Consider the following 72,089-nt stretch of genomic DNA (forward strand, 5'->3'; position numbering starts at 1 on the left):
CCATACATGATACAGAACGACTCAACAATCCTGGACAACTCTGTAGGCTTAACTACTGCTACTCAGATATGTCAATCTGAAATGGCCCTCAGGGCTTATACCAAGGACTACCATCTGCTGTGGCTCAAGGGAGTGAAACCCTTTTTAATCTGTAACACATCCCACTGGTATCTCATCCAAGCCATGCATTAAGCCTACCTCACACATTTCTCATCAAGAAACGTAAAACAGGATTCATGTGCAAGGGATTAATCATACATCACACTGTCGCAATGACACTAGGGAAAGCATAAGTCTATCCAGTATATGACAGTACATATCTATACATGACATTACAACTAATCTTTTAATTACATCATGTCCACTATGCTATTACAAACATACATTCATGCATAACTTTCCTATGTACTCTTGCTGACTTTGACTTCCCATAGCTATCTCAGAACCTGCAAAATTGGGGTTAAGGGAGTGGGATGAGCTCTAGAGCCCAGTGAGGAGGAACAATAAAAACAGTTCATTCATTACATGCGCTCATGAAATGCATCACATCACAAACATATCATCAAAGGATGAACTTGTCACCAATAACCCTCAACTACATGTTATACTAATGCCAACTGTGCCAAGGAGACTATGTCATCACCTGGTCTACACTTATCTCTCTGATATCACAACATGACTAACTGTGCCAAGGAGACGAGGTCTCACCTGGTCTACACTTAACTCTGATTTTGACAGCCCAGCTGTCTCACTCATAGTACCAGGAGCGACCTGGACTATCCAGGAGCGACCTGGTATGGCTATCTCATGCCATAAATCTGTATCTGCTCTCTGTCAAGGGCTAAGGATCATCCAACATTCATCCACATAAACATCTTATGCAATGCACATCTTCGTGAATTCTAATGCAATACAACCTAATACATAACATGGCAGTTTATGATGCATGGATCATGCTAGAATCGTGTCATTTCTCAAAATAAAATATTCAGTTTAGTTCCACTCACCTCTGCTCTTCTGGCAGATACTGTACTGACTCTGATATCTCTAACTCTGATGACCTCCTCGAACTCTCGGGTCCAATCCTACACAAATGGACTCGAATGAGGTGTCACACATACTTTGAATAACTCTTAAACAAATCCCCATAATCCCCTCTAAACCTCTGAAAATAATCACATAACTCATGCAAAAGAAGGCTGGACAGAACACATTCGGCAGCAGGTTCGGCAGCCGAATGTCCCCTCCAGAGCCGAAACTCATGCATGTTCGGCGGCACCTTCGGCGGCCGAATGTGCATGACAGATCCGAAAGTCCATTCTTTCGGAGGCAACCTTAGGCAGCCGAAACTACCTCCACAAGGGGTTCGGCGGCCGAATCGTCACTTCGGCGGCCGAAGCTGGGTTCTCCAGAAGGCAGAACCTTGCTTCCTCTCATGCACAACGTCTCCAACACACTCTAACATGCATAACTCAGCGTCTTCTCTCACATATACTCTGGTATATGCACAAAGGGGTCCCAAACTACCTATTAACCCCAACAAAACAACTAACACAACACATAATCATGCTTTCACCATGAACACATCAAAACTAAACTCTAAACCCTAAACATACAACTCTACCCGTAACCGCTTTAAAAGCTGTTAAAACCATAAAACAAGTATCAAGACCTCTCTTACCTCCTGAAACTAGAAGAGGAACAACTTGAACTCACCAAATCCCCTTCACAAGCTTCAAACCACCAAAACCTCTCTTTTCTCTTGCAAACGAGCAACCCTCTGCATGAGCTGCTTAAAAGCTTGCAGATGAGTCAAGGGAGACGTGGCCTAACCTCTGGTCATGATCTGGAGGTGAACACCTGGCCAAACCACGGACTGAGGAGCATGCACAACTAACCGACCACCTCAGCTTCGGCTGCTGAAACTGCATGCAAAACCATGCAACGTTCGGGGGCCGAACATAACCTTCGGGGGCCGAACATTGGGCACTTTCGGCGGCCGAACTTAACCTTCGGGGGCCGAACATGACAGAAACTCCTTTGGCCAATTCTCCACAAAACTCAACTCGTTTTCTACCCTAAACCTTTAAAACACTTGAAAACATTTGAGAAAACTTTCTCGTACCCTTCCAGAGACCTCTGACATCCTCAAATTCCACCGGACGGTAGGAATTTCGATGTCTGAATCTAGCCGGGTATTACAGGTACATTCCAGGGTGTGTAGTACTAAGTCGGATAGAATCCTTCGCTACCAAGTTCACACTGCTCTACTATCTTCTCACTTATGCAACTGCTTTTCTCGTTCTTACAACTTTTTCAACTTTTCGTAGGAAGAGGTAAAGATGAGTCTAGTCTCCATCCTCACTTAACGTCCAGACTCTATTGGTAATCCTGCTAGCTTATCTGGGATAACACATATAACTCTCTTTCTCTTTTTCTGTCTATGCGTACTGAGGCTAGTTCCCTGACCTGGCTATTCTGCTCTCAAACAAGAGCAAGAAAACCCCTGATTACCCTGCCTACACAATTCACGAGCCTGTAGGGCTGATATCAAACTTCTGGGAATGCTATGTTGTCCCCTCTAAGGACTAACTCTGATCCATCCGAGCCTCTGAACTCTGAACTCTCCTACCTTGTCTTTGCAGACTTAGGTAGTACCTCGAGTAGCTAGCCAATCCGCCCTAGATTGACATCACTAGTCAACTCTAGAACCATAAGGTCAGCTGGATTGCATCCACTACTCTCACCATACGCAACAGACTCTGAACTGAACCGACAGACTGACTCTGCCACAGATGGATCACACTCGGGTCTACCAACCCAAAGAAAACTCTCTAAGCCCAGAAGTTATCAAACCCTCCTCTATCTATGGCTCTCAAAACAACAAGGAAAGAAACATCAGGGTCCACTATAACTTACACATCTGAACACCCTCAAGTGACTGTATCTGATGTCACCGTGTTCGATGTGTTAGCCTCCTACTGAGTCAGGATAAAGATCCAAGTTACAGCTAACGAATCTTCCTTCGGGAACCGACCAAAGAAAAGGAGAACTCTCTTCTCCTACCTTAACCACTGTCCTGAAACATGGCTAGAGCTACAGGCTGAGTTACACTACTAGAAGTCATCTGCTGGGACTGTGCCACTCAGGGCCGCAGTAGGACACTCACATAACATGAGTCCTTCCTGCTCGCATCTATACATGCCGTAGTCCCATCCTAACATACCACTTTCGTGTAAACTCCACACCTCACGCATCCAGAACGATCTGAACCAGAGCTCATCGCCATCTAATCTCAGACCAAACTGAACTCTCCTTCTACACTTTCGTACTTTTCCTTTATTCTATCCTATTCTTTCTCTGCTCTATATTATCTCATTTACTCTTTTCTTTACTTACTTTTCTCTTACTTACTTTTATTCTTTTTCTTACTCTTCACTTTCTTATGCTATTCTCTGCCTTATTTCTTTCCTTGAGGTCTACACGCAGAGATGAGAGATCACTCTCTCTCTACCTGGATTTCAAATCCACGGCTATAGCTCTCGAGCTTTTTCCCGGCGCACTAACCTTTAACGACTCACTCGTCTCTGAACTTTTGTCTCTGAACATCTAACTCTATTACACTTTACTATTTTCACATCAACTGATATTCTATACACATCAGAACACTCAAAAGTGAGTTTACCTGGCACCACTGTGTTCCGTGTGTCTGTCTCTGGCTGATCCTGGGTGAAAATCCGAGCCGGAACTAACGGACGTCCACTGAAGGAACCTCTTGAAGAAGGGACTACCCCTCTTTCTCTACCTCTGCCCTGCACCGAGGCTGGAGCTTCTGGTGGAATTATATTGTCTGAGGATGTCTGCGGAAACTGGGCTGACAAGGTCATAGTGGGACACTCTCGTGCCATGTGCCCCTCCTGTCCGCACCTGAAACATGCTGTTGTCCCAGCCCGACATACGCCTTTGTGCCTCCTACCGCACTTCACACATCTAGAACTATCCCAACCAGAACTCGAACCCTCGCGAAAACCCATGCCAAACTTTACCCTATTCCAGAACTCTCTTTTCTTTGACCCTTTCAGGCCTCTCACTTTCTTTTTATTCTTTGCAGCAGCCTCACCCAAAGGAAAACGATCACTAGTCTCTGGGTAAGTTTCTACACTCATGTTTTCTGTCTGCTCAGGCTGCGCAAATTCACTCTCCTTACGCTCCCTTGGGCTATCTGGACAAACCCATCCTGCAAACTCTGAAGCAAACTGCTCCCAGGATAAGCGTTCTACCCTCGGGTCCACATGCTAGGTGAACCATTCCCTTGCCTTCTCACATTTCAATGTGACCCCTGCCATCTGAATGGCTCTACTCTCACTGACTCCCAACTCATCAGTTATCATCTTGACCAGTCTAAGATACTCAACAGGGTCATCACCAGTCTCAAATTTGGGAACATCCAACCTCAAATAAGCTGTCATCTGCACCATACTTTCCCCAGGTGAACTAGGCTTGGGTGTTTGGACAATTGGGGCTACTGGTTCTCCTGGTGGTGGAGGAGATGCAACATGCCCTAGGTTAGGGTTTACTGACCCTGGGTAACAAAAGAAGGGTGGAAACATGGTATACTGTGGATATGACGGTGGATTTGGCGGGTAAAAGGAAGGATAGGGCATAAAGGTGGGATATGGGTTATACCTAGGAAACTCTGATGTACCTCTCATCGGGTACTCTGCCCCCCACTGGTAGGGTGGATACTGAGGTGGAACAAATCTCGAGGCCTGAGTGCCTCCTTGGGACTCACCCATATCTCCTCCCAACCTACTCCTGCCAAAGCTACCATCTCTACTCTGCTCATTCTCCTCTATTTCTCTCATAAACCCTGACATACCACTCTGGACAACTCCCCTTCTACTCTCATCAACAGACCTTCTAGGGTCCCTTGATGTACCTTCTCTGCTTATACTATCTGATGTTGCCCTTTGCAGAACGGGGAGATGAGCATCCATGTCCTCATCCTCCGGCGGAGCTCCTGTCAATCTAGCAGATCGACGAGTTCCTCTCATCCTGCCTCTGAAAAGCACAACATCACACACAATATCATCAAATGATCCATGTGAAAACACATGAATCCTTAACACATATCAAACATATCAATAATGCACATGCAACTCATCATGGCATTTCACATCAGCATGCAAGACAGGACTCCACATCCTATCCTAGTGGACATGATTTTAACTTATTGTGCTTTCCTTCCTATACAAGACAACACCTCTTTCCGATGTGGGATATCTCAACACACCGTACTCTTGAGGCCCTATGCTCTGATACCAATCTGTAACGACCCGAAAACCGGTACCCCTCAGTAACGGTCCGAACCATCACTGGCACTAGGATCCAGATCGGCTTAAGGCCGCCGGGACCCGTAGTTAGCCAACTATACTTGCTGTGTACCTGATAAATCCCATACATGATACAGAATGACTCAACAATCCTGGAAAACTCTGTAGGCTTAACTACTGCTACTCAGATATGTCAATCTGAAATGGCCCTCAGGGCCTATACCAGGGACTACCATCTGCTGTGGCTCAAGGGATTGAAACCCTTTTTAATCTGTAACACATCCCACTGGTATCTCATCCAAGCCATGCATTAAGCCTAACTCACACATTTCTCATCAAGAAACGTAAAACAGGATTCATGTACAAGGGATTAATCATACATCACACTGTAGCAATGACACTAGGGAAAGCATAAGTCTATCCAGTATATGACAGTACATATCTATACATTACATTACAACTAATCTTTTAATTACATCATGTCCACTATGCTATTACAAACATACATTCATGCATAACTTTCCTCTGTACTCTTGCTGACTTTGACTTCCCATAGCTATCTCAGAACCTGCAAAACTGGGGTTAAGGGAGTGGGATGAGCTCTAGAGCCCAGTGAGGAGGAACAATAAAAACAGTTCATTCATTACATGCTCTCATGAAATGCATCACATCACAAACATATCATCTCAAGGATGAATTTGTCACCAATAACCCTCAACTACATGTTATAATAATGCCAACTGTGCCAAGGAGACTATGTCATCACCTGGTCTACACTTATCTCTCTGATATCATAACATGACCAACTGTGCCAAGGAGACGAGGTCTCACCTGGTCTACACTTAACTCTGATTTGACAGCCCAGCTGTCTCACTCATAGTACCAGGAGCGACCTGGACTATCCAGGGGCGACCTGGTATGGCTATCTCATGCCATAACTCTGTATCTGCTCTCTGTCAAGGGCTAAGGATCATCCAACATTCATCCACAGGAACAACAACATATGCAATGCATCATATTCGTGAATTCTAATGCAACACAACCTAATACATAACATGGCAGTTTATGATGCATGGATCATGCTAGAATCGTGTCATTTCTCAAAATAAAATATTCAGTTTAGTTCCACTCACCTGTAGCCTCTGCTTGGCTACCTCTGGGCTACCTCAGAGTACTACTGCTAAACTCTTCGGTTCCTCGAGTCCAATCCTACAATGGAGGACGCAAATGAGGCACCAAACAAACTCTATACAACTGATAAAACAACGTCCCAAAACCCCTCTAGAACACCTCGAAACATGCATGCAAAACAAGCAAAGGAAGGCTGGACAGAACACTTTCGGCGGCAGGTTCGGCGGCCGAATGTCCTATCGAGAGCCGAAACTCAAGTACCTTCGGCGGCCGAACCCTCCAAACAGAGCCAAACCTCCAAAACACTCGGGGCAAGCTGTGGCAGTCAAAGCCACCATGCAAGGGGTTCGGCGGCCGAATGCACCTTCGGCTGCCGAACCTGAGTTCATCAAGAACTCAGCTTCAAGCTTCAACCAGCCTCCCAACTCTTTCCATACTCCCCAAATCTTGCATTCAACCTCTCAAATGATGCATATACTCATGGACATGCTTCAAGGGGTCCATAACTAACTTAAAACCCCAACAAAACAAGACACATAACACATAATCATGCATAAACCATGAAAACACTAAAACTAACCTATACAAGCAACTCTACCCTTATCCTCTGTAAAAGCTGTTATAAACCATTAAAACAAGTTCAAAGCTTCCCTTACCTTTGGACAACAGCAGCTAAACAATCTGAACTCAAAGCTATGCACCAACACCTCTTCTTCTTCACTAACCCACCAAAGCTCTCCCTTTTTTCTCAAAAACGTTCAAAACACTTTACCACCCTCAAACCTGTGCATGGGTGATTAAAACTTTGCAGATGAGTCATAGGAGACGTGGCCTAACCTCTGGGAATTATGTGGAGGCAACACCTGTCCAAAACAGTGCCTGAGGAGTGCCCTTTCGTTAGCTGGCCAACTCAGCTTCGGCTGCCAAATCGCAGGCAAAACCATGCAATCTTCGGGGGCCGAACTTGAGTTTCGGGGACCGAACATTGGGCACTTTCGGCGGCCGAACTTACCTTCGGCGGCCGAACTTACCTTCGGCGGCCGAACCTGGCCTTTGTCCCCTAAGCCTTTTCTTTTCAAAACTCAATCCTATTCTATTCAAAACCTTAAAACACGTGAAAATATTTTAGAAAACGTTCTCTTACCCTTCCAGACACCTCTGACATCCTCGAATTCCACCGGACGGTAGGAATTCCGATGTCTGAATCTAGCCGGGTATTACACTTGGGTGTATGCAAGTTGAGGAATTGAGGTGTTTGAGGTTGAGAGAGTTTTGTGCTTTTGGTGAGAGGCAGAGCAAGTTTCTGCCTTGCGGATGAACTCAGGTTCGGCCGTCGAACCCATGAGGAGGTGGCTTCGGCTGCCCAAGCTTGCCCCCGAGCTTTTGGACTTTCGGCTCTGAAGGGGAGTTCGGCCGCCGAAGGTGCCGCCGAAGGTTATAGACTTTCGTCTCTGGAGTGCTTTTCAGCCTCTGAAACTTGCCCCCGAAAGTAGAGCTTCGGCCGCCGAAGGTGCATGAGTTTCGTCTCTGGAGAGGACTTTTGGCCGCCGAACCTGCCGCCGAAAGTGTCTTGTCCAGCTTTCCTTTGCATGCTTTGCATGGATGTTAGAGTGAGTTTAAGGGGATTCTTGGGGAGTTTCTTAGAGTTGTTCATAAGCTAGTTTGGTCCCTTATTTGAGTCTATCTGTATAGGTACAGACCAGAGGAACCAGAGAGAGTAGCAGTGAGTACTGCTTCAGAGTTTTCAGAGCCTGCAGAGTCAGTCCAGATAGCCAGAGGTGAGTGGAACTAAACTTAATGCTTTTAATTGCGAAATGAAATGCTTTTAGCATAGTTCATGCATCATGAGTATACAATAGGTTGTTTGCATTAGTATCCACGAATATGTTGCATTGCATAGTTATTTGTTGGTGTGGGTGAATGCTGAATGATCCAATAGTCTCTAAGAGAAGTCCAGGAGCCTTTGACTACGCCCTGGCAGGTATAGAGAAGTCCAGGAGCCTTTGACTATGCCCTGGCAGGTATAGTAAAGTCCAGGAGCCTTTGACTACGCCCTGGCAATGGGAAGTATACAGGTGCTATATACACATATACATATATGACAGGAAGACCAGGTGCTCGATTCTACGCCCTGGCACAAAGTTACCAAGACTATGTGGTGACAGGTTTACCCTTGATGTGGACTGTCTGTGGTTTGATGCATTCCATCAGAGCATGTGTTAATGACTATTTTCCTGTTCTACTCACTGGGCTATAGAGCTCATCCCACTCCCTTAACCCCAGTTTTGCAGGTTCAGTGTACAGTGTATAGAGGAGATCCACAGAGTACAGAAAGAGTAAAGAGATTTGTAATAGCTTAGAGTGGACATGTAATATTAAAGAGATGTAATAGTTGTGTATAAAGTTAGAAATGTGCTTGACTTAGTAATGTTTGTGTTGTAAATCTTTTGTTATGTACATGATCTGTATATATATATGTTTTCCAGAGTATGTGAAAAACCAGGCTTAACAGGTATGAGTTAACCCAGCTAGAGCAAGCTCTAGTCAGGGGTACAGAGTACAGAGTACAGAGATAGTGCATGCACAAGTTAAGCCTTGATCCAGAGAAAAGAGCTTTTATTTTCACAGAAAATGTATGATCATGTATGAGATTTACAGGTACACAGAGAGTATAGCAGGCTTGCTACGGGTTCTGGCGGCCTTAAGCCGACCTGAATCCTAGCGCCGGTGATGGTCCATTTTGGGGTCGTTACAAGACGCATCACAGAACACTGTGAAATCCTCATGACTAACAGGCAGAGCTAGCACTGGTGCTGAAGTCAATCTCCTCTTGAGCTCCGCAAAGCTCTCTTCACACTGATCTGACCAGACAAACTTCTGGTTCTTCTGAGTCAGTTTGGTCATTGGAGTAGCTATCTTCGAGAAGTCCTAAACGAACCTCCTGTAGTAACCTGCCTGTCATACCCGGCTAGAGTCCGGCATCGGAATTCTACTTTCCGGTGGAGTTCAAGATGTCGGAAGTCTCTAGAAGGGTTAGATGTATGTTTTTCTTAAATGTGTTGCTATGTTCATGAAGTTTTAAGCATAAGGAAATGAGTTTTTGAGTGAAATGAACCAAGGCAGAAAAGCCAGGTTCGATCGCCGAAGTTGAGGTTCGGCCGCCGAATATGCATGGCTTTCGGTTTCACGATAGGCCGCCGAAGGTGGTCTGGCCAGCCACCTATAAATGGCCCTCAGTCGGTTGAAGCGGTAGAACACCGTTTCTTTCACTTGCTGAGGTGAAACTCTGCCCTTTGGGAGTATTTCTTCATGTTTTCATTAAATCATGCAAAGATTTGATTAGTTTTTATGATCTTTTGAAGGTTTTAAGCTAAAAAACTCAAAGTTGTAAAGTTTGGAGAGTTTGAAGGAGAGTTGCTCCAAAACTCCACGTGAGGATCGTTCATCTACTTGTTTTCACAAGGTAAGTGAAGATCCTGAGCTTGTTTGTATGTTTTCTGAAGGTTTTATAGGGTTTATTGACTCGCGGTTGTCGAAGCCGGTCAAAAATAACCTTTCTGGTTATCAACAATTTACAACTGCAGATAGTGGTGAAAGGATCGAATCCACAGAGAATTGATTACCTATTTATTTTTCTCAACAAGACCAATAAAATGAACTGAAACAATAATAAATTAAAGATGAGATAAAAGACTGAAAGTGGGATCAAATGAGATAAACTGGAAACAGAATAAAAATAAATTGCAATAAAAGTAAAATGGGGGGGTTTGAGATTGATTGTAGTAACTAATAATGAGAGTAATAATAGAAAGCAAATAATTAAAATAAAAGAGTAAATCAATATGAGAAAAGCCTAGTTGAAGATATGGATCCACTTTGGTTGTTTGGGTTGATCATTGAAATTTAGATTATCTTGATTGGTTCAATAGATTAGTTATGGGGATGGAAGACGCTTCTCACCACCATGTCTCTCCTTACGATTAAATTAATTAGGGAACGTCCTCTAATTAATTACTAATTAACAAATTGCCAAGGAACGTCCTTGGGCCATAGGCATCAAAACAATTGTCAATTGCATAAAGAAATAGAGAGATCCAATCCTAGCTACCCAAACGTATGGAGATAACGCTAGATCATGCAATTTTCTTGGGTTTTATCCCAAGTGTTTTAAGGTCAGAATATTTTCAGTAATTACGGACTAAAAATAATCCCAACTAACAATCAATTAACTTTGCAATTAAAATCAAGTGGCCAATTTAATCAAAACAACAAAGTAATCATGTAATTAAAGCATCAATTGCATAAATATTGAACAAAACCAAAGACAATAATTTATGTTCAGATCTCACAACCCATTAAACAACCTTAGTTTCAACCAATCCTCAACTAGAATTAAAGAAATCAGCCACTCATTGGCTGAATTAAAAACATAAAATTAAAAGGAAAAATGAAAGAGGAAGAAGGAACCGAAAATATTCTGCCTTTCACCTCGCTGCGGAAGTTGCCGAATTCCAATTTCTGGAGAGTCTGTCTTCTGACCGCTTATTGTCCTTTAAATAGAGTGAAGGGGCGCCCTAATTGGGAAGTTGCTGCGGGAGTTGAGGCTTGAATGGGCTGCGTGAAAGATGATGAGGGGGGACCCATGTGTGTGCTTTGGGATGGTCCACGGTGCGCTGAACGAACTTGGCCCGCGTGTGATGTGCTGAGGATGACTTGAGTGGTGTGGGCCATGTTGCTGGAATGGAGCAAGCTGTGAGAGTCCACGTGCTGGGGCCCGTTCTGCGTGAAGGTTTGGTCCACGGTTGAAGACGGCTGCATGTGAATTGAATGGAGATTTTGGCGGGGCCCATGTGCAGGTGATTGGCGTTGAATGATGAGCGGGCTGCGGGGGCCCATGTGAAGGAGTGGTGGGCCATCGGTGGAGTGAGCGTTGAGGACGTGCGCTGGTCCGCGTGAAAGAGTTGCTGAAGTGCCGGCCGTCCGTGAGTAGCTGGAGTTGGTCCATGTTTGAAGTGTGAGTGGCGGGCCTTTGTTGCAAGCGAAAGGTCCGCGTGCATTGGTGGGCTGCCCAAGCTTTGGCCATGGTGAAGTGTTGGTCCTTAGTCCATTAGCTGCCCAATTGTTTCTTGGCTCCAAATAAGGCGATTTTAAGGAGGTTTTCTCAAGAATGTCTTTTTACACCATTTTCTGGAAAATAATATTAAAAGCAATAAATTAAGCAGAAATCATATAAATATTTATCACTAATATTAATATAAAATGGACTAAATTATACTCTATCAAATACCCCCATACTTAACCTGTTGCTTGTCCTCAAGCAAATAAATATAGTCAAATAAGCCTTCTCACTCTAGATCCTTATTTCCACTTAAACTCTTACTCTAGACCCCTATTTTGAATCATTGCAGTGAAGAATATATGTATGAAGACTACTCACCTTTTTTCCTTATTTCCCTTTACTTACCATGGCTAGGATTTGTTTTCCTCAAGAGAGACCATACATGCACATTTTTGTTAGGACTTTTTCTAGCTTTTGGATTGACTTGCCCTTACCTTGAAGTACTTTATTCAGGCTTTTGCACTTTAGATCTTGCTTGGAAAGGTCACCAACCTATTTTTGATTTGAAGGTTTATATTTTTCAGTTGGTCACCTATCCAAGTGGCTACTTGCCTTGTTCATAGTCTTTTGACTATTGGAACAATTTTCAATTTGTGCTTTTGAGGTCTTTGCCTTTGCTGAATTTTCTTTCTCTCAATGATTTGGGCAAATCAACACCAATCGCTAAATCAAGTCACATTAAGTTCATTCACACAATTTTAATTTATTCTCAATCAATTGAGGGTCATCAATATATTTTTCACCATGGCAAACTCAAAGATTCAATTCAAAAGGCAATTTTCAAGCATGAATATAACCCACTGCAAGTGATTCAACATAAGTTTAAAGAGTCATAACATCAATGGGGTCATGGAAAGAAAGACTCATTCAACATAGTTCATTAGTTTTGAGTAGAGCAAAACAAAAAGAAGAAGATGGTTGTGGTTGTGTGTGTATTATTGAAAGCAAAAATATACTAAAAGAAAACTGAAAGCATAAATCGCATAACTGAAAGGGAATTTTTTTTTTTTTTTTTTTTGAAAGGAGAAATTGCAAAAGAGAGAAGAAGATAGAAAGAAAGAAAAAGAGAAGAGGAAGAAGAGATATGCACCCCCACACTTAAATCATGCATTGTCCTCAATGTAGAAGAAAAGAGAAAAAGAGAACAAAGGAATCATAATACTCCCCTGGGGTGTGGTGTGCATGGCATGATCACTATCCAGACCGAGAGAGTGGAATTTCTTCCACTACTTGAACTGCGAATCCTTCATAATATGGTTTCAATCGATGCCCATTTACTTTGAAGATTTTTCCAGTTTCTATGCTTTTTATGTCTACAGCTCCATGGGGGTAGACATGTTCCACAATGAATGGTCCAATCCATCTAGATCGTAGCTTTCCTGGAAACAATTTCAAACGAGAGTCAAAGAGTAAAACTTTATCACCAACCTCAAATTGTTTTCTTGAAAGATGACTGTCATGGGAGGCTTTGGTTTTTATTTTGTAGTTCCAAGAGTTCTCATATGCATCTCATCTTATTTCTTCTAGCTCTTGTAGTTGCAACTTGCGATGGTGTCCAGCTTCTTTGAGGTCCATGTTGCAATTCTTTACAGCCCAATATGCCTTGTGTTCAAGTTCAACTGGAAGGTGACAAGCTTTCCCATAGATCAATCTATAAGGAGACATACCTATGGGGGTCTTGTAGGCTGTCCTGTAGGCCCATAAAGCATCTTCCAAACGTGAACTCCAATCCTTTCGGTTGGGGGACACTGTTTTTTCTAAGATGGCCTTTATCTCTTTGTTGGACACTTCAGCTTGCCCATTTGTCTGAGGGTGGTAGGCTGTGGATGTTCTATGGATCACATTGTGTTTTTTGAGAAGGCTTTCTACTACCTTGTTGCAAAAGTGGGTCCCTCTATCACTGATGATTGCTTTTGGTATTCCATGTCTGGCGAAGATGTTGGTCTTAACAAAGTCAACTACTGCCTTTGCATCATCAGTTTTTGTTGCTTTAGCTTCCACCCACTTGGATACATAATCCACTGCAAGGATGATGTAAGTGTATCCAAAGGATGGTGGGAAGGGGCCCATGAAGTCTATACCCCATACATCAAACACCTCGCAGACCATGATGGGGTTCTGTGGCATTTGATTCCTTTTGCTCAGGTTTCCAGTCTGTTGACACCTAGCACAAGATCTGCAAAACAGAAAAGCATCTCGAAAAATAGTGGGCCAAAACAAGCCACTTTCAAGTATTTTATGAGCAGTCTTTCTTGGGCCAAAGTGTCCACCACAACTATATGAATGACAAAAAGTAAGAACAGAAGCTATTTCTTGGTCTGGGATACATCTCCTTATCATCTGATCAGCACAATGTTTCCACAAATATGGCTCATCCCAAACATAGTGTTTGGCATCTTTCTTTATCTTGTCTTTAGTGTGCCTTGGCATGTCAGAGGGTAAGTTACCTGTGGCCAAGTAGTTCACCATGTCTGCGTACCATGGTTCGTCAGTTTGAGCAAGGAAGATTTGTTCAAGGAGATCATCCTTACATTCTTCAGATTCAGGAGGGTGTTGCAAAGGAGGACTAGAAGAGCTTGCTTGTGTTGGAATCTTGTCAGAAAGGATTTCAGATTGTTTACCTTGCGCAGGACTGGACTGAAAGGGAGGCGGAAGGAGGCTGCTTTGCGCGGGAGGCTGTAAGGATGCACATGAAGGTATTTCAGATGGCGCAAGGCTCTTCTGCGCATCCTTCTGGAGGGAGTTTCCCTCGTTCTGTGCTTGACTGTAAACTATCTGCTGGATGCTACAGACAGTTTCTTTCAGTTTTGGTTCTGTCTGGCTATCAATCTGTACCTGATCAGTATCTCTGCAGAAATCACTGTTAAGAATATCATCTTGATTTTCATTAAAAATTTCCTGGCTCAAGCAGTCAACAATATCAAGACCATAAACAGGGGACATATCATGTGGATATTTCATAGCGTCATAGACATTAAATTTAATTACTTCCCCTTCAAATTCCATAGTGAGAGTACCATCATGCACATCAATCTTAGTTCTAGCAGTACTCAAGAAAGGACGTCCAAGAAGTATATCAGAACTAGCATTGCAATTATCTTCCTTAGTATCAATCACATAAAAATCAGCAGGAAAGACAAGCTCATTTACTTGGACTAACACATCTTCTAGAACACCTATGGGATATACCACAGATCTATCAGCTAGTTGAATCACAACTCTTGTTTCTTTCAAAGCACATGCATTAAGAGATTTATAGATGGAGAGAGGCATGACATTAATGGATGCACCAAGATCACACATGGCTTTCTTTATACCAACATTCCCAATCTTGCAAGAGATAGCAAACATACCTTTGTCCTTGCATTTAGTAGGGAGTTCTCTTTTAATAACAGCAGTCACTACCTCACCTACACTTACTTTTTCTCTTTCTGCGAGCTTCCTTCTATTAGTGCAAAGTTCTTTCAGAAATTTAGCGTACCTGGGAATCTGCTTAACAGCATCTAGCAGAGGTATATTGATTTGCACTTTTCTGAAAGTGTCAAGAATCTCCTTTTCTTCTTTTTCTTTTTGTGTTCTTTCAAATCTCTTGGGAAAAGGAGGTGGAATGTGGAAACTTACTTTCGGATCAGCTCTTTGCGCAGTGGGTGGTTCAGAGTGTGATGGAGAGGCTTCAGGTTGCCTTGGATTTTGCGCGGAGGATGTTTCAGATGGTGCAAGTTGCCTTTCTTCTTCATATCTTGCATCTTGAAGTTCTTTTCCACTTCTCAAAGTAATAGCGCTAACATTTTGTCTGGGATTTGCCTCAGTTTGAGAAGGGAGCTTACCTTGGGATTCAAATCTTCTCATGGACGTAGCCAATCCGTCAAGACGCTGAGTGATGGTCTGTAAAGCACTTGTGAAAGACTCCCTCATCTCTTCAAGTTGAGGGTCTGATCTTGAAGGTGCTGGTTGACCTTGGTCTCTTTGGTAATTTTGGTAATTCTGAGTATTGTTGGACTTTCCATAGCTGAAATTGGGATGGTCTCTCCAACCTGGATTATAGGTGTTGGAGTATGGATCATATCTAGGCTGATTGTTGTATCTCCTAATGGCATTGGCTTGCTGATGGTCTTCTTGAATGGTAGGGCATTGATCAATTGGATGTCCTACAGAAGCATAGATCCCACATGGCCTAGGTGGCGGAATTGCTTGCATTTGTTGGGCTTGGTTAAGGACAATCTTTTCCATAAGAGAAGTTAGTTTTGAAAATTGAGATTCAACAAATGGTGTACTTACCTCATGGATACCTCTTTGCGTTTGCTCCTCTTCTTCATATTGCTTAGATGAAGCTGCAAGAGTGAATATTAGTCCCTTCATCTCACTAGGTGTCTTGTCTGCAATGGATCCTCCACAGGCTACGTTAATGAGTTTCCTTTCTGAAGGAATTAATACTCCATAGAAGAATTGTATGAGTGCCCTATCTGACATGTCATGTTGTGGACAACCTGTACACAATCTTTCAAACCTTTCCCAATAATCATATAAGTCTTCAGTTGGTTTTTGTTTTATGCTAGTGATTTCTCTTATTATGCCAATTGATTTAGATGGGGGAAAGTATTTGTCCAAAAAGGTTTGGACCATATCAGTCCATGAAGTTATAGATCTAGGTGGCAAATAAAATAACCAATCCTTAGCATAATCATCTAATGAAAAAGGAACACCATGAGGTGTCATAGATGAACAGACAATGTTGAATTCTTTCAAGTGCTTGTGTGGATTTTCATTTCGCAAACCTCTAAATTTAGGGAGATGGTGAATCAAACCTGATTTCAGTTCAAAGGGAACTGTCAGAGGCGGATAGGCGATGCAAAGTGGTGCATAGTCACCTATAGGAGTTGCCAATTCTCTCATGGTTCTTTCTCTTTGTTCTTAGGGCCTAATTGCTGGATTTTCTTGAATTATTTGGTCATGGACAGCATGTCCATTATTGGCAACAAGTTGTGGATTAGGTTCAGCCATTGGTGCGGCTTGTTGGCAAAATTTTGTTGCTTCAGATGAAGCTTCTGTGGCTTGCTTTCTAAGTCTTCTGAGAGTGCGTTCAATTTCTGGATCAAATGGCAGGGTGTCCCTGCGTTCAGATCTGGTCATGAAAGAAAATTAAACAAGTAAAATCAATTCCCCGGCAACGGCGCCAATTTTTTGACTCGCGGTTGTTGAAGCCGGTCAAAAATAACCTTTCTGGTTATCAACAATTTACAACTGCAGATAGTGGTGAAAGGATCGAATCCACAGAGAATTGATTACCTATTTATTTTTCTCAACAAGACCAATAAAATGAACTGAAACAATAATAAATTAAAGATGAGATAAAAGACTGAAAGTGGGATCAAATGAGATAAACTGGAAACAGAATAAAAATAAATTGCAATAAAAGTAAAATGGGGAGGGGTTTGAGATTGATTGTAGTAACTAATAATGAGAGTAATAATAGAAAGCAAATAATTAAAATAAAAGAGTAAATCAATATGAGAAAAGTCTAGTTGAAGATATGGATCCACTTTGGTTGTTTGGGTTGATCATTGAAACTTAGATTATCTTGATTGGTTCAATAGATTAGTTATGGGGATGGAAGACGCTTCTCACCACCATGTCTCTCCTTACGATTAAATTAATTAGGGAACGTCCTCTAATTAATTACTAATTAACAAATTGCCAAGGAACGTCCTTGGGCCATAGGCATCAAAACAATTGTCAATTGCATAAAGAAATATAGAGATCCAATCCTAACTACCCAAATGTATGGAGATAACGCTAGATCATGCAATTTTCTTGGGTTTTATCCCAAGTGTTCTAAGGTCAGAATATTTCCAGCAATTACGGACTAAAAATAATCCCAACTAACAATCAATTAACTTTACAATTAAAATCAAGTGGCCAATTTGATCAAAACAACAAAGTAATCATGTAATTAAAGCATCAATTGTATAAATATTGAATAAAACCAAAGACAATAATTTATGTTCAGATCTCACAACCCATTAAACAACCTTAGTTTCAACCAATTTTCAACTAGAATTAAAGAAATCAGCCACTCATTGACTGAATTAAAAACATAAAATTAAAAGGAAAAATGAAAGAGGAAGAAGGAACCGAAAATATTCTGCCTTTCACCTCGCTGCGGAAGTTGCCGAATTCCAATTTCTGGAGAGTCTGTCTTCTGACCGCTTATTGTCCTTTAAATAGAGTGAAGGGGCGCCCTAATTGGGAAGTTGCTGGCCACGTGTGGATTTGCCGCTCATGTGCTGCGGGAGTTGAGGCTTGAATGGGCTGCGTGAAAGATGATGAGGGGGGACCCATGTGTGTGCTTTGGGATGGTCCACGGTGCGCTGAACGAACTTGGCCCGCGTGTGATGTGCTGAGGATGACTTGAGTGGTGTGGGCCATGTTGCTGGAATGGAGCAAGCTGTGAGAGTCCACGTGCTGGGGCCCGTTCTGCGTGAAGGTTTGGTCCACGGTTGAAGACGGCTGCATGTGAATTGAATAGAGATTTTGGCGGGGCCCATGTGCAGGTGATTGGCGTTGAATGATGAGCGGGCTGCGGGGGCCCATGTGAAGGAGTGGTGGGCCATCGGTGGAGTGAGCGTTGAGGACGTGCGCTGGTCCGCGTGAAAGAGTTGCTGAAGTGCGGGCCGTCCGTGAGTAGCTGGAGTTGGTCCATGTTTGAAGTGTGAGTGGCGGGCCTTTGTTGCAAGCGAAAGGTCCGCGTGCATTGGTGGGCTGCCCAAGCTTTGGCCATGGTGAAGTGTTGGTCCTTAGTCCATTAGCTGCCCAATTGTTTCTTGGCTCCAAATAAGACGATTTTAAGGAGGTTTTATCAAGAATGTCTTTTTACACCATTTTCTGCAAAATAATATTAAAAGCAATAAATTAAGCAGAAATCATATAAATATTTATCACTAATATTAATATAAAATAGACTAAACTATGCTCTATCATTTATAGAAAGTGATGCATGAATAGGGTTAGGTGTGAGGTTTTGTTAATTTTGTGCATAGAGCTTGTTTCTGTGTTGTTTGAGTTGTGTTTTTGGGGTTTTCAGGTCGTTTTTGACCCCTTTGAGCATATACATAAGTGTGTGCAAGTTGAGGAAGTGTGGTGTGAAGTTGGAGAGGAGTTTGGTGCATTTGGCGAGAGGCAGGGCAAGTTTCTGCCCTGCCGATGAACTCAGGTTCGGCAGCCGAAGGTACATTCGGCCGCCGAACCCCTGAGGAGGTGTGAGGAGGTGGCTTCGGCTGCCTAAGCTTGCCCCCGAGCTTTTAGACTTTCGGCTCTGGAGGGAAGTTCGGCCGCCGAAGGTGCCGCCGAAGGTTAGAGACTTTCGTCTCTGGAGTGCCTTTTGGCCTCCGAAACTTGCCCCCGAAAGGGTTCGGCTGTCGAAAGTGGAAGTTCGGCCGCCGAAGGTGCTTGAGTTTCATCTCTGGAGAGGACTTTCGGCCGCCGAACCTGCCACCGAAAGTGTTCTGTCCAGCTTTCTTTTGCATGCTTTGCATGGATGTTAGAGTGAGTGTAAGGGGATTTTTGGGGAGTTTAATAGAGTTGGTCATAAGCTAGTTTGGTCCCTCATTTCAGTCTATTTGTATAGGTACAGACCAGAGGAACCAGAGAGAGCAGCAGTGAGTTCTGCTCCAGAGCCTGCAGAGTCAGTCCAGTTAGCCCGAGGTGAGTGGAACTAAACTTAACTCTTTTACTTGCACAATGGAATGTTTTAGCATATCTCATGCATCATGATTATGCCATAGGTTGATTGCATTAGTATCCACGAATATGTTGCATTGCATCGTTCTTTGGTGATGTGAGTGAATGCTGAATGATCCAATAGTCTCAGACAGGAAGTCCAGGAGCCTTTGACTACGCCCTGGCAGGTATAGAGAAGTCCAGGAGCCTTTGACTACGCCCTGGCAGGTATAGCAAGTCCAGGAGCCTTTGACTACGCCCTGGCAATGGTAAGTACAGAGGTGTTATATACACATATACATATATGACAGTAAGACCAGGTGCTCGATTCTACGCCCTGGCACAGAGTTACTGGGACTATGTGGTGACAGGTTTACTCTTGATATGGCTTGTCTGTGCTATGGTGCATTCCATGAGATCATATTTTACTGAGATGTTTTACTGTTCTACTCACTGGGCTATAGAGCTCATCCCACTCCCTTAACCCCAGTTTTGCAGGTTCAGTGTACAGTGTACAGGGACAGTTCAGCAGAGTACAGGAAGAGTAAAGAGATTTGTAATAGCTTAGAGTGGACATGTAATATTAAAGAGATGTAATAGTTGTGTATACAGTTAGAAATGTGCTTGACCTAGTGATGTATGTTTTGTACATGATCTGTATATGTATATGTTTTCCTGTATGTGAAAACCAGGCTTAACAGGTATGAGTTAACCCATCTAGAGTAAGCTCTAGTTAGGGGTACAAAGTACAGAGTACAGAGTACAGAGTACAGAGTACAGAGTACAGAGATAGTGCATGCACATGTTAAGCCTTGGTTCGAAAAAGAATTTTTATTTTTCACAGAAAATGTATGATCATGTATGAATTTTACAGGTACACAGAGAGTATAGCAGGCTTGCTACGGGTTCTGGCGGCCTTAAGCCGACCTGAATCCTAGCGCCGGTGACGGTCCATTTTGGGGTCGTTACAGATTGGTATCAAAGCCCTAGGTTCACATGATCGGACCTATAGAGACAGTGTTGGGCTCATACAGGGTAGAAGTGGTCAAGCACAATAGGAAATCATGTCCACTAGGATAGGGTATTGAGTCCTATCTGCTATGATATGCCATGAGTTTTGCATGTGTATTATTGATATGTGATGTTTATGTGCTAAAGTGTTATGTTATATGTTGTGTTTCCAGAGTAAAGATGAGAGGAACTCGTCGATCAGCTCGATTGACTGGAGTCCCACCAGAGAGTGAGAGACCAGCTGCTCGTCCTCCTGCATTGCTCAGGGCAAGGTCTCAGAGATCTAGCAGGGAAGGTACGTCAATAGACCCTAGAAGGTCTGTAGACGAGAGCAGAAGAGGTACAGCTAGGGGAGGAAGATCAGAAGAAAGGAGGGAGGCTATGGAGATTGACCAGTCGAGAGATGATAGCATGGGTATAGGCAGATTTGAGGAAGGTATGGGAGAGTCGCAGGGAGGCGCTCAGGCCTCAGGTTTTGGCTATCCAGCCTTTCCGCAGGACCCAGAGTATCCGATGGGAGGTATGTCGGAGTACTCTAGTTTTGTCCCATATCCCCCGTACATGCCATATATGCCTTATCCTCCTTACTATCCCCCATATCCTATGTATCCATCTTCCCCTACCCATCCAAGTGCAGCACACCCAGAACCAAATGACCCAGTACCACCACCAGAACCAGTAGCCTCTGTTGTTGACAAACATCAACCTAGCTCATCTGGAGGTAAAGTCCAAATGACGGAGTACTTGAAATTGGATGCTCCTAAGTATAACACGGGAGATGATCCATTTGAATACCTCAGATCAGTTAGGATGATAACCAGTGAATTGGGAGCTGATGACAGTAGAGCCATTGAGATGGCAGGGTTTACACTTAAATGTAAAAAGGCCAGAGAATGGTTCAAGAATTATGTGGAACCCAGGATGACCAGTATGTCTTGGGGAGAGTTCGCCAATGAATTTGCAGGGTGGGCTTTTCCTGATAGTTCTAGGGAGATGAAGGTCATAGAGTTTGAACAGTTGAGACAGACAGATGAGATGAGTGTTGATGAATTCACAGATAAGTTCCTGGATTTGCTTCAGTATGTGGGTCAAGCTTATGATACTGATCAGAAGAAGGCAAGGAGATATACTATGAGACTGCATCCCAGGTATTCTTCCTTGATTCTTCCGGCAGAAAAGGAGAGTTTCCACACGATAGTGGACGCAGCCAGGAAAATGGAAGCTAGTGCTAATATTCAGAAACAGTCAAAGGCACAGGCTTCGGGTTCTAAAGCCCCCACTCCAGGCAGTAAGAGATGGGATAGAGCAAAAGGAACAAAGAGTAAGTTCTGGAGTAAAGTCAAGTCAGGTCTGGGAATAGGTAGTGGCTCAAGCTCTGGCACAGCTCCAGTATGCAGACGATGCGGAAAACCACATGGAGGAGTTTGTCGGTTGGGATCTATAGCTTGTTTTCGATGTGGACAGGAAGGGCATATTGCTCGAGATTGTCCGCAGATGACTTTTGCACCATCCCAGCAGATGAGTTCAGGCAGTGTGGTACAGCCAGTTGTTCGGCCAGCAGCTTCAGTCATGCCTCAGAGTAGTGGCAGAGGTAGAGGGAGAGGGGCAGCCTCTACTTCAGCAGCAGGTTCCCAAGGTGGAAATCCAGTAGCCCCAGCACGGATTTTCACTGTGACACAGGAGGAGGCTAACACGTTGAACACAGTGGTGTCAGGTAATCTCATCATTGGGTGTTCAGATGTGTATGCTTTGATGGACCCCGGTGCTTCTCATTCCTTTATTGCTTCGCGAGCCATAGAGAGATTGGGTTTGATCAGTTCTGAGTTAGAGTATCCTCTCTGGGTCAGTGGACCTAGATGTGACCCATCAGTGGCAGTGTCAGTCTGTCGTTTCAGTCCAGTGTTTATAGAGGGTAGATGCCTTCCAGCTGACCTTGTGGTTCTAGACTTGACAGATTTTGATGTCATTCTAGGGATGGATTGGTTATCTGCATATAGTGCTACTTTGGACTGTAGAGAGAAGATAGTGAGTCTCAGAGACCAGGATGGGTCAGAGTGTGTCTTCAGAGGAGACAGGAGAGGTACACCCAGAGGTATGATTTCAGCCCTTCAGGCTCGTCGTTTGCTTAGGAGGGGTTGTCAGGGGTTTCTAGCTCATGTGAGAGAGCTAGACAGTCAGGTGCGGGAACCAGCTACAGTACCAGTAGTCCGAGAGTTTCTCGATGTTTTTCCAGACGAACTTCCAAGACTACCACCCGGTAGGGAGATAGAGTTTGAAATTGAATTGCTGCCTGATACCAGACCTATCTCTATTCCTCCCTACAGAATGGCGCCAGCAGAATTAAAAGAGTTAAAAGAGCAGTTGTAGGACTTGGTAGATAAGGGTTTCATCCGCCCTAGTACCTCACCTTGGGGTGCTCCAGTGCTTTTTGTCAGAAAGAAGGATGGCTCCCTCAGACTTTGTATCGACTACAGACAGTTGAACAAGGTCACTACCAAGAATAGGTATCCTTTACCTCGGATTGATGATCTATTCGACCAGCTAGCTGGAGCAGGTTGTTTTTCTAAAATAGATATGAGATCTGGGTATCACCAGTTGAGAGTTCGAGAGACAGATGTGCCTAAGACAGCTTTCAGGACCAGATATGGGCATTATGAGTTCTTAGTGATGCCGTTCGGGTTGACTAACGCCCCTGCAGCATTTATGGATCTCATGAATAGGGTATTCAGTGAGTTTCTGGATCACTTTGTCATTGTTTTCATCGATGATATCTTAGTGTATTCCAGAGATGCAGAGGAGCATGCCCAGCATCTGAAAATCGTTCTGCAGACACTGAGAGAGCATGGGTTATATGCCAAGTTCTCGAAGTGTGAATTTTGGTTGAGGAGCATTGCCTTCTTGGGACATGTGGTATCAGCAGAGGGTATTGAGATAGATCCCAAGAAGATAGAAGCTGTAGCTAACTGGCCCAGACCCACTACAGTGACTGAGATTAAAAGCTTTCTGGGACTGGCAGGTTACTACAGGAGGTTCGTTCAGAACTTCTCAAAGATAGCGGCTCCTATGACCAAACTGACTCAGAAGAACCAGAAGTTTGTCTGGTCAGACCAGTGTGAAGAGAGCTTTGAGGAGCTCAAGAGGAGATTGACCACAGCACCAGTGTTAGCTCTGCCTGTGAGTTATGAGGACTTCACAGTGTTCTGTGATGCATCTCGAGTGGGATTGGGTTGTGTTTTGATGCAGAATGATAGGGTGATAGCTTATGCTTCTAGACAGTTGAAGAAGCACGAGTTGAATTACCCCACCCATGACCTAGAGATGGCAGCAGTTATCTTTGCACTTAAGATGTGGCGGCATTACCTCTATGGGGTTAAATGCGAGATCTTCACTGATCACAAGAGTTTACAGTACATCTTGAGTCAGAGAGAGCTGAATTTGCGGCAGAGAAGATGGGTCGAATTGCTCAGTGATTATGATTGTAAAATTCAGTATCATCCGGGTAAGGCGAATGTTGTAGCAGACGCCCTAAGCCGGAAGTCACTAGGCAGTTTATCCCATATAGCAGCAGAGCGGAGACCAGTTGTGATGGAGCTTTATAGGCTCTTAGAAGAAGGATTACAGTTAGAGTTGTCTGGTACAGGTGCTTTGATCGCACAGATGAGAGTGACACCTGTGTTTCTGGAGCAGATAGCTCAGAGACAACATGAGGACCCTGAGTTGATGAAAATTGCCAGGACTGTTCAGTTAGGCAACAGTGCAGAGTTCAGATTTGACAGTAAAGGGATCCTTCGCTATGGGAGTCGACTTTGTGTACCAGATAGGGGCAGTGTGAAGGAAGACATTATGAGGGAAGCTCATAATGCGAGGTATAGTGTTCACCCAGGAGCCACCAAGATGTATCAGGATCTGAAAAGGGTCTATTGGTGGCCAGCCATGAAGAAAGAAGTGGCGCAGTTCGTGACAGCCTGTGAGGTTTGCCAGAGGGTGAAACTAGAGCACCAGAAACCAGCCGGAATGCTTAACCAATTACCGATTCCAGAATGGAAATGGGAGAACATAGCCATGGATTTTGTAGTGGGTTTACCAGCTATGTCCAACAGGATAGACTCTATATGGGTAATTGTGGACAGACTCACGAAATCTACTTATTTCTTCCAGTACGGAGTAACTATTCTGTGGATAAGTTGGCACAGGTCTATCTGGATGAGATAGTGAGATTACATGGAGTTCCAGTGTCTATAGTTTCAGACAGAGGACCTCAGTTTACCTCCCGCTTTTGGCGGAGTCTGTAGAGTGCGATGGGCATGAGATTGGATTTTAGCACTGCTTTCCACCCACAGACTGATGGACAGTCAGAAAGGACCATCCAGACCATAGAAGATATGCTTCGACTATGTGTGTTAGACTTTGGCGGTTCTTGGAGGCAGCATCTACCTTTGGTAGAGTTTGCTTACAATAACAGCCATCATGCTAGCATTGGGATGGCTCCTTAAGAAGCGTTGTATGGGAGGAAGTGCAGATCCCCTGTTTACTGGGAAGAGATAGGAGAGAGGGCTCTTGCAGGGCCAGAGTTAGTAGAAATGACCAGTAGAGTGGTGCCCATGATCAGAGAGAGAATCAGAACAGCGCAGAGTAGACAGAAAAGTTATGCAGACATTCGCAGAAAGCAGTTAGAGTTCCAGGAGGGTAATTGGGTATTGCTGAAAGTGTCTCCAATGAAAGGAGTAGTTCGTTTCGGGAAGAAGGGTAAATTAGCTCCACGGTACATTGGACCCTTTGAGGTGTTGCAGAGGATCGGAAATGTGTCGTATAAGCTGGATTTACCTGCTTCTATGGAAAGGATTCACCCAGTCTTTCATGTTTCTATGCTACGGCAGTTTGTGTCAGATCCGAATCAGGTTCTGAGTGAGCCTGAGGTGGAGATTCATACAGATCTCACCTATATAGAGTAGCCAGTGCGGATTCTAGACACACAGATCAGACAGCTAAGGAACAAGGAGATTCCGATGGTGAAAGTCCTGTGGAGCCACCATAATCTAGAAGAGTGCACCTGGGAGACGCGGGAGTCTATGCTCCAGCAGTATCCATCTTTGTTTTGAGGTTAGTTTCCTCCTTTTTATGTGTTTCATTGTTTGTTTTAGGACCATTCGAGGACGAATGTTCTTAAGGGGGGAGAATGTAATACCCGGCTAGAGTCCGGCATCGGAATTCTACTTTCCGGTGGAGTTCAAGATGTCGGAAGTCTCTAGAAGGGTTAGATGTATGTTTTTCTTAAATGTGTTGCTATGTTCATAAAGTTTTAAGCATAAGGAAATGAGTTTTTGAGTGAAATGGAAATGAACCAAGGCAGAAAAGCCAGGTTCGGCCGCCGAAGTTGAGGTTCGGCCGCCGAACATGCATGGCTTTCGGTTTCACGATAGGCCGCCGAAGGTGGTCTGGCCAGCCACCTATAAATGGCCCTCAGTCGGTTGAAGCGGTAGAACACCGTTTCTTTCACTTGCTGAGGTGAAACTCTGCCCTTTGTGAGTATTTCTTCATGTTTTCATTAAATCATGCAAAGATTTGATTAGTTTTTATGATCTTTTGAAGGTTTTAAGCTAAAAAACTCAAAGTTGTGAAATTTGGAGAGTTTGAAGGAGAGTTGCTCCAAAACTCCACGTGAGGATCGTTCATCTACTTGTTTTCACAAGGTAAGTGAAGATCCTGAGCTTGTTTGTATGTTTTCTGAAGGTTTTATGGGGTTTATAGAAAGAGATGCATGAATAGGGTTAGGTGTGAGGTTTTGATGATTTTGTGCATAGAGCTTGTTTCTGTGTTGTTTGAGTTGTGTTTTTGGGGTTTTCAGGTCGTTTTTGACCCCTTTGAGCATATACATAAGTGTGTGCAAGTTGAGGAAGTGTGGTGTGAAGTTGGAGAGGAGTTTGGTGCATTTGGCGAGAGGCAGGACAAGTTTCTGCCCTGCTGATGAACTCAGGTTTGGCAGCCGAAGGTACATTCGACCGCCGAACCCCTGAGGAGGTGTGAGGAGGTGGCTTCGGCTGCCTAAGCTTGCCCCCGAGCTTTTAGACTTTCGGCTCTGGAGGGAAGTTCGGCCGCCGAAGGTGCCGCTGAAGGTTAGAGACTTTCGTCTCTGGAGTACCTTTTGGCCTCCGAAACTTGCCCCCGAAAGGGTTCGGCTGCCGAAAGTGGAAGTTCGGCCGCCGAAGGTGCTTGAGTTTCGTCTCTGGAGAGGACTTTCGGCCGCCAAACCTGCCGCTGAAAGTGTTCTGTCCAGCTTTCTTTTGCATGCTTTGCATGGATGTTAGAGTGAGTGTAAGGGGATTTTTGGGGAGTTTAATAGAGTTGGTCATAAGCTAGTTTGGTCCCTCATTTCAGTCTATCTGTGTAACAGCCCGCTTACCGGACCATCACCGGCACTAGGATCCAGATCGGCTTAAGGCCGCCGGGACCCGTAGTGAGCCTACTGTCAACTCTGTGTACCTGATAAATCCCATACATGATCACAGTTAAACGTAAAACTGTCACGTACTCTCTCTATATTTGTTTTTCTTTCTTTGCTTTTCTAACTTTTCTTTTCTTGAAACTTTTCTCATCAACTAAGCCTGGGCTATGCATGCTCTGTCTGTATGCACTCGAAGAGTGATACCTGCTATGGTACCATACAGTAACTACAGAGATAGAAAGACTACCATGCACCAAGCCTAGCGCATTATAACAACATTATCTCAATCATAAAATGATCATGTGCAAAGGGATAAACATACACTAGGGCCAAGCACAATTCTATAACTCAATACATAACTTGCTATTACATCATTCTATACATTACATAAACTCTGTATTGTACATCATGTCCATTACTCTATGCTATTACATATACTTTTACCCTTGCTTTCTCTTTCTCTTTCTCTTCTCTGAGGCCCTGAAAAATGGGGTTAGGGAGAGGGATGAGCTACTAAAGCCCAGTGAGCGGAATCCATAAAAAACATTTAAAAGATGCTAAAATGAAATGCGTCACTACACAAACATTTCACATCTCGGATTGGACATGACCCCAAAACTCCCTCTGTCGGTGCCCGGCCCCCAAAGGAGCTCACACAGGTCTTTCACTAACTACTCATGGTGCCCGACCCTATAAGGGCTCTCACAGGACTTATCCAAGTTAAATGCCCGGCCCCAAAGGAGCTCACACAGGACATACAATAATGACAGACTTATGGGCTATTGGAGTCGCCTCGGTCCAATCCACATAGACAAGTAATAATGCAATGCAGCAACTTGGTGAATACTAATGCAAAGCATCCTACATAAACATGGCATTAATGATGCATGAATCATGCTAAAACATTCATTTACCTTTAAACAAAGTTTTGTTCCACTCACCTCTGTCTACTGCTGAGCAGTCTCTGTAACTCTAACTCTGTGGGCCTCCTTGGTTCCTCGGGTCCGCACCTACACAGGTGGACTCAAATGAGGACCAAACTTACTGAAACATAACTCTTAATATCGCCCCAAAACCCCTCTAAAACATCATAGGTCTGCATGGAAAAATGGGCAAAAGAAAGCTGGACAGGGCACTTTCGGCGGCTGGTTCGGCGGCCGAAACCCCCCTCCAGAGACGAAACTCATGCATGTTCGGCGGCACCTTCGGCGGCCGAAAGTCTCGTCCAGAGACGAAACTCATGCACTTTCGGCGGCCGAACTCCCTCTTTCGGCGGCCGAAAGTCCCTTTCTTACCCGAAAGCCTAGCTTTCGGGGGCAAGGTTTGGCAGCCGAAACTGCCTCCACAAGGGGTTCGGCGGCCGAACCTTGCTTCGGCGGCCGAACCTGGATTCTCCAGAAAGGCAGAATCCGAGCACAACTCATGCTCTCAGCCTCCAAAATCCTGTCAAACACCCATAACATGCATACCAACACTTCTCAACTAACATATAACATATCTCATGCATATAGAGGCCTAAAACCTAGCTCAAGCCCCAAAAACAACAACAAAACTCATATGATCAACATATGCTCAAACTCATGCTTATACCCCAAAACATGCCCTAAACTCTCCAAAACTGCTTAAAACTTGCTTTAAACATAAAGGGAGGTGAGGATCCATGCTTACCTCTTGAAGAACTAGAGGATTGATGATCCAAGCTTGGAGATGGGGGAAAACTCAATCAAAATCTCCAAGTGCGCAACTTTGCTTCCTTTTGCTCAAATCTCTAAAACAAAGCTAAAAACATGTTAAAACATGCAAGATTTGAGGAAAACATGAGAAATCACACCAAGGAGAGCTTGAACCCACCTTTGACCCAAAAACAGAGTGTTTGACACTCAAGTCTCGGGCAAAGGGGCTTTTGTAGTGACCAACCGATTCTTCCTTCGGCGGCCTAACGTGCATGCGAAACCATGCAACTTTCGGCGGCCGAACTTCACCTTCGGCGGCCGAACCTGGCTTTTGTCCCCTTGACCTTTTCATTTCAAAAACTCAATTTTCTTAACTCAAAAACATGCAAACATGAGAAAAACATTTGAAAACCTCTCTTATACCCTTAGGGCAAGCTCCGACATCCTCGAATCCCGGATTCCGACGGAAAACCGCCGGCTCATAGGAATTCCGATACCGGAGTCTAGCCGGGTATTACAATCTGTATAGGTACAGACCAGAGGAACCAGAGAGAGCAGCAGTGAGTTCTGCTCCAGAGCCTGCAGAGTCAGTCCAGTTAGCCCGAGGTGAGTGGAACTAAACTTAACTCTTTTACTTGCACAATGGAATGTTTTAGCATATCTCATGCATCATGATTATGCCATAGGTTGATTGCATTAGTATCCACGAATATGTTGCATTGCATCGTTCTTTGGTGATGTGAGTGAATGCTGAATGATCCAATAGTCTCAGACAGGAAGTCCAGGAGCCTTTGACTACGCCCTGGCAGGTATAGAGAAGTCCAGGAGCCTTTGACTACGCCCTGGCAGGTATAGCAAGTCCAGGAGCCTTTGACTACGCCCTGGCAATGGTAAGTACAGAGGTGTTATATACACATATACATATATGACAGGAAGACCAGGTGCTCGATTCTACGCCCTGGCACAGAGTTACTGGGACTATGTGGGGTTTTATGGGGTTTATAGAAAGAGATGCATGAATAGGGTTAGGTGTGAGGTTTTGATGATTTTGTGCATAGAGCTTGTTTCTGTGTTGTTTGAGTTGTGTTTTTGGGGTTTTCAGGTCATTTTTGACCCCTTTGAGCATATACATAAGTGTGTGCAAGTTGAGGAAGTGTGGTGTGAAGTTGGAGAGGAGTTTGGTGCATTTGGCGAGAGGCAGGGCAAGTTTTTGCCCTGCTGATGAACTCAGGTTCGGCAGCCGAAGGTACATTCGGCCGCCGAACCCCTGAGGAGGTGTGAGGAGGTGGCTTTGGCTGCCTAAGCTTGCCCCCGAGCTTTTAGACTTTCGGCTCTGGAGGGAAGTTCGGCCGCCGAAGGTGCCACTGAAGGTTAGAGACTTTCGTCTCTGGAGTACCTTTTGGCCTCCGAAACTTGCCCCCGAAAGGGTTCGGCTGCCGAAAGTGGAAGTTCGGCCGCCGAAGGTGCTTGAGTTTCGTCTCTGGAGAGGACTTTCGGCCGCCGAACCTGCCGCCAAAAGTGTTCTGTCCAGCTTTCTTTTGCATGCTTTGCATGGATGTTAGAGTGAGTGTAAGGGGATTTTTGGGGAGTTTAATAGAGTTGGTCATAAGCTAGTTTGGTCCCTCATTTCAGTCTATCTGTATAGGTACAGACCAGAGGAACCAGAGAGAGCAGCAGTGAGTTCTGCTCCAGAGCCTGCAGAGTCAGTCCAGTTAGCCCGAGGTGAGTGGAACTAAACTTAACTCTTTTACTTGCACAATGGAATGTTTTAGCATATCTCATGCATCATGATTATGCCATAGGTTGATTGCATTAGTATCCACGAATATGTTGCATTGCATCGTTCTTTGGTGATGTGAGTGAATGCTGAATGATCCAATAGTCTCAGACAGGAAGTCCAGGAGCCTTTGACTACGCCCTGGCAGGTATAGAGAAGTCCAGGAGCCTTTGACTACGCCCTGGCAGGTATAGCAAGTCCAGGAGCCTTTGACTACGCCCTGGCAATGGTAAGTACAGAGGTGTTATATACACATATACATATATGACAGGAAGACCAGGTGCTCGATTCTACGCCCTGGCACAGAGTTACTGGGACTATGTGGGGTTTTATGGGGTTTATAGAAAGAGATGCATGAATAGGGTTAGGTGTGAGGTTTTGATGATTTTGTGCATAGAGCTTGTTTCTGTGTTGTTTGAGTTGTGTTTTTGGGGTTTTCAGGTCATTTTTGATCCCTTTGAGCATATACATAAGTGTGTGCAAGTTGAGGAAGTGTGGTGTGAAGTTGGAGAGGAGTTTGGTGCATTTGGCGAGAGGCAGGGCAAGTTTTTGCCCTGCTGATGAACTCAGGTTCGGCAGCCGAAGGTACATTCGGCCGCCGAACCCCTGAGGAGGTGTGAGGAGGTGGCTTTGGCTGCCTAAGCTTGCCCCCGAGCTTTTAGACTTTCGGCTCTGGAGGGAAGTTCGGCCGCCGAAGGTGCCACTGAAGGTTAGAGACTTTCGTCTCTGGAGTACCTTTTGGCCTCCGAAACTTGCCCCCGAAAGGGTTCGGCTGCCGAAAGTGGAAGTTCGGCCGCCGAAGGTGCTTGAGTTTCGTCTCTGGAGAGGACTTTCGGCCGCCGAACCTGCCGCCAAAAGTGTTCTGTCCAGCTTTCTTTTGCATGCTTTGCATGGATGTTAGAGTGAGTGTAAGGGGATTTTTGGGGAGTTTAATAGAGTTGGTCATAAGCTAGTTTGGTCCCTCATTTCAGTCTATCTGTATAGGTACAGACCAGAGGAACCAGAGAGAGCAGCAGTGAGTTCTGCTCCAGAGCCTGCAGAGTCAGTCCAGTTAGCCCGAGGTGAGTGGAACTAAACTTAACTCTTTTACTTGCACAATGGAATGTTTTAGCATATCTCATGCATCATGATTATGCCATAGGTTGATTGCATTAGTATCCACGAATATGTTGCATTGCATCGTTCTTTGGTGATGTGAGTGAATGCTGAATGATCCAATAGTCTCAGACAGGAAGTCCAGGAGCTTTTGACTACGCCCTGGCAGGTATAGAGAAGTCCAGGAGCCTTTGACTACGCCCTGGCAGGTATAGCAAGTCCAGGAGCCTTTGACTACGCCCTGGCAATGGTAAGTACAGAGGTGTTATATACACATATACATATATGACAGGAAGACCAGGTGCTCGATTCTACGCCCTGGCACAGAGTTACTGGGACTATGTGGTGACAGGTTTACTCTTGATATGGCTTGTCTGTGCTATGGTGCATTCCATGAGATCATATTTTACTGAGATGTTTTACTGTTCTACTCACTGGGCTATAGAGCTCATCCCACTCCCTTAACTCCAGTTTTGCAGGTTCAGTGTACAGTGTACAGGGACAGTTCAGCAGAGTACAGGAAGAGTAAAGAGATTTGTAATAGTTTAGAGTGGACATGTAATATTAAAGAGATGTAATAGTTGTGTATACAGTTAGAAATGTGCTTGACCTAGTGATGTATGTTTTGTACATGATCTGTATATGTATATGTTTTCCTGTATGTGAAAACCAGACTTAACAGGTATGAGTTAACCCATCTAGAGTAAGCTCTAGTCAGGGGTACAGAGTACAGAGTACAGAGTACAGAGTACAGAGTACAGAGTACAGAGATAGTGCATGCACAGGTTAAGTCTTGGTTCGGAAAAGAATTTTTATTTTTCACAGAAAATGTTTGATCATGTATGAATTTTACAGGTACACAGAGAGTATAGTAGGCTTGCTACGGGTTCTGACGGCCTTAAGCCGACCTGAATCCTAGCGCCGGTGACGGTCCATTTTGGGGTCGTTACACTGCCAGTCCTAGAAAGCTTTTAATCTCAGTTACTGTAGTGGGTCTGGGCCAGTTAGCTACAGCCTCTATCTTCTTGGGGTCTATCTCAATCCCTTCTGCTGATACCACATGTCCCAAGAAGGAAATGCTCCTCAACCAAAACTCACACTTAGAGAACTTGGCATACAAACCATGCTCTCTCAGTGTCTGCAGAACTATCCTCAGATGCTGGGCATGCTCTTCTGTATCTCTGGAATACACTAAAATGTCATCGATAAAAACAATAATAAAGTGATCCAGATACTCGCTGAAAACTCTGTTCATGAGATCCATGAATGCTGCAGGGGCGTTAGTCAACCCGAACGGCATCACTAAGAACTCATAATGCCTATATCTGGTCCTGAAGACTGTCTTTGGCACATCTGCCTCTCTAACTCTCAACTGGTGATACTCGGATCTCAGATCTATTTTAGAGAAACAACCTGCTCCAGCTAGCTGGTCAAATAGATCATCAATCCGAGGTAGAGGATACCTATTCTTGGTAGTGACCTTGTTCAACTGTCTGTAGTCGATACAAAGTCTGTGGGATCCATCCTTCTTTTTGACAAAGAGCACTGGGGCACCCCAAGGTGAGGTACTAGGACGGATGAAACCCTTATCTACCAAATCCTGCAACTGCTTTTTCAACTCTTGTAATTCTGCTGGTGCCATCCTGTAGGGAGGAATAGAGATAGGTCTGGTACCAGGCAGCAATTCTATTTCAAACTCTATCTCCCTATCAGGTGGTAGTCCTGGTAAGTCGTCTGGAAATACATCGGGAAATTCTCGAACTACTGGTACTGCGGCTGGTTCCCTAACCTGACTATCTAGCTCCCTCACATGAGCTAGAAACCCCTGACAACCCCTCCGAAGCAAACGACGAGCCTGAAGGGCTGAAATCAAACCTCTGGGTGTACCCCTCCTGTCTCCTCTGAAGACACACTCTGACCCATCCTGATCTCTGAGACTAACTACCTTCTCTCTACAGTCCAAGGTCGCACCATATGCAGATAACCAATCCATCCCTAGAATGACATCAAAATCTGTCAAGTCTAGAACCACAAGGTCAGCTGGAAGGCATCTACCCTTTATGAACACTGGACTGAAACGACAGACTGACACTGCCACTGATGGGTCACACTTGGGTCCACTGACCCAGAGAGGATACTCTAACTCAGAAATCATCAAACCCAACCTCTCTATGGCTCTCGAAGCAATAAAGGAATGAGAAGCACCGGGGTCCATCAAAGCATACACATCTGAACACCCAATGATGAGATTACCTGACACCACTGTGTTCGACATGTTAGCCTCCTCTTGTGTCACAGTGAAAATCCGTGCTGGGGCTACTGGATTTCCACCTCGGGAACCTGCTGCTGAAGTAGAGGCTGCCCCTCTCCCTCTACCTCTGCCACTACTCTGAGGCATGGCTGGAGCTGCTGGCTGTACTACACTGCCTGAACTCATCTGCTGGGATGGTGCAAAAGTCACCTGAGGACAATCCCTAGCAAAATGCCCTTCCTGTCCACACCTATAACAGGCTGAAGATCCCAACTGACAAGCTCCCTTGTGTGGTCTCCCACATCTCCTACATACTGGACTGCTTGCGCCAGAGCTTGAGCCACTACCTATTCCCAGACCAGACTTGACTTTATTCCAGAACTTATTCTTTGTTCCTTTTGCCTTTTCCCATCTTTTGCTACCTGAAGTTGCTGCACTGGGGGCCTTAGAACCCGAAGCCTGTGCCTTTGACTGTCTCTGAATATTGGCACTTGCTTCCATTTTCCTGGCTGCATCTACTATAGAGTGAAAACTCTCCTTTTCTGCTGGTAGAATCAAGGAAGAATACCTGGGATGCAGTCTCATAGTATATCTGCTTGCCTTCTTTTGATCAGTATTATAGGCTTGACCCACATACTGAAGCAAATCCAGGAACTTATCTGTGAATTCATCAACACTCATCTCGTCCGTTTGCCGCAATTGCTCAAATTCTATTACTTTCATCTCCCTGGAGCTGTCAGGAAAAGCCCACCCTACAAACTCATTGGCGAACTCTCCCTATGACATACTGTCCACCCTGGGCGCCATATAATTCTTGAACCATTCTCGAGCTTTCTTACATTTAAGTGTAAACCCTGCCATTTCTATGGCTCTACTATCATCTGCTCCCAACTCATCAGTGATCATCTTCACAGTTCTAAGATACTCAAATGGATCATCTCCTGGATTGAATTTAGGAGCATCCAATTTCAAGTACTCTGTCATTTGCACCTTTCCTCCAGATGAGCTAGGTTGCTGTCTTTCACCAACAGGGGCTACTGGTTCTGGTTGTGGTGGTGGAGGTACTGGGTTATTTAGCTCTGGGTGTGCTGCACTTGGATGGGTAGGGGAAGGTGGATACATAGGATATGGTGGGTAATAGTGAGAATAAGGCATATATGGCATGTAAGTAGGATATGGGACAAAACTAGAGTACTCCGACATACCTCCCATCGGATACCCTGGGTCCTGAGGAAAGGATGGATAATCAAAACCTGAGGCCTGAGCGCCTCCCTGCGACTCTCCCATACCTTCTTCAGATTTGCCTACACTCATGCTTTCATCTATAGACTAGTCAATCTCCATAGCCTCCCTCATTTCCTCTGATCTTCCTCCTCTAACTGTACCTCTTCTGCTCTCGTCTACAAACCTTCTCGAGTCTATTGACGTACCTTCCCTGCTCGATCTTTGCGACCTTGCCCTTGGCAATGTAGGAGGATGAGCAGCTGTTCTCTCACTATCTGGTGGGACTCCAGTCAATCGAGCTGATCGACGAGTTCCTCGCATCTTAACTCTGGAAAACAACACATAACATAACACATCAGCAATTAAGCATCACAGAATACACATGCATATCATGGCATCAAATAGACAGGACGCAACATCCTATCCTAGTGGACATGTTTTCCTATTGTGCTTGACTTCCTCTAACCTTTATGAGCCCGACACTCTCTCTATAGGTCCGATCATGGGAACCTAGGGCTCTGATACCAATCTGTAACGACCCCAAAATGGACCGTCACCGGCGCTAGGATTCAGGTTGGCTTAAGGCCGCCAAAACCCGTAGCAAGCCTGCTATATTCTCTGTGTACCTGTAAATCTCATACATGATCATACATTTTCTGTGAAAATAAAAACTCTTTTCTCAACCAAGGCTTAACCTGTGCATGCACTATCTCTGTACTCTGTACCCCTGACTAGAGCTAGCTCTAGATGGGTTAACTCATACCTATTAAGCCTGGTTTTTCACATACTTTGTAAAATAGTATATCAACCGACCATGTCTACTAAAGATTTACAATACAAACAACTAAGTCAAGCACCAATCTAACTTATACATAACTGTTACATCTCTGTAATATTACATGTCCATAATATTCTATTACAAAACTCTTCTCTCTTCCTGTACTCTACTGGACTTCCCCTGTACACTGTACACTGAACCTGCAAAACTGGGGTTAAGGGAGTGGGATGAGCTCTATAGCCTAGTGAGTAGAACAGTAAAACAAGTCATGAAAACATGATCTCATGGAATGCATCATATCACAGACAAGTCACATCAAGGGTAAACCCGTCACCACATAGTTCCAGTATATGTTCCGTGCCAGGCCGTAGACTGGGGTCCTGGTCTTCCTGTACTGTATATGTATATGTGTATATAACACCTGTACTTACCATTTGCCAGGGCGTAGACTGGGCACCTGATCTTCACTATACCTGCCAGGGCGTAGATTGGGCACCTGGACTTTCCTATACCTTGCCAGGCCGTAGAATGGGGTCCTGGACTTCCTGTCTGGAACTATTGGATCATTCAGCATTCACCCACATCAACAAATAAGTATGCAATGCAACATCTTTGTGGATTCTAATGCAATCAACCTATTGCATATCATGGTGCATGATGTAACGACCCGGAAACCGATACCCTACCGTAACGGCCCGAACCGCCACCGGCGCTAGGATCCAAATCGGCTTAAGACCGCCGGGACCCGTAGCAAGCCAAACATACCTCCTATCACCTGGTCAAATCCCATACATGATCAAAACTTTAACATAACAACTCAAACATCTGATGTACAAACCGAACTTGACCTGTATGCGACATAACTGAAAACATAAAAGGACCCCCCTACTAGAGCCCTCATCAAAACTCTAGCTGGGTCTACATAACATACATCAAGCCGGAGTCACATCCAAAGAACCAAACCTAACCTGTGCATGCATCAAACCACAACACAAGACCTCCACTAGGGTCCTCATCCATTACCATAGCGTGGTAAACAACACATGCCACAAGATTAGTTCAAACATAACTCAACATCTGACATAACATTACATACATCATGTACTAAAAAGGGACTAACCAAGCCTTAGGGCCAAGCACAGTACTAATACATAAACATAACTATACTATACTTGTATTACATTACATTTCATTATCTTACAATACATTATATCAATTTATAATACATGTCCACACTAAAAGTACTAAGCTAATACTATTACATAAGCAAAACCTTTACTCTTGAGACTTCCCAATCAACCTCAAACCTGCAACACTGGGGTTAGGGGAGAGGGGTGAGCTAAAAAGCCCAGTGAGTAGAAACAAAGAAAACAGTTCATTAATTACATGCTTTCATGAAATGCGTCACAGCACAAACAAATCATATCACAGATTGGACATAACCCCAAAACATCCCTTCCAGTCTCAGTATGCCCGGCCCGGCCGGGTCTCACAACCTTCGTATGCCTGGCCCGGCCAGGTCTTACAACAACTGTATATGTATGCCTGGCCCGGCCAGGTCTCACAACATCTCTAGGGCTAGTGGGGTCGTCCTTGGTCCAATCTCCATCAACAATAAATAATGCAATGCTTCATATTCGTGTAACTAGTGCAATCAACCTATTACATATAAACATGATGCATGAGCATGCTTTAGGCATTTGATTTCATAAAATAAAGATTAAGTTTAGTTCTACTCACCTCTGACAGACGCTGGACCGACTCTGTAACTGCTAACACTGATGGCCTCCTCGATCCCTCGGGTCCGATCCTACACAGGTGGACTCGAATGAGGTGCCAACACACTCTAAACAACTCATAAACAACTCCCCAAAAACCCTCTAAAACATCACTTAAACATGCATAGAAAACAACTTTGAAAAGGCTGGACAGGGCACTTTCGGCAGCACCTTCGGCGGCCGAACCCTCTCTCCAGAGACGAAACTCGGGCACTTTCGGCGGCACCTTCGACAGCCGAAAGTCCCACTCCAGAGACGAAAGTCAGGCACTTTCGGCGGCCGAATCCTTCCTTCGGCGGCCGAAAGTCTGCTTTCAAGCCAAAACTCAGCTTTCGGGGGCAAGGTTAGGCGGCCAATCCATGCATCCAAAGGCAGGTTCGGCGGCCGAAGCTACTTTCGGCGGCCGAACCTGAGTTCTTCCCAGAAGGGCAGAACTCAGCTTCTCATGCATTCAAGCCTCCCAAACCTTCCAAACACCCCAAAACAAGCACCCAACCTTACCAAAACATGCATAAACCCTCAACCATGCACAAAGGAGTTTAAACAAGCTTAAACTCCAACAAAGAACATCAAAAAGCATTCTTAAATGGCTTATGACCCACATAAGCCAAAACCAACAAAACTATTCAAAATCTCACTTGCTCTTTCCCACTCATGCATACACTCTCCCACATGCATAACCTAGCCTAAACATTCAACATAGCATCATATAAACATACATGAGCATCACATAACATACTGTAACACCCCGGAAACCGGTACCTCTCTGTAACGGCCCAAAGTGCTCGGCACTAGGATCCAGATCGGCTTAAGGCCGCCTAGACCCGTAGTAAGCCTGCTATGAACTTTGTGTACCTGATAAAATCCCATACATGATCCAACTCGACTACTAACTTTTCCAACGTTTTCTGTAAAAACTACCAGACTTAACCTTTAAAACATCAGACATCTCAATCTGAAATAGCCCTTAGGGCTAAACCAGTGATACTCTACCAAGTAACCTCCATGCACTATGCGCTGTGTCATAGAACCCACTCTGTAGGGTCAGCATATCATAAGTTAACCTTGGCTACCATAGAGTCACATGAATCAAACCTGGTCTTCCCTCTGCACTGGTCTTGGGTCAAGGGAATTAAACCCTGTCTTCCCGCACAGTTATAATTCACTGGGTTTTCGAAACATAACATCTATTAAGTCTGTTTTGACTCATTTCTCATCAAGAAACATAAAACAGGATACATGCAAACACTAGGGATCAACACACACTAGGCAAAGCACATTCTAAACCATATCATACGAACTTACTATCTATTACATGCCTTTACATATATCTCTTGAATTTACATCATGTCCACACTAAGCTATTACACATGCAGTCGTCTAATCAACACTCTGCTGTTGCTGACTTCCCTGCTATACTGAACCTGCAAAACTGGGATTAAGGGAAAGGGATGAGCTTCTAAAGCCCAGTGAGTAGAAACACTGAAAAAGAGTTCATTAATACACACTTACATGAATGTGGCACAACACAAACATTTCACATCTCGGATTAGACATGACCTCAAAACTCCCTCTGTCGGCATCCGATTCCCAAAGGAACTCACACAGGATTTTCACTGCCATGACAGATCGTGGGCTATTGATGTCGCCTTGGTCCAATCCCCACTATCAGTAAATAATGCAATGCACCATATTCGTGATTCTAATGCAATCACCCTAATACATAACATGGTATCCATGATGCATGAACTATGCTAAAGCATTCCATTTTCTCAGTATAAAAGATTAAGTTTAGTTCTGCTCACCTCTGCTCCTCTAGCAGAACACAGACCTGACTCAGCAACACCTACCACTGGTGACCTCCTCGATCTCTCGGGTCCAATCCTACACAAATGGACTCGAATGAGGTGTCTAACATACTCTTATCAATTCTTAAACAACTTCCCAAAACCCCTTAACAAGCTCTTCGAATAATCACATAACGCATGCAAAAGAAAGGTTAGACAGAACACATTCGGTAGCAGGTTCGGCGGCCGAATGCCTTGTCCAGAGCCGAAACTCGCATACTTTCGGCGGCCGAATCTCCACTTTCGGCTGCCGAACCCTTTCGGGGGCAAGGTTCGGGGGCCACAACACACTCCAGAGATGAAAGTCTCTAACCTTCGGCAGCACCTTCGGCGGCCGAACCTCCTAAACAGAGCCGAACCTTAACACACTCGGGGGCAAGCTGTGGCAGCCTAAGCCACCATGCAAGAGGTTCGGCGGCCGAATGCTCCTTCGGCTGCCGAACCTGAGTTCATCCAGAACTCAGCTTCGGGCACCACCAAGCTCCTCAATCCATTCCAACACCCAAAACATGCATAACTCCACTCCTCAACACACATATACTCAAGTATATGAACAAAGGGGTCCAAAACTAACTTACAACCCCAACAAAACAACAAACATAACACATAGACAAGCTTTCATGCATCACGCATCAAAAACTAAACTTAAACCCTATACATGCAACTCTACCCTTACCCTCTTTAAAAGCTAGTATAACTCATTAAAACAAGTTAAAAAAACTGCCCTTACCTCCTGAAAACAGAAGCTGATCAACCTGACCCTAAGGATAAGCACCACCTTCCCTTCACCTTCTCCAAACTACCAAACCTCTCTTTTCCCTTAAACCCTTCACAACCAACCCAATAAAAACTTAACAAGATGATAAAAACAAAACAAGTGACTCATGGAGGACGTGGCCTCACCTCAAGAAGTGAAAGGAACAAAAATCCATCCATTTCACCGACTGGAGGCGTTGACAAAGAGGGCTGGCCGACTCACCTTCGGCTGCCAAACCTGCATGCAAAACCATGCAATGTTCGGGGGCCGAACATGACCTTCGGAAGCCGAATCTAAGCACTTTCGGCGGCCGAACATTGCCTTCGGCGGCCGAACATGGCAAAAGTCCCCATAGTCCTTTCTCTTCAAAACTCAATCCAAAACTCATTCAACACCTATAAAAACTTAAAAACATTTTAGAAAACCATTTTCTTACCCTTCTAGCCAACTCCGACATCCTCGAATTCCACCGAACGGTAAGAATTCTGATGCCTGATCGAGCCGGGTATTACAATCTTCCCCCCCTTTAAAAACATTCGTCCTCGAATGTTAAAAACAAACAATAAACAATCGAGAACGGACTCTATTCCTGAACTTTATAGCTTCCGCTGCGCAACTCTGATCCTTACTCTTTTGTTCTCTTTATCCTTTCTATACTAATCTCTTTTCTAACTTTCACATTCTAACGCTCAACAGACGCTCAATAGATAAAACTCAAATCTAGGTTTTACCTAGGAAAACCACAATCAATCTTTACTCGCTGTTCTTTCTAGATCACTCTTAACTAGACATACTTAGTCACCATTGACAGGTACTATAAAAACTCAAGAATTCATCCTTCGTTTCCCATCACAACTCTGGAACATTCCAGTGTGAGGTACTAAGTCAGATAAAACCCCTTAGCTACTAAGCCTCCATACTGGAAACAGGCACTTGAGGCTGATTCCCTGACCTGATTGCAAACCTTGCTCACAAGAGCGAGAACCCTCTAGCAACCTTTCCTGCAAAACGATGAGCTTGCGGGGCTGACACCAACTTCTAGGCATCCCTATACTCTGTCCTCTCAAAGGACTAACTCTGATCCATCCTAGCCTCTATACTCTGAACTCTCCTACCTTGTCTCTGTAGACACAGGTAGTACCATGAGTAGCTAGCCAATCCGCCCTAGGTTGACATGATGTCAGTCACCCCTAGAACCATAAGGTCAGCTGGATTGCATCCACTACTCTGAACATACTCTGAACTGAACCGACAGACTGACTCTGCCACAGATGGATCACACTCGGGTCTAACCCAAAGAAAACCCTCTCATGCCCAGAAGTCATCAAACCCACCCTATCAAAAGCTCACAAACAGAAAGGAAGGCAAAACACTAGGGTCCAAACCAAATAGCATCTGCATCCAAACACTTCCAGTGAACATACCTGACGTCATCGTGTTCGATGTGATAGCCTCCTATAGAATCAGGGTGAAGATCCAAGCCAAAGCTAACGGAACTTCCCACGGGAATTTACGAAAGAAAAGACTGGCACTTTCTCTGCCTCAACTACCACCTATTCCCAGACTGTAATACCCGGCTAGACTCCGGTATCGAAATCCCTACCGTCCGGTGGGATCTCGAACGTCGAAAATCTCTAGAAGGGTAAGAACACGTTTTATAAAATGTTTTCATGTATTTTAATGTTTTAAGTATAAAAGAAAATGAGTTTTTACATGAAAATAGCATGGGAGGAAAACTCAGGTTCGGCCGCCGAAAGGCAAGTTCGGCCGCCGAACATGCATGCGTTTTGGAGGCACGTTAGGCCCCCGAAAGCATGAGTGAGGGAAGTCCAGGTTCGGCCGCCGAACCTCATGTTCGGCCGCCGAACATGGCATGCATGCGGAGGCACATTCGGCCCCCGAACGTGGTCTGGCCAGCCACTATAAAAGGGTCCCTTAGCCGAAAACGGGCGAGCTTTTCCCCATTTTCGGCCAAGGTGAGCTTTCCGCCGCCCCTCACCCATTTTTGATGTTCTTCCTCTAAATCTTTCAAGATTTTCACTTGTTTTCCCTTGGTTTTGAAGATTTAAGCTTTTGAAACAAGCTTTGGAGCTTTGGGAACTCAGGAGCTCATTTTCGTGGATCTCCAAGTTTAGGTCGTCTCCCTCTCGATCTTCAAGAGGTAGGAGCCGATCTTAAGCTCCTTATGTGTTTTAAATAAGTTTTATGCAAGATCTACGGGTAGAAATGCATGTTAGGGTATATGTTGAGTTTATGGGTTTTGATGCTTTGATGAACAATGTAGCTTGTTTTTGTGTGTTTGAAGTGTTGTAGTTGGGGTATATGATAGTTTGAGACCCCTAGGTGTAATGTATGTGAGGTATGCATGTTTTAGAACTAGTTTTTACATGATTTGAGCGTGGGAGGCAAAATGTGCATAGAGGAGCTGAGTTTCTGCCCTTCGGGAGAAGCTCAGGTTCGGCCGCCGAAGTGACTTTCGGCCGCCGAACCCTCTTTTGTGGAGGCAGCATTCGGCTGCCGAAGTTGCCCCCGAAAAGAGACTTTCGTCTCTGTCCGGGACTTTCGGCCGCCGAAGGTGCCGCCGAAAGTGCCTGACTTTCGGATCTGTCCAGGACTTTCGGCCGCCGAAGGTGCCGCCGAAAGTGCACTGTTCAGCCATTTCATGCATATTTCTATGTGATGTTTTCATGATGTTCTAGGGGGTTTTTGGGGAGTATTTAAGAGTCATGTTTATGTATGTTCGGTCCCTCATTTGAGTCCACCTGTGTAGGTTCGGACCCGAGAAATCAGGGACCCCAGCAGTGAGATAGCTGCTTCAGAGTCTGTTGAGCTTCAGCTAAGAGGTGAGTGGAATGAACCTTAAGTTTTTAATCAAATGAAATATAACTTTTTGGAGCATGTTCATGCATCATATATGCCATGTGATATTCTAGGTTGTTTGCATTAGTATTCACGAATATGTTGCACTGCATAATATGATGTGGATGCGGATTGGCTATTGGATGATCCTCTAGTCCTCCTATGGTATGATATGATGATGATACGGTATGGATTGCCAGTGAGGCCCATTCTACGCCCCTGGACTATGTTAAGAGAAAGACCAGTGAGGCCCATTCTACGCCCCTGGCATATTGGAATGTTATGTTATGTTATGTATGTAAGAGGAAGACCAGTGAGGCCCATTCTACGCCCCTGGCACGATTGGACTATGTTGAGGACTATGGGTGACGATACCATCCTTATGTGATATGTTTGTGATGTGTTGCATTTCATGGAAGCATGAAATATTTTAACATATGTTTTCTCTATTCTGCTCACTGGGCTTTATAGCTCACCCCTCTCCCCTAACCCCAGATGTGCAGGTACAGGGTAGACCAGGAGGTTAGCCATGGTATGAAGCAATGTTATGTAATAGTTAGATTGTGGACATGACAATTGTATTATGATGTAATGTAAAAGAGTTTTAAGTTATGATTATGTAATTTGAATATTGAGGATAGAGTTGTGCTTGACCAATACAGATTGTTAATCCCACTTGTATGTACATGGTCTTTATGATATGAGATATGAGGTTATGTTTCAACCAAGCTTATGTATGATGAGTTACCCCATTGGAGCATTTGATGAGGACTCCAGTGGAGGTTTATGATATGTTTATGTTTATGTACAGGTTGAGCTTGGTTGTTATATGAGAATGTTTACAGGTTTATGAGTTTTGTTGATCATGTATGGGATTTACAGGTTTACAGGATATATGTCAGGCTTGCTACGGGTCCCGGCGGCCTTACGCCGATCTGGATCCTAGCGCCGGTAGCGGTCCGGATTTCCGGGCTGTTACAGAATGGTATCAGAGCCCTAGGTTCATATGGTAGGACCTAGAGTGTCGGGCTCATAGAGGTTATAGCAGGTCAAGCACAATAGAAAAGGTCATGTCCACTAGGATAGGATGTGGAGTCCTGTCTTACATGATGATGTGGTATGCCATGATTATATACATGTGCATAAATGATATGCTATGCTATGTGATGTTTGTGATGAGGATTCATGTGTGCCCACATGAACCATATGATGCTGATGTTTGTGCTATGTGTGGTTTTCCAGAAGACAGGATGAGAGGAACTCGTCGATCTGCAAGATTGACTGGAGTGCCGCCTGAGGATGAGGGCATGAGCGCCCGTCCTCCAGCATTGCCTAGGGCAATGTCTAGCAGGTCCAGCAGGGACCGAGCAATGAGAGACCCTAGAAGGTCTTTGGATTTGGACAGAAGCAGATCTGTGAGGGGAACAGTACAAGGGAGAATGTCAGTGGATGTGGAGGACAGTATGGATGTAGAGCAAAGGAGGGATGGCAGTTTGGGGATGAGTATGTCAGAGGAAGGCATGGGAGAGTCCCAAGGAGGCACTCAGGCCTCGGGTTTTGTTCAGCCACCTCATTACCCACCTTTCTCACAAAATCCCGGGTATTCGATGGGAGGTGGATTACCCTAGTTTCACCCCTTATCCCACACAGATGCCATACCCACCATACTACCCACCGTACTCTCAGTACCCAATGTATCCACCTCCACCCTACTATCCAAATCCAGCAAACCCTACCTCAGAAAATGTTGCACCACCTCCACCACCTACAGAACCAGCAGCCCCAGTTACTCAACCTCCTAACCCTAGCTCATCCAGAGGGAGCAAGGTCAAGATGACCGACTACATGAAGCTGGGTGCTCCCCAATATGATAGTGGTGATGACCCATTTGTGATAACAGACGAGATAGGGGCGGATGACAGTAGAGCCATTCAGATGGCTGGGTTCACCCTAAAATGCAAGAAGGCCCGTGAGTGGTTCAAGAACTACATCAAACTGAGGGTGGACAGTCTTCCATGGGAGGATTTCGCAAATGAGTTTGCAGGATGGGCTTTCCCTGATAGTTCAAGGGAATTGAAGATGATAGAATTCGAGCAGTTGAGGCAAACTGATGACATGAGTGTAGATGAATATACTGACAGGTTTATGGAGTTGCTGCCATTTGCTGGGCAGAACCTTGATACAGATCAGAAGAAGTCAAGAAGGTATATCATGAAGCTCCATCCCAGGTATTCCTCCTTGGTGCAGTCAGCAGATAGAGAGAGTTTTCATGCCATAGTGGATATGGCTAGGAGGATGGAGGCTAGTGCTATCATCGAGGGAAATGTCAAACAGACAGCAGCACAGCCTTCCGGTTCCAAAACCCCAGGTAGGGGAAAAGTGGATCCTTCTTCTTTAAGTTCAAGTAGTAAAAGGTGGAGCAGTACCACCAAGAAGCAGAAGAAGAACAAGTTCTGGAGCAAGATCAAGTTAGGTCTGGGATTAGGAAGTGGCTCGAGCTCAGGAGCAGACAATGTAGCATGTGTGAAGTGTGGTAAGCCACACAGGGGAGTGTGCCTATATGGGTCCAGAGCCTGCTTCAGATGTGGGCAAGAGGGACATATGGCTCGGGATTGTCCTAGAGCCGCTGTTATGGCACAGTCCCAGCAGACAGGTTCAGGCAGTGTAGCTCAGCCAGTAGCTCCAGCACCAACTCAAGCCAGTGGCAGAGGTAGAGGGAGAGGAGCAGCCTCCTCTTCAGCGGGTTTCAGAGGTGAAGGCCCGTCAGCTCCAGCGAGGATCTTCACAATGACACAGCAAGAGGCGAACACATCCAACACCGTGGTGGCAGGTAATCTCATCATTGGTTGTTCTGATGTGTATGCATTGATGGACCCTGGTGCATCTCATTCTTTCATCGCTCCGAGAGCCGTGCAGAGGTTAGGGTTGATGGTCTCTGAGTTAGAGTGTCCCCTATGGGTCAGTGGACCCAAGTGTGACCCGTCAGTGGCAGAGTCAGTCTGCCAATGTAGTCCAGTTTTTGTGGAGGGGAGATGCATGTCCGCCGACCTTGTGGTTCTAGAGTTGATTGATTTTGACGTCATTCTAGGGATGGACTGGTTATCTACCCATGGTGCTACCTTGGACTGCAGGGACAAGGTAGTTAAGTTCAGATGTCAGGATGGGTTAGAAATCGTCTTCAGAGGAGACAAAAGGGGTACACCTAGAGGTATGATATCGGCCCTACAGGCTCGTAGGCTGCTCAGGAGGGGTTGTCAGGGTTTTCTAGCTCACGTGAGAGAGCGAGACAGTCAGGTTAGAGAGCCCGCCTCTGTGCCAGTGGTCAGAGAGTTCTTAGACATGTTCCCAGACGAGCTTCCAGGTTTACCACCTGCTAGGGAGATAGAGTTCGAGATAGAGTTCGAGATAGAGTTAATGCCTGAAACGAGACCGATCTCTATCCCTCCCTACAGGATGGCACCAGCTGAGTTGAAAGAATTGAAAGAGCAGTTGCAAGAATTGGTAGACAAGGGCTTCATCCGACCGAGTACCTCACCCTGGGGTGCTCCAGTGCTGTTTGTAAGAAAGAAGGATGGATCCCTTAGACTTTGTATCAACTACAGGCAGTTGAACAAAGTCACTACCAAGAATAGGTACCCTCTGCCAAGGATCGATGATCTATTCGACCAGCTAGCCGGAGCGGGTTGTTTCTCCAAAATAGATCTAAGATCGGGGTACCATCAGCTAAGGATAAGGGATGAAGATGTGCCGAAGACAGCTTTCAGGACCAGATATGGGCATTTTGAGTTCCTGGTGATGCCGTTCGGGTTAACCAACGCCCCTGCAGCATTCATGGACCTCATGAACAGAGTGTTTAGACAGTACCTGGACCACTTTGTTATTGTCTTCATAGATGATATCTTAGTGTATTCCAGAAATGCAGAGGAGCATGCCCATCATCTGAGGATAGTTCTGCAGACCTTGAGGGAACATGGCTTGTATGCCAAGTTCTCCAAGTGTGAATTTTGATTGAGGAGCATCTCATTCTTGGGGCATGTAGTGTCAGAGAATGGAATAGAGGTAGACCCCAAGAAAGTGGAGGCTGTGACTAACTGGCCTAGACCCACCACAGTGACTGAGATCAGAAGTTTCTTGGGTTTGGCTGGTTATTACAGGAGGTTCGTTCAGGACTTCTCAAAGATTGCAGCTCCTCTAACCAGATTGACCAGGAAGAACCAGAAGTTTCTGTGGACCGACCAGTGTGAAGAGAGTTTCGAGGAGCTTAAGAAAAGGTTGACTTCAGCACCAGTGTTAGCCCTGCCAACTAGCAATGAGGACTTCACAGTGTTCTGTGATGCATCCAGAGTAGGTTTGGGTTGTGTGTTGATGCAGAATGGCAAGGTGATCGCTTATGCTTCTAGACAGCTGAAGAGGCATGAGTTGAATTACCCCACACACGATCTTGAGATGGCAGCAGTCATCTTTGCACTCAAGATGTGAAGGCATTACCTCTATGGGGTAAAATGTGAGATCTTTACTGATCATAAGAGCCTGCAGCACATCTTGAGCCAGAGAGAACTGAATTTGAGACAGAGGAGGTGGGTGGAGCTGCTCAGTGACTATGATTGCAGAATCCAGTACCATCCGGGTAAGGCGAATGTTGTGGCAGACGCCCTAAGCCGGAAGTCACTAGGCAGTTTATCCCACATCACGGCGGAGAGAAGACCGGTGGTGAAGGAGTTTTACGAGCTCATGAATGAAGGTCTACAGTTGGAGTTGTCTGGTACAGGTACTTTGATTGCACAGATGAAGGTGATACCCGTGTTTCTGGAACAGGTGGCTCAGAAACAGCATGAGGACCCAGAGTTAGTGAAGATTGCCAGGACTGTTCAGTCGGGCAAAGATAATGAGTTCAGATTTGACAGTAAGGGGATCCTCCGCTATGGGAGCAGATTATGTGTACCAGATGACATAGGGCTTAAGGGAGACATTATGAGAGAAGCTCATAATGCAAGATACAGCGTTCACCCCGGAGCCACCAAGATGTATCAAGATTTAAAGAAGGTTTATTGGTGGCCAGCGATGAAGAAAGAAGTGGCACAGTTTGTGTCCGCCTGCGAAGTATGTCAAAGGGTGAAGCTGGAACATCAGAAGCCGGCTGGAATGCTTAACCCGCTACCTATTCCAGAGTGGAAATGGGAGAATATAGCTATGGACTTCGTAGTGGGGTTACCGGCAGCGTCCAACAGATTGGACTCCATATGGGTGATTGTGGACAGACTCACCAAATCTGCTCACTTCATCCCTGTCAGGAGTGGCTATTCTGTGGACAAGTTAGCGCAGGTGTATGTAAACGAGATTGTCAGACTGCATGGGGTTCCCGTTTCTATAGTGTCAGATAGAGGGCCCCAGTTCACCTCCAGGTTTTGGCGGAGTCTGCAGGATGCCATGGGTACCAGGCTGGATTTTAGCACTGCCTTCCATCCACAGACAGACGGACAGTCAGAGAGGACCATCCAGACCATAGAAGATATGCTAAGAATGTGTGTGCTGGACTTTGGCGGTTCTTAGAGGCAGCATCTACCTTTGGTGGAGTTTGCCTACAATAACAGTCATCATGCTAGCATCGGGATGGCTCCATATGAAGCTTTATATGGAAGGAAGTGCAGGTCACCTGTTTGCTGGGAAGAAGTTGGAGAAAAGGCCTTAGCAGGGCCTGAGTTAGTTGAGATCACCAGCAGGGTGGTACCCATCATCAGAGAGAGAATCAAGACTGCTGCAAGCAGACAGAAGAGTTATGCAGACGTCCGCAGGAGACAGTTAGAGTTTCAGGAGGGGGATCTAGTATTGCTCAAGGTGTCTCCAATGAAAGGGGTGGTTCAGTTTGGTAAAAAGGGTAAGCTAGCTCCACGGTACATCGGACCCTTCGAAGTCTTGCAAAAGATTGGGAGTGTATCGTACAAGCTGGACTTGCCTACATCTATGGAAAGAATCCATTCGGTTTTCCATGTTTCCATGTTAAGAAAGTATGTGTCAGATCCGAGCAAGGTTCTTAGTGAGCCTGATGTAGAGATCCAAGAGGATCTCACCTATGTAGAGTAGCCAGTGCGGATTCTTGACACTCAGATCAGAAAGTTGAGAAACAAGGAAATCCCAATGGTGAAAGTCCTTTGGAACCACCACAACATAGAAGAATGCACTTGGGAGACACGGGAGTCTATGCTCCAGCAATATCCCCACCTCTTTTAAGGTTAGTCCCTATGTGTTTTATATGTATGTATGTATGTTATGATGTTTGTTATGCTATGTACTAGTCGAGGAACATTCGGGGACGAATGTTCTTAAGGGGGGGAGAATGTAATACCCGGCTAGACTCCGGTATCGAAATCCCTACCGTCCGGTGGGATCTCGAACGTCGGAAATCTCTAGAAGGGTAAGAACACGTTTTATAAAATGTTTTCATGTATTTTAATGTTTTAAGTATAAAAGAAAATGAGTTTTTACATGAAAATAGCATGGGAGGAAAACTCAGGTTCGGCCGCCGAAAGGCAAGTTCGGCCGCCGAACATGCATGCGTTTTGGAGGCACGTTAGGCCCCCGAAAGCATGAGTGAGGGAAGTCCAGGTTCGGCCGCCGAACCTCATGTTCGGCCGCCGAACATGGCATGCATGCGGAGGCACATTCGGCCCCCGAACGTGGTCTGGCCAGCCACTATAAAAGGGTCCCTTAGCCGAAAACGGGCGAGCTTTTCCCCATTTTCGGCCAAGGTGAGCTTTCCGCCGCCCCTCACCCATTTTTGATGTTCTTCCTCTAAATCTTTCAAGATTTTCACTTGTTTTCCCTTGGTTTTGAAGATTTAAGCTTTTGAAACAAGCTTTGGAGCTTTGGGAACTCAGGAGCTCATTTTCGTGGATCTCCAAGTTTAGGTCGTCTCCCTCTCGATCTTCAAGAGGTAGGAGCCGATCTTAAGCTCCTTATGTGTTTTAAATAAGTTTTATGCAAGATCTACGGGTAGAAATGCATGTTAGGGTATATGTTGAGTTTATGGGTTTTGATGCTTTGATGAACAATGTAGCTTGTTTTTGTGTGTTTGAAGTGTTGTAGTTGGGGTATATGATAGTTTGAGACCCCTAGGTGTAATGTATGTGAGGTATGCATGTTTTAGAACTAGTTTTTACATGATTTGAGCGTGGGAGGCAAAATGTGCATAGAGGAGCTGAGTTTCTGCCCTTCGGGAGAAGCTCAGGTTCGGCCGCCGAAGTGACTTTCGGCCGCCGAACCCTCTTTTGTGGAGGCAGCATTCGGCTACCGAAGTTGCCCCCGAAAAGAGACTTTCGTCTCTGTCCGGGACTTTCGGCCGCCGAAGGTGCCGCCGAAAGTGCACTGTTCAGCCATTTCATGCATATTTCTATGTGATGTTTTCATGATGTTCTAGGGGGTTTTTGGGGAGTATTTAAGAGTCATGTTTATGTATGTTCGGTCCCTCATTTGAGTCCACCTGTGTAGGTTCGGACCCGAGAAATCAGGGACCCCAGCAGTGAGATAGCTGCTTCAGAGTCTGTTGAGCTTCAGCTAAGAGGTGAGTGGAATGAACCTTAAGTTTTTAATCAAATGAAATATAACTTTTTGGAGCATGTTCATGCATCATATATGCCATGTGATATTCTAGGTTGTTTGCATTAGTATTCACGAATATGTTGCACTGCATAATATGATGTGGATGCGGATTGGCTATTGGATGATCCTCTAGTCCTCCTATGGTATGATATAATGATGATACGGTATGGATTGCCAGTGAGGCCCATTCTACGCCCCTGGACTATGTTAAGAGAAAGACCAGTGAGGCCCATTCTACGCCCCTGGCATATTGGAATGTTATGTTATGTTATGTATGTAAGAGGAAGACCAGTGAGGCCCATTCTACGCCCCTGGCACGATTGGACTATGTTGAGGACTATGGGTGACGATACCATCCTTATGTGATATGTTTGTGATGTGTTGCATTTCATGGAAGCATGAAATATTTTAACATATGTTTTCTCTATTCTGCTCACTGGGCTTTATAGCTCACCCCTCTCCCCTAACCCCAGATGTGCAGGTACAGGGTAGACCAGGAGGTTAGCCATGGTATGAAGCAATGTTATGTAATAGTTAGATTGTGGACATGACAATTGTATTATGATGTAATGTAAAAGAGTTTTAAGTTATGATTATGTAATTTGAATATTGAGGATAGAGTTGTGCTTGACCAATACAGATTGTTAATCCCACTTGTATGTACATGGTCTTTATGATATGAGATATGAGGTTATGTTTCAACCAAGCTTATGTATGATGAGTTACCCCATTGGAGCATTTGATGAGGACTCCAGTGGAGGTTTATGATATGTTTATGTTTATGTACAGGTTGAGCTTGGTTGTTATATGAGAATGTTTACAGGTTTATGAGTTTTGTTGATCATGTATGGGATTTACAGGTTTACAGGATATATGTCAGGCTTGCTACGGGTCCCGGCGGCCTTACGCCGATCTGGATCCTAGCGCCGGTAGCGGTCCGGATTTCCGGGCTGTTACACAGACTCACTCTATTCTCTTTCTAACCTTAGTCTTTCTTCTTTTCTCTTTCTTTTACTCGAAACTATGAGGTGAAAAGATCATTCTTACTATAACTACAAGTAACAACTCAAGGTTACCACATCTCATAGCAACTCTAGCTATTCCCTTTCCTCAGACTTCCTATTTCTTACTTGCTACTCTGATCATCTAATTCTGTTTTCCTTTACGAATCTCACAACATATAGACAGCAGACTACGCAAAAACATAAGCATACCTGGCACCTCTGTGTCAAATGTGGCTGCCTCCTGCTGAACAGCTCTACCAGAAAATGTCCGCTGGGACGGAACTATCCAAGGCGCAACAGGACACTTACGTATCATATGCCCTTCCTGACCACACCTATAACATCCTGCTATCCCTACACGAAAGACTCCCTGATGCAACCGTCCACACCTCAAACATTTTGGTCTACCTATACCAGAACTCGGACCAGCATCACTATACAACCTAGGGTTTATCCTATTCCAGAACTCCTTTTTCTTTGACCCTTTAAGGCCTCTAACTTTTTTCTTTCTTCCCCACTTCACTCCTTTCCAAGTAGCTGTACTCGAAGTGGAGGGATCATTTTCTCCTATACCTGACATCTTAGACTCCTTGGTCTGGGCAGTTTCTGAAGACCTTTCATCCAACTTCACCTGTACACCTATATCCCTTTTTTGCACATCCACTTCCATCTCTTTCCTATCTCCAGATACTCTCCCTAGATCCATTCCTTCCCTGCTTTCATCAAAAGACCCTTCAGACGGATCTGAATCAATCTGAGGACTAATTCCACTCATCTTAGCTCTTCTGAAAACACAAAACACCAATAGACAAACATTAGCACACATATCGTTCATATGAAAGACACATGAACATAGAACAGATACATGCATAGCATACATCATGGCATTTCATATCAGCATGCAAAACAAAACTTAACAACCTAGTGGACATGATTTTACTTCTTGTGCTTGCCTTTCTATGATTCAATCAACCTCTTTCCGATGTGGGATCTCTAATCCTTGAACAAACATGCTCACACACCGTACTGTTGAGGACCCTATGCTCTGATACCATCTGTAACACCCCGGAAACCGGTACCTCTCTGTAACGGCCCAAAGTGCTCGGCACTAGGATCCAGATCGGCTTAAGGCCGCCTAGACCCGTAGTAAGCCTGCTATGAACTCTGTGTACCTGATAAAATCCCATACATGATCCAACTCGACTACTAACTTTTCCAACGTTTTCTGTAAAAACTACCAGACTTAACCTTTAAAACATCAGACATCTCAATATGAAATAGCCCTCAGGGCTAAACCAGTGATACTCTACCAAGTAACCTCCATGCACTATGCGCTGTGTCATAGAACCCACTCTGTAGGGTCAGCATATCATAAGTTAACCTTGGCTACCATAGAGTCACAGGAATCAAACCTGGTCTTCCCTCTGCACTAGTCTTGGGTCAAGGGAATTAAACCCTGTCTTCCCGCATAGTTATAATTCACTGGGTTTTCGAAACATAACATCTATTAAGTCTGTTTTGACTCATTTCTCATCAAGAAACATAAAACAGGATACATGCAAACACTAGGGATCAACACACACTAGGCAAAGCACATTCTAAGCCATATCATATGAACTTACTATCTATTACATGCCTTTACATATATCTCTTGAATTTACATTATGTCCACACTAAGCTATTACACATGCAGTCGTCTAATCAACACTCTGCTGTTGCTGACTTCCCTGCTATACTGAACCTGCAAAACTGGGATTAAGGGAAAGGGATGAGCTTCTAAAGCCCAGTGAGTAGAAACACTGAAAAACAGTTCATTAATACACACTTACATGAATGTGGCACAACACAAACATTTCACATCTCGGATTAGACATGACCTCAAAACTCCCTCTGTCGGCACCCGATTCCCAGAGGAACTCACACAGGATTTTCACTGCCATGACAGATCGTGGGCTATTGATGTCGCCTTGGTCCAATCCCCACTATCAGTAAATAATGCAATGCACCATATTCGTGATTCTAATGCAATCACCCTAATACATAACATGGTATCCATGATGCATGAACTATGCTAAAGCATTCCATTTTCTCAGTATAAAAGATTAAGTTTAGTTCTACTCACCTCTGCTCCTCTAGCAGAACACAGACCTGACTCAGTAACACCTACCACTGGTGACCTCCTCGATCTCTCGGGTCCAATCCTACACAAATGGACTCGAATGAGGTGTCTAACATACTCTTATCAATTCTTAAACAACTTCCCAAAACCCCTTAACAAGCTCTTCGAATAATCACATAACGCATGCAAAAGAAAGGTTAGACAGAACACATTCGGTAGTAGGTTCGGCGGCCGAATGCCTTGTCCAGAGCCGAAACTCGCATACTTTCGGCGTCCGAATCTCCACTTTCGGCTGCCGAACCCTTTCGGGGGCAAGGTTCGGGGGCCACAACACACTCCAGAGATGAAAGTCTCTAACCTTCGGCAGCACCTTCGGCGGCCGAACCTCCTAAACAGAGCCGAACCTTAACACACTCGGGGGCAAGCTGTGGCAGCCTAAGCCACCATGCAAGAGGTTCGGCGGCCGAATGCTCCTTCGGCTGCCGAACCTGAGTTCATCCAGAACTCAGCTTCGGGCACCACCAAGCTCCTCAATCCATTCCAACACCCAAAACATGCATAACTCCACTCCTCAACACACATATACTCAAGTCTACGAACAAAGGGGTCCAAAACTAACTTACAACCCCAACAAAACAACAAACATAACACATAAACAAGCTTTCATGCATCACGCATCAAAAACTAAACTTAAACCCTATATATGCAACTCTACCCTTACCCTCTTTAAAAGCTAGTATAACTCATTAAAACAAGTTAAAAAAACTGCCCTTACCTCCTGAAAACAGAAGCTGATCAACCTGACCCTAAGGATAAGCACCACCTTCCCTTCACCTTCTCCAAACTACCAAACCTCTCTTTTCCCTTAAACCCTTCACAACCAACCCAATAAAAACTTAACAAGATGATAAAAACAAAACAAGTGACTCATGGAGGACGTGGCCTCACCTCAAGAAGTGAAAGGAACAGAAATCCATCCATTTCACCGACTGGAGGCGCTGACAAAGAGGGCTGGCCGACTCACCTTCGGCTGCCAAACCTGCATGGAAAACCATGCAACGTTCTGGGGCCGAACATGACCTTCGGAAGCCGAATCTAAGCACTTTCGGCGGCCGAACATTGCCTTCGGCGGCCGAACATGGCAAAAGTCCCCATAGTCCTTTCTCTTCAAAACTCAATCCAAAACTAATTCAACACCTGTAAAAACTTAAAAACATTTTAGAAAACCATTTTCTTACCCTTCTAGCCAACTCTGACATCCTCGATGTAACAGCCCGCTTACCGGACCATCACCGGCACTAGGATCCAGATCGGCTTAAGGCCGCCGGGACCCGTAGTAAGCCTACTGTCAACTCTGTGTACCTGATAAAACCCATACATGATCATACTTAAGCTTAAAACTGTTACTTACTCTTCTTTTTTTTTTTTTTCTTTGCTTGACTATCTTTTCTTTTCTTGAAACTTTTCTCATCAACTAAGCCTGGACTATGCATGCTCTGTCTGTATGCACTCGAAGAGTGATACCTGCTATGGTACCATACAGTAACTACAGAGATAGAAAGACTACCATGCACCAAACCTAGCGCATCATAACAACATTATCTCAATCATAAAATGATCATGTGCAAAGGGATAAACATACACTAGGGCCAAGCACAATTCTATAACTCAATACATAACTTGCTATTACATCATTTCTATACATTACATAAACTCTGTACTGTACATCATTATCATGTCCACTATTCTATACTATTACATATGCCTTTTACCCTTGCTTTCTCTTTCTCTTTCTCTTCTCTGAGGCCCTGAAAAAATGGGGTTAGGGAGAGGGATGAGCTGCTAAAGCCCAGTGAGCGGAATCTATAAAAACATCACATTTAAAACATGCTATCATATGATGCATCACTGCACAAACATTTCACATCTCGGATTGGACATGATCCCAAAACTCCCTCTATCAGTGCCCGGCCCCCAAAGGAGCTCACACAGGTCTTTCACTAACTACTCATGGTGCCCGACCCTATAAGGGCTCTCACAGGACTCATCCAAGGTAAATGCCCGGCCCCAAAGGAGCTCACATAGGACAAACAATAAAGACAGACTTATGGGCTATTGAGATCGCCTCGGTCCAATCCACATATACAAGTAATAATGCAATGCATCAACTTGATGAATACTAATGCAAAGCATCCTACATACACATGGCATAATGATGCATGAATCATGCTAAAACAGTTCTTAACTTTTAAAATAAAGTTCTGTTCCACTCACCTCTGACAACTGCTGAGCAGTCTCTGTAACTCTAACTCTGTGGGCCTCCTTGGTCTCTCGGGTCCGTTCCTACACAGGTGTACTCAAATGAGGACCAAACTTACTTAAACATAACTCTTAATATCTCCCCAAAACCCCTCTAAAACATCATAGGCATGCATGGAAAAATGGGCAAAAGAAGGCTGGACTGGGCACTTTCGGCGGCTGGTTCGGCGGCCGAAACCTCCCTCCAGAGACGAAACTCATGCATGTTCGGCGGCACCTTCGGCGGCCGAAAGCCTCGTCCAGAGACGAAACTCATGCACTTTCGGCGGCCGAACTCCCTCTTTCGGCGGCCGAAAGTCCCTTTCTCACCCAAAAGCCTAGCTTTCGGGGGCAAGGTTTGGCAGCCGAAACTGCCTCCACAAGGGGTTCGGCGGCCGAACCTTGCTTCGGCGGCCGAACCTGGATTCTCCAGAAAGGCAGAATCCGAGCACAACTCATGCTCTCAGCCTCCAAAATCCTATCAAACACCCATAACATGCATACCAACACTTCTCAACGCACAAAGAACATAACTCATGCATCTAGAGGCCTAAAAACTAGCTCAAGCCTCAAAAACAACAACAAAACTCATAGAAACTCATATGATCAACATATGCTCAAACTCATGTTTATACCCCCAAAACATGCCCTAAAACTCTCTACAACTCTTAAAACTTGCTTTAAACATAAGGGGAGGTGAGGATCCATGCTTACCTCTTGAAGACCTAGAGGATTGATGATCCAAGCTTGGAGATGGGGGAAAACTCAATCAAAATCTCCAAGTGCTCAACTTTGCTTCCTTTTGCTCAAAACTCTAAAACAAAACTCATATCAAGTTAAAACATGCAAGATTTGAGGAAAACATGAGAAATCACACCAAGGAGAGCTTGAACCTACCTTTGACCCAAAAACAGAGTGTGTACCACTCAAGTCTCGGGCAAAGGGGCTTTTGTAGTGGCCAACCGACTCTTCCTTCGGCGGCCTAACGTGCATGCGAAACCATGCAACTTTCGGCGGCCGAACTTCACCTTCGGCGGCCGAACCTGGCTTTTGTCCCCTTGGCCTTTTCATTTCAAAACTCAATTTTCTTAACTCAAAACATGCAAACATGATAAAAACACTTAAAAACATCTTAAAAACCTTTCTTATACCCTTAGGGCAAGCTCCGACATCCTCGAATCCCGACTTCCAACGGAAAATCCGCCGGAACGTAGGAATTCCGATACCGGGGTCTAGCCGGGTATTACATTCTCCCCCCCTTAAGAACATTCGTCCCCGAATGTTCCTCTCTAACTCAAACATACTCATAACACAACATAAGGCACATAAAGAACAAAAGAAACTAGAACTAACCTCAAAAGAGATGGGGGTACTGTTGGAGCATAGACTCCCTTGTCTCCCAGGTGCACTCTTCGATATTATGGTGGTTCCAGAGGACTTTCACCATCGGGATCTCCTTGTTCCTTAGCTTTCTGATCTGGGTGTCAATGATCCGCACTGGTTGTTCTACATACGTGAGATCACCTAGGATCTCCACATCTGGTTCGCTGAGAACCTTACTCGGATCTGACACAAACTTCCTTAGCATCGAAACATGGAAGACTGGATGGATTCTTTCCATAGACATAGGTAAATCAAGCTTATACGACACATTTCCGACCTTCTGTACAATCTCAAAAGGTCCGATGTACCGTGGAGCTAGCTTACCTTTCCTCCCAAAACGAACCACCCCTTTCATTGGAGGCACCTTCAACAAGACCAGATCCCCCTCCTCAAACTCTATGTGCTTTCTGCGAACGTCTGCATAGCTCTTCTGCCGACTAACAGCAGTCTTGAGCCTCTCTCTGATGATGGGCACCACCCTGTTCGTGATCTCTACTAACTCAGGCCCTGCTAGGGACCTTTCTCCAACCTCTTCCCAACAAACTGGTGACCTGCACTTCCTCCCATACAGAGCTTCATATGGGGCCATCCCTATGCTAGCATGATGACTATTGTTGTAGGCAAACTCCACTAAGGGTAGATGCTGCCTCCAAGATCCGCCAAAATCTAGCACACACATTCGAAGCATATCTTCTATGGTTTGGATGGTCCTCTCTGACTGTCCGTCAGTCTGTGGATGGAAAGCAGTGCTAAAGTCTAATCTTGTGCCCATAGCCTCTTGCAGACTTCGCCAAAACCTGGAGGTAAACTGGGGTCCTCTGTCAGACACTATAGAAACAGGAGCCCCATGCAACCTCACAACTTCCTCAAGATACACCTGCGCTAGCTTGTCCACAGAGTAGCCACTCCTGACAGGAATGAAGTGAGCAGATTTAGTCAGTCTATCCACAATCACCCATATGGAGTCTAGTCTGTTGGACGTTGCCGGTAACCCCACTACAAAATCCATCGCTATGTTCTCCCATTTCCATTCTGGAATCGGCAGTGGGTTAAGCATTCCAGCCGGCTTCTGGTGCTCTAGCTTCACCCTTTGACATATCTCGCAGGCTGACACAAACTGTGCCACTTCTCTCTTCATTGCTGGCCACCAATAAACTTTCTTCAGATCTTGATACATCTTGGTGGCTCCAGGGTGAATGCTATATCTTGCATTATGAGCTTCTCTCATAATGTCTCCTTTCAAACTGATATCGTCTGGTACACATAGTCTATGCCCGTAGCGGAGAATCCCTTGGTTGTCGAATCTGAACTCTTCGCTCTTGCCTGACTGAACAGTCCTGGCAATCTTGACCAACACTGGATCCTCATGTTGTTTCTGAGCCACCTGCTCCAGAAACACGGGTGTAACTCTCATCTGTGCAATCAAAGCACCTGTACCAGTTACCTCTAACTGTAGCCCTTCCTCGACTAACCTGTAGAAGTCCTTCACCACCGGTCTCCTCTCTGCTGTAATGTGAGATAAACTGCCTAGTGATTTCCGGCTCAAGGCATCGGCTACAACATTTGCCTTTCCCGGATGATACTGGATCCTACAATCATAATCACTAAGCAATTCCACCCACCGTCTCTGCCTCAAGTTTAACTCTCTCTGACTCAGGATGTGCTGTAGGCTCTTATGATCTGTAAAGATCTCACATTTCACCCCATAGAGGTAATGCCTCCACATCTTGAGTGCAAAGATAACAGCTGCCATCTCAAGATCGTGTGTCGGATAGTTCAGCTCGTGCTTCTTCAGCTGTCTAGAAGCATAAGCTATTACTCTGTCATTCTGCATTAACACACAACCTAATCCCACTCGGGACGCATCACAGAACACTGTGAAGTCTTCATCACTAGTAGGCAGAGCTAACACCGGTGCTGAAGTTAATCTTCTCTTTAGCTCTTCGAAACTCTCTTCACATTGGTCAGACCATGTGAATCTCTGGTTCTTTCTGGTTAATCTGGTCATAGGAGCCGCTATCTTAGAGAAGTCCTGAACGAACCTCCTGTAGTAGCCTGCCAAACCCAAGAAACTCTTGACCTCTGTCACTGTGGTGGGTCTAGGCCAATTGGCTACAGCTTCTATCATCTTGGGGTCCACTGCTATACCTTGATCTGACACTACATGCCCCAAGAATGAAATGCTCCTTAGCCAGAACTCACACTTGGAGAACTTGGCATATAAACCATGCTCTCTCAAGGTCTGCAGGACTATCCTCAGATGATGGGCATGCTCCTCTGCATTCCTGGAATACACCAAGATATCATCTATGAAGACAATAACAAAGTGATCCAGGTACTCTCTGAAAACTCGGTTCATGAGATCCATGAATGCTGCAGGGGCGTTAGTCAACCCGAACGGCATCACTAAGAACTCATAATGCCCATATCTGGTCCTGAAAGCTGTCTTAGGTACATCCTCTTCCCTGATTCTCAGCTGATGATAGCCCGATCTCAGATCTATCTTAGAAAAACAACCTGCTCCTGCTAGCTGGTCGAATAGATCATCGATCCTGGGTAGAGGATACTTATTCTTGGTAGTGACTTTGTTCAACTGCCTGTAGTCGATACAAAGTCTAAGGGATCCATCCTTCTTCTTGACAAACAACACTGGAGCACCCCAGGGTGAGGTACTTGGACGGATGAAACCCTTATCTACCAACTCCTGTAGCTGCTCTTTCAACTCTTTCAGCTCTGCTGGGGCCATCCTGTAGGGAGGAATAGAGATCGGTCTGGTACCAGGCACTAACTCAATCTCGAACTCTATTTCCCTATCAGGTGGTAGTCCTGGAAGCTCATCTGGAAACACATCTGGGAACTCTCTGACTACGGGCACTGAACTAGGGTCCCTAACCTGACTGTCTAGCTCTCTCACATGAGCTAGATATCCCTGACATCCCCTCCTGAGCAACCTACGAGCCTGTAGGGCTGATATCAGACCTCTAGGCGTGCCCCTCCTGTCTCCTCTGAAGACAAACTCAGATCCATCCTCATCTCTGAACTTAACTACCTTGTCTCTGCAGTCCAAGGTAGCACCATATGCAGATAGCCAATCCATCCCTAGAATGACGTCAAAATCTGTCAACTCTAGAACCACAAGGTCAGCTGGAAGGCATCTACCATCTATAAACACTGGACTATGTCGACAGACTGTCTCTGCCAACGATGGATCACACTTAGGGCCACTAACCCATAGGGGACACTCTAACCCAGACGTCATCAAACCCACTCTCTCTATGGCTCTGGGAGCAACAAAGGAATGCGAAGCACCAGGGTCTAACAAAGCATACACCTCAGAACACCCAATGAGGAGATTACCTGACACCACGGTGTTAGAAGTGTTTGCCTCCTGCTGTGTCATCGTGAAAATCCGCGCCGGAGCTGACGGACCTCCACCTCTGGGACCCGCAGATGAAGAGGCTGACCCTCTCCCTCTGCCTCTGCCCTGCGTCATCACTGAAACTGGTGGCTGTGGCATGCTAGCTGGAGCTGTCTGCTGGGATGGTGCCGTGAAGACTGCCTGAGGGCACTCACGAGCCATGTGTCCCTCCTGGCCGCACCTGTAACATCCTGTAATCCCAAAACGACAAACTCCTCTGTGCGCCTTACCGCACCGACCACACACTGGAACCTCTGAGCCTGAACTCATGCCACTGCCTAATCCCAGACCTGCTTTAATCTTATTCCAGAACTTATTCTTCCTCGACTTCTGCGTGGAACCACTCCACTTCTTACCACTGGAAGTTGCTGCACCCTGTGAAGAGGGATCTGACTTACCCCTACCTGGGGTCTTAGAACCAGAAGACTGTGCCGGCTGCTGTTTCACTGTCCCCTGTATAATGGCACTAGCCTCCATCCTCCGTGCTAAATCCACCACGGTGTGGAAACTCTCCTTCTCGGCTGCATGGATCAAGGAGGAATACCTGGAATGCAGTTTCATAGCATACCTCCTAGCCTTTTTCTGTTCCGTATCATAGGCCTGTCCTGCATACCGCAGCAACTCCAGAAACCTGTCAGTAAACTCATCAATACTCATATCCTCTGTCTGCTTGAGCTGCTCAAACTCTATCATCTTTAGCTCTTTCGAACTATCTGGAAATGCCCATCCGGCAAACTCATTCGCAAACTCCTCCCAAGACATGTTATCCAACCTAGGGTCCACATAGACGCCAAACCATTCCTTCGCCTTCTTACATTTTAAAGTGAACCCTGCCATCTGAATGGCTCTGGTATCATCTGCCCCTAGCTCATCTGCTATCATCTTGACTGCTTTAATGTACTCAAACGGATCATCTCCTGATTGGTACTTAGGAGCGTCTAACTTTAGGTAATCAGTCATCTTTACCTTGCTCCTCACAGATGGGCCAGGTTGAGGTGTTTGGATAACTGGGGCTTCTGGTTGTACCACTGGTGGTGGTGGGGGAGGTGCAGAACTTTCTGGTGTAGAGTATGCTGGACTGGGGTAAAAAGGCGAGGGTGGATACATGGGATATGGTGGATATGGGGGGTAATACGGTGGATAAGGCATATATGTGGGATATGGGTGAAAACTCGGATAATCCGATGTACCTCCCATCGAATATCCTGGGCCCTGTGGGTAGGGCTGATAGTGGGGTGGATAACCATACCCCGAGGCCTGACCGCCTCCCTGTGATGATCCCACATCCTCCTCTGTAGTGCCAACACCTAACCCTCCATCCCTTCTTGGATCCACATCCATCTCTTCCCTTGTATCACTAGATCTTCTTCTCTGTTCTGTCTCCCTCCTGCTTTCATCAAAAGACCTTCTAGGGTCCCTTGATGATCTTTCTCTGCCTGCCCTTTGGGACATAGCTCTTGGCAAAGCAGGGGGACGCCCTTCCATACCCTCATTCTCGGGCGGAGCTCCAGTCAATCTAGCTGATCGACGGGTTCCTCTCATCTTAGCTTCTGAAAACATAACAAGAACTTTAGCATCATAGGATCCATGTAACAACATGAACACTCAACTCATAGCATAACATATCATAGCATATCATTAAATGCACATGCATAAAATCATGGCATTACACATCAAGACAGGACTCAACATCCTATCCTAGTGGACATGATCTGCCTATTGTGCTTGCCCTCTAAAATAACCTCTTTCCGATGTGAGATATCTCTAATCCCTGAGCATCTTAGCTCAGCACACCGTACTCTCGAGGCCCTATGCTCTGATACCAATCTGTAACAGCCCGCTTACCGGACCATCACCGGCACTAGGATCCAGATCGGCTTAAGGCCGCCGGGACCCGTAGTAAGCCTACTGTCAACTCTGTGTACCTGATAAAACCCATACATGATCATACTTAAGCTTAAAACTGTTACTTACTCTTCTTTTTTTTTTTTTTCTTTGCTTGACTATCTTTTCTTTTCTTGAAACTTTTCTCATCAACTAAGCCTGGACTATGCATGCTCTGTCTGTATGCACTCGAAGAGTGATTACCTGCTATGGTACCATACAGTAACTACAGAGATAGAAAGACTACCATGCACCAAACCTAGCGCATCATAACAACATTATCTCAATCATAAAATGATCATGTGCAAAGGGATAAACATACACTAGGGCCAAGCACAATTCTATAACTCAATACATAACTTGCTATTACATCATTTCTATACATTACATAAACTCTGTACTGTACATCATTATCATGTCCACTATTCTATACTATTACATATGCCTTTTACCCTTGCTTTCTCTTTCTCTTTCTCTTCTCTGAGGCCCTGAAAAAATGGGGTTAGGGAGAGGGATGAGCTGCTAAAGCCCAGTGAGCGGAATCTATAAAAACATCACATTTAAAACATGCTATCATATGATGCATCACTGCACAAACATTTCACATCTCGGATTGGACATGATCCCAAAACTCCCTCTGTCAGTGCCCGGCCCCCAAAGGAGCTCACACAGGTCTTTCACTAACTACTCATGGTGCCCGACCCTATAAGGGCTCTCACAGGACTCATCCAAGGTAAATGCCCGGCCCCAAAGGAGCTCACATAGGACAAACAATAAAGACAGACTTATGGGCTATTGAGATCGCCTCGGTCCAATCCACATATACAAGTAATAATGCAATGCATCAACTTGATGAATACTAATGCAAAGCATCCTACATACACATGGCATAATGATGCATGAATCATGCTAAAACAGTTCTTAACTTTTAAAATAAAGTTCTGTTCCACTCACCTCTGACAACTGCTGAGCAGTCTCTGTAACTCTAACTCTGTGGGCCTCCTTGGTCTCTCGGGTCCGTTCCTACACAGGTGTACTCAAATGAGGACCAAACTTACTTAAACATAACTCTTAATATCTCCCCAAAACCCCTCTAAAACATCATAGGCATGCATGGAAAAATGGGCAAAAGAAGGCTGGACTGGGCACTTTCGGCGGCTGGTTCGGCGGCCGAAACCTCCCTCCAGAGACGAAACTCATGCATGTTCGGCGGCACCTTCGGCGGCCGAAAGCCTCGTCCAAAGACGAAACTCATGCACTTTCGGCGGCCGAACTCCCTCTTTCGGCGGCCGAAAGTCCCTTTCTCACCCAAAAGCCTAGCTTTCGGGGGCAAGGTTTGGCAGCCGAAACTGCCTCCACAAGGGGTTCAGCGGCCGAACCTTGCTTCGGCGGCCGAACCTGGATTCTCCAGAAAGGCAGAATCCGAGCACAACTCATGCTCTCAGCCTCCAAAATCCTATCAAACACCCATAACATGCATACCAACACTTCTCAACGCACAAAGAACATAACTCATGCATCTAGAGGCCTAAAAACTAGCTCAAGCCTCAAAAACAACAACAAAACTCATAGAAACTCATATGATCAACATATGCTCAAACTCATGTTTATACCCCCAAAACATGCCCTAAAACTCTCTACAACTCTTAAAACTTGCTTTAAACATAAGGGGAGGTGAGGATCCATGCTTACCTCTTGAAGACCTAGAGGATTGATGATCCAAGCTTGGAGATGGGGGAAAACTCAATCAAAATCTCCAAGTGCTCAACTTTGCTTCCTTTTGCTCAAAACTCTAAAACAAAACTCATATCAAGTTAAAACATGCAAGATTTGAGGAAAACATGAGAAATCACACCAAGGAGAGCTTGAACCTACCTTTGACCCAAAAACAGAGTGTGTACCACTCAAGTCTCGGGCAAAGGGGCTTTTGTAGTGGCCAACCGACTCTTCCTTCGGCGGCCTAACGTGCATGCGAAACCATGCAACTTTCGGCGGCCGAACTTCACCTTCGGCGGCCGAACCTGGCTTTTGTCCCCTTGGCCTTTTCATTTCAAAACTCAATTTTCTTAACTCAAAACATGCAAACATGATAAAAACACTTAAAAACATCTTAAAAACCTTTCTTATACCCTTAGGGCAAGCTCCGACATCCTCGAATCCCGACTTCCAACGGAAAATCCGCCGGAACGTAGGAATTCCGATACCGGGGTCTAGCCGGGTATTACACTCGAATTCCACCGGACGGTAAGAATTCCGATGCCTGATCGAGCCGGGTATTACACATACATTGGGCATAAAACCCACATAAATCCTAACATACATATCTACCCATACTCTACCATTAAAACCTTTATAAAACTTCAAAAGACACTAGGAAAGCAAAGATCTATACTTACCTCTTGAAGATCGAGGGTTGCGTGATCTCTAACTCGGAGGTGTGGAGAATCCAAGCCCCAAAAGCTCCAAGCTCCCAAACTTCGATCTAAGCTTTAAAACTTCAAAACGAGGGTAGATCTCATGAAAACTTTGAGGGATGGGTAGAAAAAGCATAAAAACGACCAAAGGAGCACAAGAACTCACCTGAGCTCGAGAATGGGGAGAAAACTCGCCCATTTCCGATCTGAGGGCCCTTTATAGGTGGCCTGGTCAGAGACCTTCGGCAGCCTAACGTGCCCCCTAAACTCATGCATGTTCGGCGGCCGAACTTGAGGTTCGGCGGCCGAACCTTGGCTCGTTTAAACAAAGCTTTCGGAGGCCAAAGGCGCTCCCGAAGCCTTTCCATGTTCGGCGGCCGAACTTCACTTTCGGCGGCCGAACCTGGCAAACGCCTCCTTGGTCTTTTCTTTTCAAAACTCAATTCTTTTTCATTTAAAACCATGAAATCAGTAAAAACCTTTTAGAAAACACATTTTACCCCTTTAAAAGCCTCAGCATCTCCAGAATTCCAGATTCCAACGGAGATTCTGCCGGAAGGTAGGGATTCCGATGCCGGAATCTAGCCGGGTATTACATTCTTCCCCCCTTTAAGAACATTCGTCCCCGAATATTCCACAAACAAACAGGCATTCACAAATCATAACATCAAGCAAGCAAACAAGCAAGCAAACCTAAAAACCTCTCTCCTAAAAGAGAGACACACGGGTACTGCTGGAGTAAGAACTCCCGGGTCTTCCAAGCACACCTTATCCCAAAAGAAACACCTTAGCAATACCCAACCTTCTCCTAAACTCCACTGGCTTCCGCTGCGCTTCTCTGATCCTTTCCCTTCTCTCTTCATCTTTACTAACAGGCTCCTTCTCACAGCTAACCCAAAACTAACTCTAACTCTCACAGGTAGTACCCGAATTTCAGATCTATCTTGGAAAACAACCAGCTCCTACTAGCTGTCCCAATAGATCATCCATCCTGCATGGGAATTGTAATACCCGGCTAGAATCCGGCACCGGAATTTCTGTTGTCTGGTGGAATCCGGGGTGTTGGGATTCTATATAAGGGTAAGCGTTATATTTTCTACGTGTTATGATGTGTTTTATGGTTTATAGTTCGATAGTTTTGAGTTGAAATGACCTAAGGCAGTTGAGCCAAGTTCGGCCGCCGAAGGTAAGTTCGGCCGCCGAAAGTGTTCGGCTTCCAAAGGTAAGTTCGGCCCCCGAATGTTGCATGGTTTTGCATGCGATTGAGCAGCCGAAACTGAGTTGGCCAGCCAGCTTTTGGGCATCCTTAGTCAGCATTTTGGACAGGTGTTATGTCCAACTTGTTGCCAGAAGCTTGGCCACGTCTCTCCTGGTTTATTTGCTGAGGTTAAGCAGCTCATGCAGAGTGTGTTGATAGTTCACACGGTGATGAAGCACAAAACTAAGTTTGTGAGAGTTTGAGAGTTTGAGGAGAGTTGGTCCGTTTTCCTTAGTTCAGAGTGTTCAGCTTCTTGTTACAGGAGGTAAGTAATGCTCTTGAACCTGTTTATGTGTTTTCTGAAGGTTTTATGGAAGTTAAGGGAGAGAGATGCATGGTTAAGTGAGAAGTAGTGGTTTTGATGAGTTATGCATGTATACATGTTTTTGTGTTATGTTTGATTTGTTGTTTGGGGTTATTAGATAGTTTTGGACCCCTGTGATCATATACGTGAGTATATGTGTGTTGAGGAGTTGGTGTATATATGGTTTGAGTGGTTGAAGGGAAGGAGAAGATGGTTTGCCGTTGAAGCTGAGTTCTGGATGAACTCAGGTTCGGCAGCCGAAGGTTCATTCGGCCGCCGAACCTCTTGCATGGTGGCTTGGCTGCCGCAGCCTGTTTTGCATTTTCGTCTCTGGAGAGGACATTCGGCCGCCGAACCTGCCGCCGAAAGTGTCCTGTCCAGCTTTCTTGTGCATGCTTTGCATGGATAGTTGAGTGAGTTTAAGGGGATTCTTGGGGAAGTTTAAGAGAGTTATTTCTACGCTTGTTTGGTCCCTCATTTGAGTCCATCTGTATAGGTACAGACCAGAGGAACCAGAGAGAGCAGCAGTGAGTACTGCTCCAGAGGTTCAGAGCCTGCAGAGTCAGTCAGTCCAGATAGCCAGAAGTGAGTGGAACTAAACTTATGACTTTTAATTGAACCACAAACTGCTTTTAGCATATCTCATGCATCATGTTTATGCCATAGGTTGATTGCATTAGTATTCACGAATATGTTGCATTGCATCGTTATTTGGTGATGTGAGTGAATGCTGAATGATCCAATAGTCTCAGACAGGAAGTCCAGGAGCCTTTGACTACGCCCTGGCAGGTATAGCAAAGTCTAGGAGCCTTTGACTACGCCCTGGCAGGTATAGCAAAGTCCAGGAGCCTTTGACTACGCCCTGGCAATGGTAAGTACAGAGGTGTTATATACACATATACATATATGACAGGAAGACCAGGTGCTCGATTCTACGCCCTGGCACAGAGTTACTGGGACTATGTGGTGACAGGTTTACTCTTGATGTGGCTTGTCTGTGATATGGTGCATGTCATGAGATCATATTTTACTGAGATGTTTTACTGTTCTACTCACTGGGCTATAGAGCTCATCCCACTCCCTTAACCCCAGTTTTGCAGGTTCAGTGTACAGTATACAGGGACAGTCCAGCAGAGTATAGAAAAAGTAAAGAGATCTGTAATAGCTTAGAGTGGACATGTAATATTAAAGAGATGTAACAGTTGTTGCTTGACCTAGTAATGTATGTGTTGTACATGATCTGTATATGTATATATGTTTTCCTGTATGTGAAAACCAGGCTTAACAGGTATGAGTTAACCCATCTAGAGCAAGCTCTAGTCAGGGATACAGAGTACAGAGTACATGAGTACAGACTACAGAGATAGTGCATGCACAGGTTAAGCCTTGGTTCAGAAAAGAGTTTTATTTGCACAGAAAATGTATGATCATGTATGAGGTGTACAGGTACACAGAGAGTATAGCAGGCTTGCTACGGGTTCTGGCTGCCTTAAGCCGACCTGAATCCTAGCGCCGGTGACGGTCCATTTTGGGGTCGTTACAGATTGGTATCAGAGCCCTAGGTTCACATGATCGGACCTATAGAGACAGTGTTGGGCTCAGACAGGTTAGAAGTGGTCAAGCACAATAGGCAATCATGTCCACTAGGATAGGGTCTTGAGTCCTATCTGCTATGATATGCCATGAGTGTTGTATGTGTATGATTGATATGTGATATTTATGTGTTAAAGTGGTATGTTATATGTTGTGTTTCCAGAGTAAAGATGCGAGGAACTCGTCGATCAGCTCGATTGACTGGAGTCCCACCAGAGAATGAGAGACCAGCTGCTCGTCCTCCTGCATTGCCAAGGGCAAGGTCTCAGAGATCTAGCAGGGAAGGTACGTCAATAGACCCTAGAAGGTCTGTCAACGAGAGCAGAAGAGGAACAGGTAGGGGAGGAAGATCAGAGGAAAGGAGGGAAGCTATGGAGATTGATCAGTCTAGAGATGACAGCATGGGTATAGGCAGTTTTGAGGAAGGTATGGGAGAGTCGCAGGGAGGTGCTCAGACCTCAGGTTTTGGCTATCCAGAGTATCCGATGGGAGGTATGTCGGAGTACTCGAGTTTTGTGCCATATCCTCCTTATATGCCTTATATGCCTTATCCTTACTATCCACCATATCCTATGTATCCCTCTTCCCCTACCCATCCAAGTGCAGCACACCTAGAGCCAAATGAACCAGTACTATCACCAGAACCAGTAGCCCCTGTTGTTGACAGACATGAACCTAGCTCATCTGGAGGTAAAGTCCAAATGACGGAGTACTTGAAATTGGATGCTCCTAAATACAACACGGGAGATGATCCATTTGATTACCTCAGAGCAGTTAGGATGATAACCAGTGAATTGGGAGCAGATGATAGGAGAGCCATTGAGATGGCAGGTTTCACATTAAAATGCAAGAAAGCCAGAGAATGGTTTAAGAATTATGTGGAGCCTAGAATGGACAGCATGTCATGGGGAGAGTTCGCCAATGAGTTTGTAGGGTGGGCTTTTCCTGACAGTTTGAGGGAGATGAAAGTAATTGAATTTGAACAGTTGAGACAGACAGATGAGATGAGTGTTGATGAATTCACAGATAAGTTCCTGGATCTGCTTCAGTACGTGGGTCAAGCCTATGATACTGATCAGAAGAAAGCAAGGAGATATACTATGAGACTGCATCCCAGGTATGCTTCCTTGATTCTTCCAGCAGAAAAGGAGAGTTTCCATACCATAGTAGACGCAGCAAGGAAAATGGAAGCTAGTGCCAATATTCAGAAACAGTCAAAGGCATAGGCTTCGGGTTCTAAAGCCCCCACACCAAGCAGTAAAAGATGGGATAGAGCAAAAGGAACAAAGAGTAAGTTCTGGAGTAAAGTCAAGTCAGGTCTGGGAATAGGTAGTGGCTCAAGCTCTGGCACAGCTCCAGTCTGCAGACGATGCGGAAAACCACATGGAGGAGTTTGTCGGTTGGGATCTACAGCTTGTTTTCGATGTGGACAGGAAGGGCATATTGCTCGGGATTGTCCGCAGATGACTTTTGCACCATCCCAGCAGATGAGTTCAGGCAGTGTGGTACAGCCAGTTGTACGGCCAGCAGCTCCAGTCATGCCTCAGACTAGTGGCAGAGGTAGAGGGAGAGGGGTAGCCTCTACTTCAGTAGCAGGTTCCCGAGGTGGAAATCCGGTAGCCCCAGCACGGATTTTCACAGTGACACAGGAGGAGGCTAACACGTCGAACACAGTGGTGTCAGGTAATCTCATCATTGGGTGTTCAGATGTGTATGCTTTGATGGACCCCGGTGCTTCTCATTCCTTTATTGCTTCGAGAGCCATAGAGCGATTGGGTTTGATCAGTTCTGAGTTAGAGTATCCTCTCTGGGTCAGTGGACCTAGATGTGACCCATCAGTGGCAGTGTCAGTCTGTCGTTTCAGTCCAGTGTTTATCGAGGGTAGATACCTTCCAGCTGACCTTGTGGTTCTAGATTTGACAGATTTTGATGTCATTCTAGGGATGGATTGGTTATCTACATATAGTGCTACGTTGGACTGTCAAGAGAAGCTAGTGAGTCTCAGAGACCAGGATGGGTCAGAGTGTGTCTTCAGAGGAGACATGAGAGGTACACCCAGAGGTCTGATTTCAGCCCTTCAGGCTCGTCGTTTGCTTAGGAGGGGTTGTCAGGGGTTTCTAGCTCATGTGAGAGAGCTAGACAGTCAGGTGAGGGAACCAGCCACAGTACCAGTAGTCCGAGAGTTTCTCGATGTGTTCCCAGACGATTTGCCAGGACTACCACCTGATAGGGAGATAGGGTTTGAAATTGAATTACTGCTAGGTACCAGACCTATCTCTATTCCTCCCTACAGGATGGCGCCAGCTGAGTTAATAGAGTTGAAAGAACAGTTGCAGGACTTGGTAGAGAAGGGTTTCATCCGCCCTAGTACCTCACCTTGGGGTGCTCCAGTGCTTTTTGTCAGAAAGAAGGATGGATCCCTTAGACTTTGTATCGACTACAGACAGTTGAACAAGGTCACTATCAAGAATAGGTATCCCTTACCTCGGATTGATGATCTATTTGACCAGCTAGCTGGAGCAGGTTGTTTCTCGAAAATAGATCTGAGATCTGGGTATCATCAGCTGAGAGTCAGAGAGGCAGATGTGCCTAAGACAGCTTTCCGGACCAGATATGGGCATTATGAGTTCTTAGTGATGCCGTTCGGGTTGACTAACGCCCCTGCAGCATTTATGGATCTCATGAACAGGGTATTCAGTGAGTTTCTGGATCACTTTGTCATTGTGTTTATCGATGATATCTTAGTGTATTCCAGAGATACAGAGGAGCATGCCCAGCATCTGAGGATCGTTTTGCAGACACTGAGAGAGCATGGTTTGTATGCCAAGTTCTCGAAGTGTGAGTTTTGGTTACGGAGCATTGCCTTCTTGGGACATGTGGTATCAGCAGAGGGTATTGAGGTAGACCCCAAGAAGATAGAGGCTGTAGCTAACTGGCCCAGACCCACGACAGTGACTGAGATTAAAAGCTTTCTGGGACTGGCAGGTTACTACAGGAGGTTCGTTCAGAACTTCTCAAAGATAGCAGCTCCTATGACCACATTAACTCAGAAGAACCAGAAGTTTATCTGGTCAGACCAGTGTGAAGAGAGCTTTGAGGAGCTCAAGAGGAGATTGACAACAGCACCAGTGTTAGCTCTGCCTGTCAGTAATGAAGAGTTCACAGTGTTCTGTGATGCATCTCGAGTGGGATTGGGTTGTGTATTGATGCAGAGTGATAGAGTAATAGCTTATGCTTCTAGACAGTTGAAGAAGCACGAGTTGAATTACCCTACCCATGACCTAGAGATGGCAGCAGTTATCTTTGCACTTAAGATGTGGCGGCATTACCTCTACGGGGTTAAATGCGAGATCTTCACCGATCACAAGAGTTTACAGTACATCTTAAGTCAGAGAGAGCTGAATTTGCGGCAGAGAAGGTGGGTCGAATTGCTCAGTGATTATGATTGTAAAATCCAGTATCATCCGGGTAAGGCGAATGTTGTTGCAGACGCCCTAAGCCGGAAGTCACTAGGCAGTTTATCCCATATAGCAGCAGAGCGGAGACCAGTTGTGATGGAGCTTCATAAGCTCTTTGACGAGGGATTACAGCTAGAGTTGTCTGGTACAGGTGCGTTGATAGCACAGATGAGAGTGACACCTGTGTTTCTGGAGCAGATAGCTCAGAGACAGCATGAGGACCCTGAGTTGATGAAAATTGCCAGGACGGTTCAGTCAGGCAATAGTGTAGAGTTCAGATTTGACAACAAAAGGATCCTTCGCTATGGGAGTCGACTTTGTGTACCAGATAGGGGTAGTGTGAAGGAAGACATTATGAGGGAAGCTCATAATGCGAGGTATAGTGTTCACCCAGGAGCCACCAAGATGTATCAGGATCTAAAAAGGGTCTATTGGTGGCATGGTGCGGATTCTGGACACGCAGATCAGACAGCTAAGGAACAAGGAGATTCCGATGGTGAAAGTTCTATGGAACCACCATAATCTAGAAGAGTGCACCTGGGAGACGCGGGAGTCTATGCTCCAGCAGT

At 45.2% G+C, this 72,089-nt stretch overlaps 1 protein-coding gene across 1 annotated transcript; it reads right to left on the reverse strand.

The window, feature by feature from the left end:
* Positions 1-13,672: 13,672 nt before the first annotated feature.
* LOC122723328 (histone-lysine N-methyltransferase 2D-like) lies at positions 13,673-52,166 on the reverse strand. Its single transcript, XM_043955130.1, has 6 exons — positions 51,910-52,166; positions 16,540-16,705; positions 15,862-15,914; positions 15,205-15,346; positions 14,050-14,418; positions 13,673-13,747 (listed from the first exon to the last, which is right to left on the reverse strand). The coding sequence occupies exons 1-6, from the start codon at positions 52,164-52,166 to the stop codon at positions 13,673-13,675; spliced, it is 1,062 nt and encodes a 353-aa protein (XP_043811065.1).
* Between the last annotated feature and the right edge of the window lie 19,923 nt (positions 52,167-72,089).

Source organism: Manihot esculenta, chromosome 3 (assembly GCF_001659605.2).
Source record: "Manihot esculenta cultivar AM560-2 chromosome 3, M.esculenta_v8, whole genome shotgun sequence".
Lineage (NCBI taxonomy): Eukaryota > Viridiplantae > Streptophyta > Magnoliopsida > Malpighiales > Euphorbiaceae > Manihot > Manihot esculenta.

Coding starts and splice junctions, on each gene's coding strand:
- LOC122723328 (XM_043955130.1), bottom strand. CDS start 52,166: ATGAGTGGAATTAGTCCTCAGATTGATTCAGATCCGTCTGAAGGGTCT. Junction 16,706..51,909: donor GCTACTTGGAAAGGAGTGAA/GTGGGGAAGAAA, acceptor TTTCATGACCAG/ATCTGAACGCAGGGACACCC. Junction 14,419..15,204: donor CGCAAAGAGCTGATCCGAAA/GTAAGTTTCCAC, acceptor GATACTGATCAG/GTACAGATTGATAGCCAGAC.